Genomic DNA, 72089 nt, shown 5'->3' with positions numbered 1-72089 from the left:
CTCTGGACTTCTTTCTGTGGGGTACGTTAAAGGAGAATGTGTACCGTGATGTGCCTACAACCCCAGAGGATATGAAACAACGTATTGTGGCAGCCTGCGGCGACATTACACCAGATGTACTGCGGCGTGTACGACATTCATTACGCCAGAGATTGCAATTGTGTGCAGCAAATGATGGCCACCACATTGAACATCTATTGGCCTGACATGTCGGGACACACTCTATTCCACTCCGTAATTGAAAACGGAAACCACGTGTGTACGTGTACCTCACCCCTCATGGTAATGTACATGTGCGTCAGTGAAAAAGACCAATAAAAAGGTGTTAGCATGTGGACGTAATATGCTGCTCCAGTCTCTTCTGTACCTAAAGTCCATCACCGTTCCCTTTGGATCCCTACGTAATTCGATGCTCTCCGATACGCACGATCGAACAGCGGAGGAGTGGTACTCAAGCGTCAACTTTAGGTTACAATATCTCCGGATGTAATTAACATTTTACACTGCAACAAACGGCACTGATTACGTATTTGTTTATATGTTCAGATGTGCTAACAAAACTAACGGGGTTCCATTTAAAAAAACGTAGGTTTGTGTTAAAAAACATACTTCCGTGCATTTTTTTATGGTTTGTATTAACCAATTACACTAGCCCCTCTCCTCACGTTCGGTCTGTAGAATCGATTCGTCAGTATTTGATGTGGTTTACGAAATATATCCAGCGGAAATGTTAGGTGACTCACACTGTATGATAAAAAAATAGCAGTACTCCGCTGAATTACAGAACCATATCAATGACGTGGATATGCAATAGGATTTTGGAATATATACTGCATTCGAACATTGTAAATTACCTCGAAGAAAACGATCTATTGGCACATACACTCCTGGAAATTGAAATAAGAACACCGTGAATTCATTGTCCCAGGAAGGGGAAACTTTATTGACACATTCCTGGGGTCAGATACATCACATGATCACACTGACAGAACCACAGGCACATAGACACAGGCAACAGAGCATGCACAATGTCGGCACTAGTACAGTGTATATCCACCTTTCGCAGCAATGCAGCTGCTATTCTCCCATGGAAACGATCGTAGAGATGCTGGATGTAGTCCTGTGGAACGGCTTGCCATGCCATTTCCACCTGGCGCCTCAGTTGGACCAGCGTTCGTGCTGGACGTGCAGACCGCGTGAGACGACGCTTCATCCAGTCCCAAACATGCTCAATGGGGGACAGATCCGGAGATCTTGCTGGCCAGGGTAGTTGACTTACACCTTCTAGAGCTCGTTGGGTGGCACGGGATACATGCGGACGTGCATTGTCCTGTTGGAACAGCAAGTTCCCTTGCCGGTCTAGGAATGGTAGAACGATGGGTTCGATGACGGTTTGGATGTACCGTGCACTGTTCAGTGTCCCCTCGACGGTCACCAGTGGTGTACGGCCAGTGTAGGAGATCGCTCCCCACACCATGATGCCGGGTGTTGGCCCTGTGTGCCTCGGTCGTATGCAGTCCTGATTGTGGCGCTCACCTGCACGGCGCCAAACACGCATACGACCATCATTGGCACCAAGGCAGAAGCGACTCTCATCGCTGAAGATGACACGTCTCCATTCGTCCCTCCATTCACGCCTGTCGCGACACCACTGGAGGCGGGCTGCACGATGTTGGGGCGTGAGCGGAAGACGGCCTAACGGTGTGCGGGACCGTAGCCCAGCTTCATGGAGACGGTTGCGAATGGTCCTCGCCGATACCCCAGGAGCAACAGTGTCCCTAATTTGCTGGAAAGTGGCGGTGCGGTCCCCTACGGCACTGCGTAGGATCCTACGGTCTTGGCGTGCATCCGTGCGTCGCTGCGGTCCGGTCCCAGGTCGACGGGCACGTGCACCTTCCGCCGACCACTGGCGACAACATCGATGTACTGTGGAGACCTCACGCCCCACGTGTCGAGCAATTCGGCGGTACGTCCACCCGGCCTCCCGCATGCCCACTATACGCCCTCGCTCAAAGTCCGTCAACTGCACATACGGTTCACGTCCACGCTGTCGCGGCATGCTACCAGTGTTAAAGACTGCGATGGAGCTCCGTATGCCACGGCAAACTGGCTGACACTGACGGCGGCGGTGCACAAATGCTGCGCAGCTAGCGCCATTCGACGGCCAACACCGCGGTTCCTGGTGTGTCCGCTGCCGTGCGTGTGATCATTGCTTGTACAGCCCTCTCGCAGTGTCCGGAGCAAGTATGGTGGGTCTGACACACCGGTGTCAATGTGTTCTTTTTTCAATTTCCAGGAGTGTAGTTACCACAGTTCCAGAAGATGTCGCTCATGTGCAACATAACTAGCCTTTTATTCTCGTGAAGTATTGGGTGCTATCGGCAGGGGATATCAGACTAATTCCGTATTTCCAGATTTCCAGAAGGCTTTTGATATCGTTGCTCACAAGCGGCTTCTGATCAAATTACGTGCCTATGGAGTATCGTCTCATTTGTGCGACTGGTTTAACGATTTCCTGTCAGAAAGGTCACAGTTTCTAGTAACTGACGGAGAGCCACCGAGTGAAACAGAAGTGATATCTGGTGTTCCCCAAGGAAGTGTTTTGGCCCTCTGTTGTTCATAAACAATGTAAGTGATTTAGGAGACAACCTGGGCAGCCTTCTTAGTTTATGCAGTCATTTACTGTCTAGCAAAGTAGTCAGAAGATCACAACCAAATGCAAAATGATTTAGACAAGATATCTGTATGACGCGGAATGTGCCCTAAATATTGAAAAGTTTGAGATCATCTAAAAGGAATCCGCTAAATTTCAGTTACACAGTAAATCATACAGCTCTGAAGATTGTCGGTTCAACTAAATACCCAGGGATTACAATTACGAACAACTTAAATTGGAACGATCACACAGATAACTTTGTGGGGAAGGCGAACCAAATAGTGCCCATTATTGGGAGAACACTTAGAAGAGGTAACAAATGCACTAAAGAGGCTGTCTACAGTACACTTGTCCGTTCTCTGTTAGAGAACTGCTGTGCAGTGCGGAATCCTTACCAAATAGGATTGGCAGAGACAGCAACAAAGTTCAAAGAAGAGCAGCTCGTTTCGTACTATCGCGAAATACGGGAGAAAATGTCACGGATATGATACGCGAGTAGGGGTGGCAGTCATTAGAACAAAGGCGGTTTTCGTTGCCGCAAGATCTTTTCACGAAATCTCAGTCACCAACTTTCTCCTCCGAATATGAAACATTCTGTTGACGTCCACCCACAAGGGAAGAAATGATCATCGAAATAAAATAAGAGAAATCAGGCCTCTCGCTGAAAAACTGAAGTGTTCGTTTTTCCCGTGCGCTGTTCGAGAGTGTAACGGTAGAGAAATAATGCGAAAGTGGTTCGATGACCCCTCTGCCAGGGACTTAAATGTGAATTGCGGGATAAACATGTAGATATGTATGAAAGGGGGGGAGGGGGGGGCGTGGCGGGGAAGATTCTAAACTGACCGTTTATGATATACCCGATTCGGTGACACTGAAGATGTGTTGTGAGCCAAATATTAAACTTTATAGGAGATACACAGAACTCATTGTGCCTCAAGGAGTGATAATTATCCCCTCAACATTTTTTGGATGTAGCCTACTTCTATACCCAAGGCGTAAGCACATTTTATCTTTGAAAAAAAAGAAAGAATAAAAAAACTACATTCGGACGGAGGAGATCAGTGACTGACGTATTGTGAACTCCCTTTCACGCACTCCCTTTCAGGCACAGTCACATTCTGTCACGCAATCATTACCTGTTTCGGCTTACAACGGCAGTCTCCACATTATAAGGTCGCTACCATTATACTGTCCTCGGTTAAAGTCTCATAGTTCTTTAACTCTTGGTTCGGGAAATCGAATGTAGCTCTCTTAGGCTGCGATCACAGTAGCACCGATATAGGGGAATTCCACCGACTACCGACATCGGCAGATCTTTACAAATCAATATGCCCTTACGCGCGCCGTCTCAGTGCACCCAATCTCATCCCCCGAACGTAAAGATTTCGGACGACAGTCGGTGAAATTCAAATCAGTTTGTTTCTTCGGTCAAATCAGCCGATGTTTCCACACGCAAAAGATGGATTGTGAGATATTTTTAAGTTTAGTAGAAGAAAGGAATTTGTAGCATCCTGGGGATGAGAAAATAATACAGGATGATTCAAAAAGAATACCACAACTTTAGGAATTTAAAACTCTGCAACGACAAAAGGCAGAGCTAAGCACTATCTGTCGGCGAATTAAGGGAACTATAAAGTTTCATTTAGTTGTACATTTGTTCGCTTGAGGCGCTGTTGACTAGGCGTCAGCGTCAGTTGATGCTAAGATGGCGACCGCTCAACAGAAAGCTTTTTGTGTTATTGAGTACGGCAGAAGTGAATCGACGACAGTTGTTCAGCGTGGATTTCCAACGATGTATGGTGTTAAACCTCCTGATAGGTGGTGTATTAAACGTTGTTATAAACAGTTTACAGAGAATGGGTGTTTGTGCAAAGGGAAAAGTTCTGGACGGCCGAGAACGAGTGATGAAAATGTAGCACGCATCCAGCAAGCATTTGTTCGCAGCCCAGGAAAATGGACTCGCAGAGCTAGCAGAGAGCTGCAAATTCCACAATCAACTGTATGGAGAGTCCTACGAAAAAGGTTAGTTATGAAACCTGAACGTCAACTACCCGAGGCGATGGATCGGCCGCAAGGCAGCCCGTGACAGAGCACTTCATCACTGGCCTCCAAGAAGCCCTGATCTTACCCCCTGCGACTTTTTCTTATGGGGGTATGTTAAGGATATGGTGCTTCGGCCACCTCTCCCAGCCACCATTGATGATTTGAAACGGGAAATAACAGCAGCTATCCAAATTGTTACGCCTGATATGCTACAGAGTGTGTGGAACGAGTTGGAGTATCGGGTTGATATTGCTCGAGTGTCTGGAGGGGGCCATATTGAACATCTCTGAACTTGTTTTTGAGTGAAAAAAAACCTTTTTAAATACTCTTTGTAATGATGTATAACAGAAGGTTATATTATGTTTCTTTCATTAAATACACATTTTTAAAGTTGTGGTATTCTTTTTGAATCACCCTGTATAATCTAGAATGAAAATTTACTATACAGATTGTGTCTGTGCAGCAGATCACATGCTACACTGAGTATAGACTTGAGGCTGAAATGGCTACAAAGCCACAGGACATACACAATGTAATATACACTGAGTTGACAAAAAATCGTGGAATAGCGTTATGCGCGTATACAGATGGCGGTAGTATCGCGTACACGAGGTACAAAAAGGGTGGTGCATTGGCGGAGCTGTCATTTGTATTCAGGTGATTCATGTGAAAAGGTTTCTGACGTGATTACGGCCGCACGACAGGAATTTACAGACTTTGAACACGGAATGGCAGTTGGAGCTAGACGCATGGGACATTCCATTTCGGTAATCGTTATTGAATTCAATATTCAGAGATCCGCGGTGTCAAGAGTGTGACGAGAATACCAAATGCTTGGCATTACCTGTCACCACGGACAGCACGGAGGTCGACCGCCTTCACTGAACGGCGGAGAGCAGCGGCGTTTGCGTAGTGTTGTCAGTGCTAACAGACAAGCAACACTGCCTGAAATAACAGCAGAAATCAATGTGACGGATGACGAACGTATCCATTAGGACAGTGTGGCTAAATTTGGCGTTAATGGGCTATGGCAGCAGACGACCGACCCGAGTGCCTTCGCTTACAGCACGACATCGCCTGCAGCGCCTCTCTTGGCCTCGTGACCATATCGATTGGACCCTAGACGACTGGAAAACCGTGGCCTGGTCAGACGAGTAAGAGCTGATGGTAGGGTTAGAGAGTTTCGCAGACCCTTTGAAGCCATGGAGCCAGGTTGTCAAACAAGGCCCTGTGCAAACTACATAATGGTACTGAAACATAGGATGACAGACTAAAGGCCGAAATACTAAATGTCTTTTTCCAAAGTTGTTTCACAGAGGAAGATTGCACTGTAGTTCCTTCTCTAGATTGTCGCACAGATGACAAAATGGTAGATATCGAAATAGACGACAGAGGGATAGAGAAACAATTAAAATCGCTCAAAAGAGGAAAGGCCTCTGGACCTGATGGGATACCAGTTCAATTTTACACAGAGTACGCGAAGGAACTTGCCCCCCTTCTTGCAGCGGTGTACCGTAGGTCTCTAGAAGAGCGTAGCGTTCCAAAGGATTGGAAAAGGGCACAGGTCATCCCCGTTTTCAAGAAGGGACGTCGAACAGATGTGCAGAACTATAGACCTATATCTCTAACGTCGATCAGTTGTAGAATTTTGGAACACGTATTGTGTTCGAGTATAATGACTTTTCTGGAGACTCTCCATACAGTTGATTGTGGAATTTGCAGCTCTCTGCTAGCTCTGCGAGTCGATTTTCCTGGGCTTCGAACAAATGCATGCTGGATGCGTGCTACATTTTCATCACTCGTTCTCGGCCGTCCAGAACTTTTCCCTTTGCACAAACACCCATTCTCTGTAAACTGTTTACACCAACGTTTCATACACCACCTATCAGGAGGTTTAATACCATACTTCGTTCGAAATGCACGCTGAACAACTGTCGTCGATTCACTTCTGCCGTACTCAATAACACAAAAAGCTTTCTGTTGAGCGGTCGCCATCTTAGCATCAACTGACGCTGACGCCTAGTCAACAGCGCCTCAAGCGAACAAATGTACAACTAAATGAAACTTTATAGCTCCCTTAATTCGCCGACAGATAGTGCTTAGCTCTGCCTTTTGTCGTTGCAGAGTTTTAAATTCCTAAAGTTGTGGTATTCTTTTTGAATCACCCTGTATTTTTAAAAAGTTATGTGTTCAAGTCAGAAAGACGGTGCACGTCAATTCTGATGCTCTAAGTTACTGTAGTGGACCTTTTTTGGGTTGTCGTATGCGGAAATTAGCTTTTTACGAATTATTGTTAGTGTTTAGGGGTGTTTAAAAGGCAACGGCAAGGAAAGTGTTTCTGAAGAAGAGAAATTTGTTACCATCGAGTATAGATTTAAGTGTCAGGAAGTCGTTTCTGAAAGTATTTGTATGGAGTGTAGCCATGTCTGGAGCTGAAACGTGGACGATAAATAGTTTAGACAAGAAGGGAATAGAAGCTTTCGAAATGTGGTGCTACAGAAGAATGTTGAAGGTTAGATGGGTAGATCACGCAACTAATGAGGAGGTATTGAATAGAATTGGGGAGAAGAGAAATTTGTGGCACAACTTGACTAGAAGAAGGGATCGGTTGGTAGGGCACATTCTGAGGCATCAAGGGATCACCAATTTAGTATTGGAGGGCAGCGTGGAGGGTAAAAATCGTAGAGGGAGACCAAGGGATGAATACACTAAACAGATTCAGAAGGATGTGGGTTGCAGTATGTAGTGGAAGATGAAGAAGCTTGCACAGGTAGAGTAGCATGGAGAGCTGCATCAAACCAGTCTCTGGACTGACGACCACAACAACAACGGGTGTTTAATGCCGATACGTTGATGATTCTGTTATATGAAGTAGACTGCAAATTTAGTGTACTTGTTTCAACTTTTCAGTGCTTAAGGTATTCAGAATATCTTATTCTAGAATATGTGTTTGTCTTTTACCCATATGCTGAATGACAGTCTTTCAAGATAAGCTGGCATACGGCTGTTTTTTCTGAATTTATTTGAAGTTATGCAGAGTGTTTGTTATCTTACTTTTCAATGTCACCATGAATCATCTCAATGTGTAATAGAACGTTTTTGTCTTCATCTCCTATATTCGTAAAACCTGTCTAGAATTTCTAATAACTGAGAAAAGAGTGCAGAGTACCCGCCACATCCTTTTCGAGAGAGATATAGCTCATTCACATGTATTCGGCGACTTTTTAATCGGAAAATCCACAATACAGCAGTCGTCTCGAGGCACAGGGCGTCTACATCTAGACCTACATTCATGCTCTGCAAATCATCGTGAAATGCGTGGCAGAGCGTAGGAATTTTCCCCGTTCCATTCACGCATGGAGCGCGGTAAGAATGGTTATATAAATGCCTCTGAGCGTGGTGTAATTAATCTAACCTTGTCCTAATCCGGTAAGGGAGCGATGTGTAGGGGCTTGTATTATTTTCCTGGAGTCATCATTTAAAACCGGTTCTAGGAACTTCGTAAGTAGGCTTTCTCAGGATAGTATACGTCTACCTCCAAGAGTCTGCCAGTTCAGTTCTTTCAACATCTCCGTGTCCGCGGGTCAGACAAACCTGTAACTAATCGTGCTGCCCTTCTCTGTATATGTCGAATATCCCCTGTCAGTCTGGTACAGGTACTACACACTTGGGAAATATTCTAGGATGTGTCACACGAATGAATTGTGAGCAATCTGCTTTGAAGACTGATTGTACTTCTCCAGTATTCTACCAATCAACTGAAGTCTGCCACCTGCTTTACCCACCCAAAGTCTATGTCATCGTTTCATTTTGTAGCCCTACGAAGTGTTATACCTAGGTATTTGTACGAATTTCCCGAATCCAATTTTGACTCAGTGATGTAGTCAGAGGATAATTTTTTTTCGTTTTGTGAAGTGCACAATTTTACACTTCTAAACATTTAGAGAAAGTTGACAATCTTTTCGCCATTTTGAGATCTTATCAAGATCTGACTGGATATTTGTGCATCTTTTTACAGACTATGCTTCACTATAGATAACTGCATCCATCATCTGCGGCAAATCTGAGGTTACTCCTAATGTTGTCCGCAAGGTCAATAGCAAGGGATCTAACGCACTTTCCTGGGATACATCCGAAGTTACATCTCCATCCGTGATAACATGCTGCGTCCTCATTCAGCCGCAAATATCGGCTGCCGTGCTTCTGATAATAAGCGTAGGTGTGGTATTGAGTCAAATGCTTTCGGAATTCGAGAAATACTGTCTCTACGTAACTGCCTCGATTGATGGCTTTCAGTATTCCATGCGAGTAAAGTGCGAGTTGGGCTTCACACGATTGATATTTTCGAAATCCGCTCTGGTTGGCATGGAGGAGGTCATTCTGCTCGAGATACCTCATTATGTGGCATCCATCTCGCCCACAGATTCTACCGCAACCTAAACTCCTTGATCGAACCAAAAACTGACGAAGGAGAACGGACTCACTGTGCCCAAGCCAACGGCCGATGTGATCGGGCCGGCCACTGGCTGAGCGGTTCCAGGCTCTTCAGTCTGGAACGCGCAACCGCTGCGGTCACAGGTTCGAATCCTGCCTCGGACATGGATGTGTGTGATGTCCTTAGGTTAGTTAGGTTTAAGTAGTTCTAAGTTCTAGGGGACTGAGGACCTCAGATGATAAGTCCCATAGTGCTCAGAGCCATTTGAACCATTTGATGTGATCGGGCAACCGCTACCGACGGCGTCTGGTGACCGTTGACGCTGTCACTGTGAACTCAGCGTTTCACGAGGGTTCAAACTGGTAAATCCATTTTTTGTTAGTGAGAGTTAGTGTTGTCATCGGAACTTAGGGAACGGTGGTTGAAAAACTCCGTGGTTCAAGGACAAAAATTCAGGACATAAAAAAAAATGTTCAAATGTGTATGAAATCTTATGGGACTTAACTGTAAGGTCATCAGTCCCTAATCTTACACACTACTTAACCTAAATTATCCTAAGGACAAACACACACACCCATGCCCCAGGGAGGACTCGAACCTCCGCCGGGATCAGCCGCACAGTCCATGACTGCAGCGCCTTACACCGCTCGGCTAATCGCGCGCGGCCAGGATATAAAACGGAACGTTTATTTTCACTCATTAGTTATATGCCCCCCCCACCCCCCACCCCCCACCCCTCCATGAACTATCTACCTTGCCGTTGCTGGGGAGGCTCGCATGCCTTAGCGATACAGATAGCCGTACCGTAGGTGCAACCACAACGGAGGAGTATCTGTTGAGAGGCCAGACAAACGTGTGGTTCCTGAAGAGGGGCAGCAGCCTTTTCAGTAGTTGCAGGGGCAACAGTCTGGATGATTGATTGATCTGGCCTTGTAACGCTAACCAAAACGGCCTTGCTGTGCTGGTACTGGGAACGGCTGCAAGCAAGGGAAAACCCGATGACATGTAGCTTTACTGTATGGTTAAATGATGGCTCAAATGGTTCAAATGGCTCTGAGTACTAAGGGACTTAACATCTGTGGTCATCAGTCCCCTAGAACTTAGAACTACTTAAACCTAACTAACCTAAGGACATCACAGACATCCATGCCCGAGGCAGGATTCGAACCTGCGACCGCAGCAGTCGCGCGGTTCCGGACTGAGCGCCTAGAACCGCTAGACCACCGCGGCTGGCGTTAAATGATGATGGCGTCCTCTTGGGTAACATATTCTGGAGGTAAAATAGTCCCCCATTCGAATCTCCGGGCGGGGACTACTCAGGAGGACGTTGTTATCAGGTGAAAGATTCAGAAGTATGTAGGTTGCAGTAGGTATTGGGAGATGAAGAAGCTTGCACAGGGTAAAGCAGCATGGAGAGCTGCATCAAACCAGTCTCTGGACTGAAGACCACAACAACAACAACAATTAGATATCTTGTTATAACAGATAACAGACCAACGCCAAAAAAAATCATAACACCAATAAGGAATTGTGCGTCATATACGAAAGTTGGTAGGCGTGGTTCTACATCTGAAATATGACGTTTGTTCAAATTTCGCGCCAGTAGCATAAGCGTGGCGCTAGTAGCGCCACTATGAGAATACAAATCAGATTTACCGTTACACTCTGTAACGGTCGTGAACGTTAGTTACCTTTGAGACTGGACATTGTGATTTGATGTTAGCTAAGAATGTCGTTAAGGCGACAAAGACCAACACCTCACTGAGTTTGAACGAGGTTGTGTAATTCGATTGCGAAAAGCTGGATGTTCCTTCTGTGATATTGCAGGAAGACTTGGAAGGAATGTAGCCTCTGTACATGAATGCTGGCAGCGGTGGTCTCGAGAATGCACGGCCGCAAGCACACCGGGCCATTTTTTTTTTTCATTTTGTTCGATAGAGTTCGTTGCGTTAGGTCTCGGCGGACGTCACAAGACATCCGTTAAAGTCGATCGTTGATTCCTTGACTCAGTTCTTTTTATTACAGAGAGCACGCAGCCCTCTGACCGAACACGCTGAGCTGTTGTGCCGGCAAGGGCTCCGGACAGCCACGTGGCACTACCGACAAGGAAGACAATCGTATTCGGCGTATGGCTCTGGCGCATCGTACTGCATCTGCAGCAACAGTTTGAGCAGCAGCTGGCACCACAGCGATGCAACAAAAAGTTACAAATCGGTTACTTCAAGAACAGCTCCGAGCTGCCGTTTGCGACTTCAGTGTAGAGATGGGGGATCCGCTCTTGAACTGATTCATAGAGTTGAATCTTTCAAAGGAGTGAACAATCAGTGATTCAGAAAAAAAGAACGGTAGCTCCAAACGTTTCCCACGGCAGAGAGAGAGAGAGAGAGAGAGAGAGAGAGAGAGAGAGAGAGAGAGAGAGACGGAGCATATCAGCAGCGCCTCTGCTGGTCACAGCACAGTGCACGCCACACAACACAGCCAGAACCGGCCTCTGCCCTGCTTCTACCTTGGCTGCCTGCATTGTGCAGTGCCCCATTGGATTTTGTGTTTCACATATGCTGTGCCGTCTCTGTGTGTCGTCTGCCGCGTGCAGTGTCTGGCGCAGCTTAACTTCGCATCGCACCCTGTCGGCGATCGTTTCCGTCGCACGTCCTGCCCTCTGGGCAGTTGATGCGAGCAACAGGACAGAGAGCCACCTAGCGGATAACATAGGAACTACTTGCAACAACCTGCTCGCAAGGGAACGGACAATTTGTCTTGGAGCGGGTGAGTTCACCGCTCCCCCCACCCTCGGAACTCGCCCGCTCAACGCTCACCCCACCTTCTCGACTCTAGCCAGAGTGTTGAGCAAAGCAACTCAGGTGTCACTCTGGTCTCTGCGGTCTTAGCTCATGCAGTAATACAGCTCGCGGCTCGACCTGCTCGACTCAGTGCTTCTGCATCGGAGTTCGTCTCTACTGGATATTGTTCTTCGTAGTAATACCGCTATGTATATTACATTATTATGTTATGTATACATCATTTGTTTTTATTTTATTTTTATTTGTTTAAACTGATCAGATTAGGTTCCTGACGACTCCTCTTACTATAGGATTTTTATTATGGACACTCGAATTTACGCTTTAATTACGAGCGAACCGATAAACATATCGCAAAATGTATACACCAATATTTTCCTTGTTTTATTCTGCGTAAGGCTATATGCAGCACTTTCGTTTTACAGTCAAATTTATATTTTTTTTTTCTTATTCTGGTACGGATTTTGCGATTTTAGGCGTCTTCGGAAGGAAACGTTCACTTTAAAAATATATGGCTTGCGATGTATTTGTATGAGGTTAATGAAATTTTAATACATTATAGCCAAATATATTGTTAATGTAAATCTCAAGTTACAACATTTTCCGATCACCCAAAAAACCACGATAGTGCAAAATAAATCAATAATCAAAAACTTTGTCATATCGTGGAAATTTCAATAAACAATACAAAATTCTTACTCATTATCTGTGTTACTTCAAAATAGGATCAAATAAGATCAAAATACAGGTATAGTACTGGAATAAACCAAGTTTAAAGGGCAATGTGCCTTCCATTTATTTTCTATTGTAAATGAGTGGTGAGTCATGAAAAAGAGCTAATTCATTTCAGGGAGTGAACAGTTCTGATCCGATCTCTGAAAAGAACAGTTTTGCCCATCTCTACTTCAGTGGTGTCAAACGAGAGCTCATTGGAGGGCAGGGTGGATGTTTGTTGGGTTTTCTAATGAAAGCTGGTTCTGCCCCGTTGCCAGTGATGTTGATTAGGAGGAGGCCGGTCCAGGGCCTGCAACCAACCTTTCTGTGTGCTAGACACGCTGGATCTACACCTGGAGTTATGGTCTGGGATGCGGTATGACAGGAGCACTCTCGCGGTTATCCCACGCAACCTGACTGCAAAATCGTAGTACATCAAATCTGGTGATTCGACATGGTACGCTACCATTCGTGAACAGCATTCCTGGGGGTGTTTTCCAATAGGATAACGCTCGTCCACATATCGCTACTGTTATCCAACTTGCACTACAGCGTTTCGACACGTTTCCTTGCCCTGCTAGATCACCAGATGTATATCCAATCGAGCACATATGGAACATCATCGGATGACAACTTCAGCGTCGTCCACAAACAGCATTAACCGTTGCTGTTCTGACACACTAAGCGCAACACGCATGGAGCTCCTCCATCCCACAAACTGACATCCGGCACCTGTACAACAGAATGCACGCACGTTTGCATGCTTGTGTTCAACATTCTGGTTGTATTAATCACCAGCATCTCACATTTTCAATGGTTCACCTCGCGCCTGATAAACCTGTGGTCTTGCCATGTCAATCACTTCAATATGTCACAAAGACAAATGTATTCCTGAAATTTCATTACGCTACATTAATTGCTTTGCGGTGCTGCCATTTCTTTGCTTCAGTGATTATTACGAGCGAAGTTAGTACACTGGTGCAAGTGCACTAAAAAGTACTTTCCTCTTCATCAAAAGTACGAACTGCTAATAAAAAATTTCCAACACGCTTGAACATGAGTCAAAAAATTACTTAAACGTTAATCATCTTATTTTAACATGCATATTCAATAGCTAGCCTAAGCTCTTACGGGAGTTATTCTCGCCGTCCAACCTCAGTTGTTTTCGATACGTCATTACAGTGCCTGTGTTGTGAAGAACGATGCAATTGAACTTCAGACATGCATGCATGTCTGAGGGAACATAGCATTGTTCTTCTGAATAACACAAGCACTGCAATATCGTATTTTTCAGTCGATTCCAGGTAGCGACTTTCAGTTAATCTTCGTTGATCCATTATGGACCGTGGGACAACGGCTGGCATGTATTTCTCGATGCAATAATTTACCAACAGCCGTATGTATTGTAGAAATTTATTTTATGAACTTCTTATGTGCTACCAGTTTCGGCATTACATTGATGCCATCTTCAGGCCCCTGTACAATGAGTAGTACAAATGTACTGTTAGAAAAATATAGAACATACGTTAACAAGTGATTGGTATCATGTTAACTATGTAAGTGGCTCAAAAATACATATTGTATATCATTAAAACTGTATGTAACATTAGGGCAAATATGCTTCTACCTATGTCATGCTGTTGTCAATAGTTTTCACTGTTTTACTCGAATATAGCATGATAGATAAACATACGTATACGCTATTATTCATAAATTCGTACTACACAGTTGTAATAGGCCATGCAACGCCTCAAATGTACTGCATACAATCATATGTCCAGTGGAAGTTGTCCACTGCCATAACTTGCAAATGTGTCCAACATCATTTTCTAACCCCTTTGGATTACTGTACTGTTCACCTGTCGTTGCACTCTTGAGTTGCCCCTTAACCTATTTTATACTTGTTGTAACATTGTATTTCCTTGACACTTAGCTGATGGGTATAAATTCGTTATTGTTTGATTTTACCTAGTCAAATATTTTGACCAGTTTTTAGGTACCGTGACATTTTGACCCATGCAGACAGTTTCCGACTCATTAAGGTCATTAGACAGAATATGAGGACACTGGATGATGTACTTAAGATCCTGATAGTCATCTCATACGTTACTACACCCGGCCTTAATGCAACCATGACAATTATTTGACATGGTTATAGGTGGTACCCTTAGTCTTAGAGATGGTATACATTTCATTTTGAGGTTTATGTTCGGACCTATAGGCGGCCTCCTATATTTTTCTTTTTCTTCTTCTTCCTTTCCTTTTTATTCGTTCGATTCCACTTGATATAATCCTACATAATTGTATAGGACTTTTATGTAGGGAGATAGACATTTTTTGATATACAGAGATTGAGAATCTTCTTTGTAACTATGACTATATGAGGCAGCTACTGTCGTTGCATTAATCCACTCAGCACAGTGCGGGGTGGTCTTACATAGGAGTCCTAATGAGGTGCCTACAGTGACCAGGTGTTTGATGATTTTTATAGTACGATTGCATTGGTTTAATTCGCGAATGCAATTGGGTTTTAAGACAAACTCTTTTATGCTTTTTATCGTTAATATTGCGGCAGCTATTCGTCGTACCAAACACAATACGACCTAGGCTACACATATGTAACTTGTGTATTCTGACATGGTTATGTCACATTTTCTTGTATTTTAATTTATTTTATTATTTATTTATACTAGTTAATTATTTTTAAAAAAATATTCTTTCACTGGACATATGATTGTATGTAGTACATTTGATGTGTTGCATGGCCTTTTACAACTGTGTGGTACGGATTTATGAATAATAGCGTATACATATGTTCGTCTATCATGCTATATTCGAGTAAAACAGTGAAAACTATTAACAACAGCATGACATAGGCAGAAGCATATTTGCCCTAATGTTACGTATAGTTTTAATGATATACAATATGTCTTTTTGAGCCACTTACTGGTTAACATGATACCTGTCAATTGTTAACGTATGTTCTATATTTTTTATAATAGTACATTTGTTCTACTTATTGTACAGGGGCCTGAAGATGGCATCAATGTAATGTCGAAACTGGTAGCACATAAAAAGTTCATATAATAAATTTCTACAATACACACGGCTGTTGGTAAATTATTGCACCAAGAAAGACTTTCAGTTAAAGTCTCCTTCCCTGTACGGGTATTACATAATGCGTGTATGAGTAAAGCACGTAACGAACGAACGACGACATATGGAAGTTTGTGTTTGGCCGTGAGTAGTACATGGACAGCCAAAGCGGATAAGGCGATCGCACGCGTAAAGCCGGAAATCTGGGTTCCAATTGCGGACCGGCACAAATTTTCAGTGTCGGCATTCCCTGTAAGTATTCGCAGCTACGAACATAGTTTGTGTTATCAGCCGTTTCTGGTCACTTGCAGTGAACACACGCACAACAGAAATTGAACTATCGGTAAGAAATGCTACACGATTAGGAGCGGCAAGAGAACTGATTTTTGGCGTATATTAGTAGCGCATCAGTCAGGTGTTCTGGCGGTGCTATAGTTGGGAAGGTTCAGGAAATTATGGAGTCGCCGGCCTCTGGTAGCTAAACGTCCTTGGAAAACAGCGGCGTGGCGGTAATAATACAACAGTGGAAGCCACAGGGCTGAGTATTTGAGAAACACACAGGTATGGCATGTCCTAAGCCCTAAGGCGTACCCGTAGTTAGCTGGATTCTCGCGATCTCTGGTGTACGGTATTTATATTTCCTTGGCTACCGCCATCGACACGTTGAGGAAGTCAGTTCGGAAATTTTATATGTTCGACCACTTCTGAAGTGAATACGCATTATATTTCGAATTGTTAGCAGTGCCCAAAAGTCGGGGCACTTCGTGTCGCGCGTAAAGCCGCACGGGGTAGCCGTGCGCTCTTGGGCGCCTTGCCACGGTTCGCGGCTCCCCCCCCCCCCCCCCCCCCCCCCCCCCGTCGGAGGTTCGAGTCCTCCCTCGAGCATGGGTGTGTGTGTGTTGTCCTTAGCGTAAGTTAGTTCAAGTTAGATTAAGGAGTGTGTAAGCTTAGGGACCGATGACCTCAGTAGTTTGGTCCCATAGAACTTACCACAAATCTTCAATTGTCCTGCGTAAGGCTTCGGGAGGAAGTGTCATGACATCTCTAAAAACAGGGACATCTCGCAGAAATCGGGACATTTGGCAACACTACGGTTCAGTGGCGGCTCGCGTGTATACAGTCTGGTGGTTCAAAAATTTTTAGATTCAGAAAAATATGAGAGTGTGAAATTAATAGCATCTGCTGTATAACAGTTACGCTTATCTACAAGGTTATACAACTACAGCCACAGTCAATAATAATAACAACAGTAATGATAATAACAATATGCATAACTTACCTGATAAAAAATATTTTTTTTTACATTTGTTGTTTTGTACATAGTTAAATAAAAAAAGAGTCAAATGTGTGTGAAATCTTATGAGAATTAACTGCTAAGGTCATCAGTCCCTAAACTTACACACTACTTAACCTAAATTATCCTAAGGACAAACACACACACCCATGCGCCGGCCGTAGTGGCCGAGCGGTTCTAGGCGCTTCAGTCTGGAACCGCGCGGCCGCTACGGTCGCAGGTTCGAATCCTGCCTCGGGCATGGATGTGTGTGATGTCAAGTTAGTTAGGTTAAAGTAGTTCTAAGTTCTAGGGGACTGATGACCTCCGATGTTAAGTCCCATAGTGCTCAGAGCCATTTATGAACACACACCCCCATGCCCGAGGGAGGACTTGAACCTCCGCTTGGTATCAGCCGCACAGTCGATGACTGCAGCGCCCAGACCGCTCGGCTAATCCCGCGCGGCTGGAGAGTTAAGTACAGTTTAGGGCAATAACGAAATAATGAGTAAGCTTTCCCAACTCTCCATTTACCATTTTTGTGTAAGTGGGAGTTTTCGAGCTTTTCCATTTTTTCGGACAAATGACCAGGATTCCTAACAAATGTATTTCACGAATTTACTTCCGGGATGAAAATCAGATGTTCTTTCGCTGCACCCAAACAATAGCTTGTGCTAACTGTACACTTCCTTGTTAAAACTTCAGTTGTAGTCACGCTTATCAGATTTCGTCACTCTCTCAATCAAAGGATCTGTTCTCGGAGGTCCCAGTTCCTTTACGGCTAACTTTTCGTGGTAGATAATTTACTGTTCTGCTCCCAGAATGAGATTTTTCACTCTGCAGTGGAGTGTGCGCTGATATGAAACTTCCTGGCAGATTGAAACTGTGTGCCAGACCGGAACTCGAACTCTGGACCTTTGCCTTTCGCGGGCATGTGCTCTACTGACTGAGATATCCAAGCATGACCCACGACCCGTCCTCACAGCTTTACTTTTCTGTTAGCATTTAAAATAGATTCAACATAGTTCATGTTTACACTGCATTCGAAAGTCGATTCTTCCACAGTCAACAACCAAACTCCGAACAGAAGCTGCCATTTGTGGAAACGATTAAACTAAAATAGTAATGTCTACCAACTTGGTCACCTGTCTGGAATACAAACGAAGCGCTGAGATCCATTAGGGCCTAAAGCACACTGCCGTCGATCCCACTTTTAAGTGAATATCAGAGAAACCAGTGGTCCAGCTTTTCGTGAATTTTCATATATACAGTGTGGGCCTAGAGCACTGATAAACCGGACTCACCATAAGGTCAACAGATTTCAGAAACATGAATAAATACTACCGTCTCACAATCTACGGTGATGTGCTTTAGGCCCTTATGGTTCTCATTGTCAGCCCCTCAAATGGATTACTGCATGATAAACTTAATAACATAATATCCCATAACTCATTCAGAAACCTACAAAATAGGTTTACTGTCAGTACAAGAATAACATATACTGAGGTCCGATCTAATTTTACTACAGTGTATAGTGAGTGAATTAGCATATCTGAGGAGTGTGTCATCATCTAGCAGGATTTATGCCGAGCAAACGGGGGTAAAAGTCTGCCGCAGTGTGCTACCACTGGTGGTACTGCCATAAACGTCTTGTTGAGTGGCAAGGACTAGCTGTGCACACCGTGAACCGTGCACGCTGTTTATCAAATCCTTATATATTTGGCCCATAACGCAGTTACGTCACGCGAGTTGCGCTTGCGCAAAAGCTCCTTAGAACGTGCACAACTGAAGGTGTGCACACGACCCTGATGCCAAGTGTCATGGAGTCTTAGAGGGGTAGTAGATCAGTAGATTTAAGTGCCATACATTTCAGATTGCAGCATCTATGTTACGCTAACAGCATTCAAAGAAAAATTACCAATAAGTCCGCAGGGTGTCGAAAGTTAGGGTGTTCTTGCGCTCTTACACTGCAACCACCACTGCTACTGGTAGCCTTCCCCTCCGTAATAAAACTTCACAGAATACTACATGAAGCTGCCTAAAACTGGATTATCTGGATAATTAAACCTTGGACTATTTCACGAGATCGACCAGTATTTCAGAAAACTTTCTTCTCATCCGCAGACGAATTACACTCCTGGAAATTGAAATAAGAACACCGTGAATTCATTGTCCCAGGAAGGGGAAACTTTATTGACACATTCCTGGGGTCAGATACATCACATGATCACACTGACAAAACCACAGGCACATAGACACAGGCAACAGAGCATGCACAATGTCGGCACTAGTACAGTGTATATCCACCTTTCGCAGCAATGCAGGCTGCTATTCTCCCATGGAGACGATCGTAGAGATGCTGGATGTAGTCCTGTGGAACGGCTTGCCATGCCATTTCCACCTGGCGCCTCAGTTGGACCAGCGTTCGTGCTGGACGTGCAGACTGCGTGAGACGACGCTTCATTCAGTCCCAAACGTGCTCAATGGGGGACAGATCCGGAGATCTTGCTGGCCAGGGTAGTTGACTTACACCTTCTAGAGCACATTGGGTGGCACGGGATACTTGCGGACGTGCATTGTCCTGTTGGAACAGCAAGTTCCCTTGCCGGTCTAGGAATGGTAGAACGATGGGTTCGATGACGGTTTGGATGTACCGTGCACTATTCAGTGTCCCCTCGACGATCACCAGTGGTGTACGGCCAATGTAGGAGATCGCTCCCCACACCATGATGCCGGGTGTTGGCCCTGTGTGCCTCGGTCGTATGCAGTCCTGATTGTGGCGCTCACCTGCACGGCGCCAAACACGCATACGACCATCATTGGCACCAAGGCAGAAGCGACTCTCATCGCTGAAGACGACACGTCTCCATTCGTCCCTCCATTCACGCCTGTCGCGACACCACTGGAGGCGGGCTGCACGATGTTGGGGCGTGAGCGGAAGACGGCCTAACGGTGTGCGGGACCATAGCCCAGCTTCATGGAGACGGTTGCGAATGGTCCTCGCCGATATCCCAGGAGCAACAGTGTCTCTAATTTGCTGGGAAGTGGCGGTGCGGTCCCCTACGGCACTGCGTAGGATCCTACGGTTTTGGCGTGCATCCGTGCGTCGCTGCGGTCCGGTCCCAGGTCGACGGGCACGTGCACCTTCCGCCGACCACTGGCGACAACATCGATGTACTGTGGAGACCTCACGCCCCACGTGTTGAGCAATTCGGCGGTACGTCCACCTGGCCTCCCGCATGCCCACTATACGCCCTCGCTCAAAGTCCGTCAACTGCACATACGGTTCACGTCCACGCTGTCGCGGCATGCTACCAGTGTTAAAGACTGCGATGGAGCTCCGTATGCCACGGCAAACTGGCTGACACTGACGGCGGCGGTGCACAAATGCTGCGCAGCTAGCGCCATTCGACGGCCAACACCGCGGTTCCTGGTGTGTCCGCTGTGCCGTGCGTGTGATCATTGCTTGTACAGCCCTCTCGCAGTGTCCGGAGCAAGTATGGTTGGTCTGACACACCGGTGTCAATGTGTTCTTTTTTCCATTTCCAGGAGTGTATTTCAAAGTCAGATGCTCAGGAGCGTTACAACACTAAGTCAGCTTGCCAACAAGTGACACCTGACTGCTACTGCCCGCCACACTTAACACAAGACCAATAAACACGGTGTTGGGGCCAAAGAGGCATTTTCACTTATTCTCACAACTCCCCAACGCTATTACCCGCTAGCTTCTAAATACACATCCATATTTTGACTATCTGTCATAATAGCAACCTTACAAAATACACCAAGGGAGTAAAGCCTATATTTCTATCTTATGACATGAAAAAACCTTCTGCCAATTTTGCTTCATTAGACATCACCTCAAATTAAACTTATTGACAAAAACCATGGTCTTACACTAGTGCGCAAAAATTAAGGACGAAAGTAATTTTCGCATGATGTGTTACTGCTAAGTGACATAGCTACATGAAACTTGGACCATATGTACACTCATGCTCATAAATTACGGATTATTGCAGAATGTAGTGCCACACAACGTGGCACTACACAAAACTGGCGCTAGCAGCTTAGGCACATAGGGAACACATACGACACAGCTCTGTAAGTCCACAGTATTGGTGATAAGTTGAGAAAACCATCCCGAACCACATGTGCTACAAAACGCCACCATTCCCTGTGCATGTACCCCGACATCTGTATGGGATATGATCACCATGCACACGTACACAGGCTGCAAAATGCGTTGGCATACTCTGGATCAGGTGGTCGAGCAGCTGCTGGGGTATAGCCTCCCACTCTTGCACCAGTGCCTGTCGGAGCTCCTGTAATGTCATAGGGGATTGAAGACATGTAGCGATACGTCGACTGAGAGCATCCCAGACGTGCTCGATGGGGGTTAGGTCTCCATTTGCCCGATATCTTCTGTTTCAAGGTACTCCTCCACGAAGGCAGCTCGGTGGGGCCGTGCATTATCACTCATCAGGAGGAAGGTGGGACCCACTGCACCCTTGAAAAGGCGGACATACTGGTGCAAAATGACATCCTGATAAACGTGACCTGTTACAGTTCCTCTGTCAAAGCCATGCAGGGGTCTACGTGCACCAATCATAATCCCACCTCACACCATCAAACCACGACCTCCATACAGGTCCCTTTCGAGGACATTAAGGGGATGGTATCTGGTTCCTGGTTCACACCAGATGAAAATCTGCTGAGAATCACTGTTCAGTCGTTCAGATTATACCTCCACTCGTCCGTGAACATAACCTGGGACCACTCTTCCAATGACCATGTACTGTGTTCTTGACACCAGGCTTTACGGGCTCTCCTGTGACCAGGGGTCAGTGGAATGCACCTTGCAGGTCTCCAGGCGAATAAACCATGTCTGTTTAGTCGTCTGTAGACGGTGTGTCTGGAGACAACTGTTCCAGTGGCTGTGGTAAGGTCACGAGCAAGGCTACCTGCAGTACTCCGTAGCAATCTGCGGGCACTGACGGTGAGATATCGGTCTTCTTGTGGTGTTGTACACTGTGCACGTCCCGTACTGTAATGCCTGGACACGTTTCCTGTCTGCTGGAATCGTTGCCATAATCTTGTGGCACACGGAGGGCCAGTACTACGACCTGCTGTGTTTGACCAGCCTCCAGTCGCCCTAGTATTCTACCCCTCATAACGTCATCAGTATGTGTTCTTTGAGCCATTTTCAACACACAGTCACCATTAGCACGTCTGGAAACGTCTGCCCACTTACTCGCTGCACCGTACTCTGACATGCACCAACACACCTCTGCGTATGTGGACTGCTGCCAGCGCCACCGTGCGACGACCGCAGGTCAAATGCACCGCATGGTCATACCCCGAGGTGATTGAAACCCGCAAACCGCCCACCAGAGCGTTTTTTCACCATGTATCAGCATTATCCTTAATTTATGAGCATGAGTGTAGAAAGAAATGCTACAATATTTTACGAAAAACAACTACAGCAAACGCCCAATAAGACGAACACAAGTGACATTTTTATTCAAAGACAATAATTGCATTGAAGTCACCGTGATTTGTGACGATCCCCTGGGCACTACAAAAGATGGAACATGGTACTTAATAGAGTGTGTGATCACTACGGACGGTATTGCATGCTCTGCAACGTTCTCCCATGCTGACCACAGGATTGGTAGGGAGTTCTCGTGGTAGAGAGTTCCATTTCTCCATTAGTGTGGCTGACAACTGCTCGATGGTCGTTGGTGCTCGTGGAAGCGCTGCAGTACGCCTCCCCAACACATCCCACGTGAGCTCGATGGGATTTAAGTCTGGGGAATGGGCAGGCCAAACCGCACCATTCGCCGAATTTCTTCCCATTTCAAGAGCTCTTCTAACTGCACATATCGACGAGGTCGCGCATTGTCATCCATAAAAATGAAGTCAGGGCTAAATTCTCCTCTGAAAAGACACACATAGGGAAGAAGTACAGTGCCACAATAACGTCAACCAATGAGTGTACCATGGTCAAAGATTTGGATGTCAGTGCAGCCTTGCAACATTATACATCCCCACACCACCAAAACGATCATGTTCTACAATGCTGGAGGTAGGAACACATAAATGCACCCAGAAACATTGTGGAACATGGAAATGCTGGACATACCTTCACATGGCGAGAGGAGGGAACACGTAATGCGCCCAGGAACATTGTTGAACGTGATTGTTTTAGTGCTCCAGGTGTTATGGAGTGGGGGGCATAACGTTGCGTAGGCGTACTGAGCTCCATATGTCTGAACACGATACACTCACCGTTTGATGTTATTGTGACACTGCCCACTTTACCGATCTGTGACTTTTCAGGGGGGCATTTCTCCCTGAGTTCATTTTTATGGGAGGACAATACGCGATCGCATCAAACTGTGCAGGTGGAGGGGCTCTCAGAAGGTGAGGATATATGGCTAATGGAGTGGCCCGCCTGACCCCCCGACTTAGATCCCATCGAGCACTTGTGGGTTGCATTGGTCAGACGTTCTGCAGCACATCCACATGAAGCAATGACCATCCAGCAGTTGCTGTTGGAGGAATGGAGCGACCTACCATATGATCTGCTTACCAACTTTGTCGCCAGCATAGGAGCACATTCCAGAGCACGTATTTTGCCTCCTCTGGTGATTACGCATCCAACTGATCATCGTGTCCCACCTTTTGTAACACCCAGGGGATCACCATGGATTGCGGTGACTACAGTGTAACTATTGTGCTTAAGCAGTGGCGGCTCGTGAGTAGAAATTTTGTATGTTCATTAATTTTAGATAATGTTGAAAGTGTGAAATAGCAACTGCTGTACAAATATTATGACTATGAACAAATTTATACAATTGCAGCCATTTCTAAAAATAATAATAGTAATAATAATGTTATAATGATGACCAATATCGTTTTAATATATATTGAATGTCTGAGGAGTGTGCTACCATCTAACTGGATTTATGCCAACTGCCAAAGGAACAAATATAAATGTCCGGTGCAGTGTGCTACCACCTGGTGGCATTGATGTAAACTTGTAGTTGAATGGTAAGGCCCAGCTGTGCATGCCACGAACCGCAACCGTGCACATTGTTTATCATATCTATATGTATTTGACTCATAAGTTAATTATGTCACGCCAGCTCGAAACGTGCACAACTGATGTGCTCGCGACCCTGATGCCAAGTTTCATGGAGTCTAGAGGAGCAGCAGTGTAACATCAATAAATTTAAAAGCCGTATGTTTCAGATTACCATATCTATGTTATGCTTAGCAGCACTCAGAGAAAAATAACCAATAAATCCACAAGTTGTCAAAAGTTAGGACGTTCTTGTGCTCTTAAGCAGCAGCTACCACTGTCCTTAAATAAAAGTATAATTTCTGTTCGTCTCATTGCGCATTTCTTTCAGGTACCTTCCGTACAATAAAATAGCAATACTTTCTAGGCATGGTCCAAATTTCGTCGAGCTATGTTGCTTGGCAGTGACATATCGAGCGATAATTACTTTCGTCGTTTTGCACACCAGCGTATATACGTAGATATAACAAAGTGTCCATTGCCAATCCCTGTCTTTGTCTCAGATGAGTGAGTCTTCTATATGTCAAATTTCTAAGTGTGAAAACCACAAAGAACATCAAAATTACGTTGAAAATGCTAACTGTTATTCTGCAGTTGAATGAACATTTATTTTAACACTGAACAAAGCGAATACAAGAGAAGCTGTCAACCACGGTGCAGCGAGACATAGACAAAGTGAACTGAAAGTAAAGTCAAAGAACATAAGTTCAAAGACATGGCGCTTCACACCATGGTCGCCACAGAGCATCCCCCCCCCCCCCTCGCCCGCCCCAGCAGTGTGGAGCACAGGGGCGAAGCTAGCTCACTTCAGCACAAAATCCTCGTGCCAGTGCGGCAGATGAAGCTGGCATCTGGCGCACGATGTGAGGAATTTCACGAAGTGAGAACATGAGCATCCTTGCAGGGCCGGAGTGGTGTGGGCAGGGTGTCGGCAGCAGGCGACAACTGAGGGCGTGGCGCAGCAGCCACGCGATGCAAGGAATCTTGTGAAGCAAGAACATGAGGGTCCTGTAGATTCACCAGCGACGGCGTGGAACTGGTACAAGGGGGAAGGATACTTGACACATGAGTGATGCAGTGTGAAGATGCAGTAGAAGCGGATGATAGTTCCAAAAGAAGTGGCTCTGGGGACAGGCTGTCGATCGTACTCCAAGCATGTGACAAATCAGCAGAGGTGCCAGCATTGCGAGCGCATAATGCCTCGTTCTGTGTGCGGAGCTTGTCGATTTGTGGTTGCACAGCTGGCAAATTGGAGAGCTGTGTAGTAATATGCTCGAGCAGAGATGCATACGTAGAAAGTGTTGCCAAGTAGGCAGAGAGCAAAGTCGTGCTGAACTCGTTTGAGCACGGAATGGTAGAACCAGATGCGTGGCGGCCTGCAGGTCTGGCGAAGGTTCGTAATGGTGTAGGAAGTCCAACCCAATCACAGGTTCATCCAAGTTGGCGATGTGGAAAGTCCAAGGAAAGGTGGCGACCGGTGACAGGCGAGGCGACATTTTGATGAAGCCAAGGACTGCGATAGGAGAGTGATTTGCAGCGATCAGAGCAAGGTTAGCAGGAGAAAGCATGCTGCCCACGTGCTTGGCTGGGATAATGCTGACTTTGGAGCCAGTGTTGATGAGAGAGCGAGTGCCCGATGACAAATGGTTCAAATGGCTCGGAGCACTATGGGACTTAACTTCTAAGGTCATCAGTCCCCTAGAACTTAGAACTACTTAAACCTAACTAACCTAAGGACATCACACACATCCATGCCCGAGGCAGGATTCGAACCTGAGACTGTAGCAGTTGTGCGGTTCCAGACTGTAGCGCCAAGAACCACACGGCCACACCAGCCAGCGCCCGATGACAAATCAGTGACGTAGAGGCATTGTGCCACAAGTGGTGTGTCGTCGGAAGGGAGGTGTCGTGAAGGATCGTGGTGGGATGTGGTGCCTAAGCATGCCCACCGGTCTTGGCTGGAAAAGGCGCAAGGCGTGTGGCAGTAGTGGGCGGTGACCCCATGAGTAGCGTGAAGCCAGCACTGTCCATAAAGCAGCCTTTGCTGTGTAGATACACTCGATGGTGGCCATGTTGAGCTGGTTAAGGTTAAGCGGCTGCCGACATGGCTGGGATTGGGTAATTGTTCACTTTTAACCAGATGCACTTTAGGTATACTTGTATATTCATGATCAGAAGCAAAGTCAATTAGGTCTGCTATGCTTGCACTGGAAGACACTGGTACATCCATTATTTCGAAGACAATGTGGACTGGATGAGGTCCGTTAATGATGAGAATAAGCACAAAATAATTCACAAACACACACCGATGATGTCAGGGTCACCACTGTAGGTATTACTTGGCGCAGAAATGTAATAACACACTTTTGCAGTTGAATGAACATTTTAACATGGAACAAAACAAATACAAGAGAAGTTGTCGAACATGGTGTGCAGCGAGACATAGACAAACTGAACTGAAAGTAAAGTCAAAGAACATCGGTTCAAAGACATGGCACTTCACACCAGAGGCGCCACACACATATAAACTTGCGAGACGGTAGTCTTTTTGCCTCAATATCTTCCAATCATTGTTGTGTCACAGCTTCAGAATAAGGTTTGTATGGGAGACCCTCAGTCTTCCTCATTGATCTCTTACGATCACTCATTGCTGTAAGTTGCCTAAAAAAATGCCATATCACTCTTCATTTGTCTTCATGCTATTAATTACGTGCCAAGAAATGTATTTTTAACAGTAAAAAACATGGGACACAACTATGGTCCACCCTGTAAAGTGCACCATAGATGTGCTCAATATCACATGTTTTACTTTTATTGCACATTTCTCGTGGATAACATCAGCAGATATGCACCAAACAAAAGATAATCTTAAAAGCTAAATAAAGGCAATTGAAATGAGATAACTCTTACCTTGCTCTCAGTACGAAGGAAAGTCGGACAACCAAGTTGAAAACAAGCCTCTTCACGTTTTCGCTATGGCTACCGTAAAGTGTGGTTGGTGCTTTACCGTGCCCGACCTCGCAGTTTCTTACCCTGCCAGTAGAGGGCAGAGCACCTCAGAATTTCGAGAACGATGGTAGCTCTCGGCCGTTACGAAACGGTACTGGGTGGAGTCTTCATAACAGTTTGGACCATAGTTGTGCTCAAGGACCGTAGTTAGGGGAATTTACGATAATCGAAGTTCGAAATGACAGTCCAAGTAAAATCGGCAGCTGTGATAGACCAACATCGCTCATTATAATCCGAGGACGATTAACGAACTTTCCGCATGTCGGTGTGGCTATTACTGCGCCATAAAATTGTTTGGTGTTAGAGATTGGCAAACACGCCATTTTTGCGATTATGGTGGAAAGAGACAGATAACAAATAACTCAATGCAGATGTTTATAGTTTGTTTTTGTGGAGACTAAGCACCCGGAACAATACAATTCGTGAGGCAGTGCTGATATTTTTTTTTTTTTTTTTGTAATAGCTATTTCTAAACTCACGCAGGTTTGTTTGAGTGCGTCACGGAAGTGCTGAAAAATCTGAATGGGAAAACGCATGAAAACAGATGCCTGCTATCCCACAGAAACCTTGTTACAAAGTTCCAAGAACCAGTATTAAGTGAAGAATCTAAAGATATTCGTCAGGCCCCTATGTATCTTAAAGTCTGTGAAGACAAGATTACAGGGTGCACAGATGCATTTAAGCATTCTTCCGCGCTCCATACGCGATTAGAATATGAAGAAACCAGAAATGTGGTTCAGTGCTCTCTGCCATTCACTTTACATTGGTTTACAGAGTATGTATGTAAACGTAGATATCGTGTGACCCCGTCACTATACAGACAACTTGCAGGTCTTTTGTATGAATGCAGTTCTTGTTATGATACAGCTATCGAATATCTGTAACAGAAATAGGTACCGGTACTCTACCTGCTGGTTCGGGCGAATTAACTTCGCGATTGAACGTCGGACTCGTCATACTGGAAAAGTAGGTATTGCAGTGTGATTCTAAGGATTGTTAATTTAAGTGAAATTCACTTACATTAAAAAAAATTAGTACTTAGTCGTCTGAGGGAAGATCTATACACAATATAAAGCGCGATGGTTGGCAACGTGGCTCATATTAGATAGCACATGAATGATGGTATATCTCTCCCTAAACCAAATTAGCTAGGCTATATGTTAGGTGAAGCATATAAGTTCCAAATGTATATGTTGTTTTGCTGCTTTGTTGCAAATGGTAAAAGTTATGTGATGTAACAAGATCGGCCTATAATTGCGTGTCTGATGGGGGTTTCAGAGATGCTGTAATGAGATCGTTTTTTGTTTCCGAGTTTTAAACCGTCCTTATATGCATATCAGATATTGAGAAGATTTTTCGCTATGTCAGGGTTTTCGTACGGTGGCGTGTGGTATTCGAACGTTTGTGACGACTGATGATTTTTGTGGTGAGTAGGTTTATTGGTAACATTGTAACAAATCATATCCGTAACGTTACAGTTCGTTAACTCATAGTTGATCTACTAGCGTCGTACTTTCCTATCCATAAATCGGTAGAAGTGATAAGACAGCGGAAGGCTTCCACCGGTAGACATTATTTTTGGTCGCAGCCAACATTGCCCACCTGACTGTTGTGTGACGTAGCCATTGTTGACTGCTATGTTACTGTGTTGTACGGTACTGTACTCAGTTTTGTAGGTCCTGTTTCATGTCGTGGTAATGAGTACGTAATTGTTGCGGTTTGGATCATTATTAAAGATTTTATACATAAAACTATTACAGTTTTGATTGCGAGCAACATTTCGGTGAACTTTATTTTCGTGTATGACATCTGCTTTCTCGGAAGCACGAACTACAGATTAAGGGGCGTACTGATGAACTGGGTGGGGCAGCAGAGATTGTTCCACCTGCACGGCTCCTCATCCGGTGACTATAAAACGGAGGTAGGACTTGCTTCCCCCGCACCACATAGTCCTTTCAGGCATCGTCCAGTGCATAGTTAATTATAGTTGGTGATACGGTGAGGAGACATTAAAGAACTTCATATTTATTTTCTAGCACTGACATTTTTATGTAACTTGGGTGCTCTTTGTTTGTGTAGCCCAGTTGGAGCCTTCTGTGGAAATACGGAAGCGTCCGATCCCGCCCGTCTGCTTTGATCCATGACGTCACAAATATGGCGGAAACAAAAACAAACACACACACTTTCCACAAGAAGCCTAATGACACTAACGGGACAAGCGCGGGAAATGGGGTGTTTTGGGTGGGGGGGGGGGGGGGGGAGGCAAACTAAATATAAACAAATTTAGACGCCTTGCGTAGCTACAACTTGTAAGTGAAGACAGCCATGCATGAATACCCACCCACCTCCCCAGGGGTCGTAACCCCTGCAACCCATAGAAGATAAAGATGCTTCAGTAGCTGATTAGTGTTTTTTGTCTTTTTTTTAAGAAAATCTCACGGGATGGAACGAACAGATCAGAAAGATAAATATAATAAACTAAAACAGAAATTGGAGGAAACAGGTAATTAAAATAAGTAATAAGCGTTTTTAAATTTAAAAAAAATCTCACGAGATAGAACGAACAGATCAGAAAAGTAAACAAAATAAGATAAAACAGAACTGGAGACAGCCACACTCAAACCAAACTCCGCGCCGTCATGACGTCACACACGACAACACCCTTACGTCACGGGTCAAAGGCGACACGTGGGATCGGACGCTTCTGTCGACCCCCTTCTGTCGTGCTCTGTTAAAACTTAAGTTGCAGCTTACAAAAAAGCAGCTGTTATGTTTCAGATTCATACTGTCACCAAAGGAAACAAGGCATTTGCCATGATGACAGGAAGAAGCCCTTACCACATCGTTAAAAGTGGCTCACTACATTTACCTGAAGTTGAGAAAGACATAAAGACTTCCCAAACTAGCATATGCACTACAAGCTGTATTCTTAGCTTTAATGACCAATGAGTTAATAATAAAAGGAGCATCTAAGTCATCAATGGAATATTTCGTGCTATAGTATATTGGTTCGAAATGCCAAACATTCTAAGTGAATCAAATCTGGACTTTAAATAAGCATATTTTGACACGAATGTGATAAGAAGGCTGGCATCTGGATAAAAAAAACCACATGGTTATGTTACAGTTACATACAGTGTACTGCTGTGAGAACTGAAGAAATGTCTGACAATGACCCTAGGGAATATATAGCCAGTGTGTAACCTGCTTCTCTTGTTGGAGTTGTTACCTCTCATTAGCAGTGGTTATGTAAGTCCCAGTGTGAGACACTACTTCATGGGAGCATAATAAGAATAGATGAAATGAGCACTTTGTGCTAGGGGCACTAATTCAACAAACTCATGCCCAAATTTTCATTAGATCATAATTTTTTATACTTATTATTCAGTTCCTTTGTAGCTTATGAAAATAATGAATTCTACCGAATGTAGATGGTAAAATTATGTAAAAGGTGGATTGCTGCTCACCATACAGTTGAGATGTTGAGTCACAGGCTGGCTTAAGAGTCTGGTCTCAGCAGCAAGAGACAAGGGTCATGTGTGTGTGTGTGTGTGTGTGTGTGTTCACTCTAATTAAGAAAAAGGCTTTTTGGCTGAAAGCTTACATGCTTAGAGTCTTTGTTGTGCCTGTCTGCGACTCAACATCTCAGCTAGATGGTGAGCAGCAATCTATCCTTTTCATAATATTTTAATAATTTTGTCATTATTCCATCCTGGATTTTCCATGTTTGAAGTATAGATGATTCAGTGATGTCAGATGTTGTTAACATCAAAGTTGTGAAAGAAAACCTTAAAAGAATATTTTTGACACAGATCATGTTAAGAATTACACAGTTGGGTCACCGTGCAATTTTTTGTAGTTTATGTATCATATAGGCACCAAAATACTTGGAAGGAAATTTCTTTTATTTAAAACAGATTTTTCTGAATTTAATACCTTGCACTTTAAATTTTGTAATGAGAAATGCATTAAAAATTATGTGAATGTAGACATCAGGCAGTGCTACAGTGTATTACTGCAGTCTTTTTTATGCATTCACATTCATTGGCTCTACCAATCCACAACTAAATTATCACCTTCAAACCCATCTGTGGCAATATAAGTTCTTTGTGAACACAGGCTCTCCCAACGTGCACTGTTATTGGAAATCTCAGGTTTCCATATGGGTGACAGCTTTAAAATACAATGATGTTTCAGTGAGTGTCTTCTTGCGAAGACATTGAGTGTGACACCCATTAAAACGTCATGGTATATTAAAACTGCCAGCCCGCTGGAAGCCCAAGAGCATTTTACTTGAAGTATCAACTATTGTCTGCAGTTCATTATGATTCATTTCAGTCTTTGCTTTTGGTCCAGAATTGTGAGCCATTTGGAGCACAGTATAAGAGCAGTGCACTCAAAAATCTGCATATTTTCATCATTGCTTATTGTTAGGTTTTGTATCTATATCATTATCGAGCTTGTCGTATTGAGCTAGCTCATAGTTCAAAGTTTAGTCCATTACAGTTATATGTTTTATGTTAGACCAATGTGTCATCTTTACAAGTGTGTTTTCCTGGAAAAGCTTGGACATATATTTATTTTATGGTATATTGGCAACTTATGGTCATAAAACAAGCGTGTTGATTGATGGTTCATGATTCCCAGTCTCAGAACTCACAGTTACATTAGTTTTTTTGAGTTAAGGGAAATATACTATACAATTGACGTAACAGTAATGGCTGCTGTGGCATCACATTTTATTGTGTATATTCAGTTGTTCAGTTGAGGAAGCCTACAAATGTGAAAGCAAAAAAACTTGGTTGTTGTGACAGACTGATCTGTAGCATTGCCTGAGGTCTTGGTTAGATTGAAAGGTAACAGTGTGGTTATGAGTTGGTAAATCGAAAAAATATGAAACTAAAAAGTACGCTTGGGGTGACTGACTGATCTGTAGCGTAGAGCGTTTGAAGAAATTGCCACTGATGTTACGTTATAGGAGTCTCCAGGTTGTTTGCAGCATTCGTCGTGTTTTCTATGTTACTAGTCAGAGGTGAGAATTCATATCAGATACAGATATTCTTCTTTATCCATCTCTTCCCTGTATATAAATGATGGTAAAGAACTATGTTATAGAACTGTAGCTGTACACATAGGAATACCTAAACCTTTTATTTATTTATACCATGTGATCTGATGGTACACAGTGTGTTGCAGATGTTGGAAAATATCATTTAACATTGTTAACATGTATTAACGTAAGCCTATAGTATCCTAATGAATTATATTGCTCAATGTTTTCAATTTAACACAAACAGCAAGATTACTGTCCTAAGTATTCATTTACCGAGTAAAAACAGTGACACAACAAATATGACTTCACGGCTTTGCTAAATTTTATGTTGTCTTCGATGGACTTAATACTAGTGGGAAGATTGTTGAACAGTTGGAGGCCCATGTGGAAAACTCCCTTTTTACACAGTTGAGTGTTTGTACGTATAACATGCAGGTTTGCGTTTTTCCTGGTGTTGTGTTCATGTATTTCATTATTTTTTACGACTCTGGGGTCAGTTGGCACTATGTGTTTTCTGAAGAATTTTAGAGTCTCAAGAATGTAGAGGCAAGGCAGTGTAAAGGGTGTAGAAGTTCCAAAACAACTTTGAATGGCACGTCAAGTGTACATATTGTCTGCACAGAATTCTGTATTGCATGTGCAATATATAGTTTCTTGCACATATTTTGCAACAGAATCATATTAATATCACTGAACTGTAAAATTAATGCATTATGTAATTTTGAAGTAGAAACGGTGCGTGTATCATGTCCAATCATAACATATTCAGGATGCACTTTATTTATGAAATTTTTTTTTCTAGAGACCCTGTTCCTCTTGTTTATCATGGGGTGAAACCCTTGTGTCTGAAAGCTACAGTTGAAATGGTCTAAGAAGATCCCTGACAGCTCACAGCACTCTTGCCAACATTCAGCTGCGAAGTGATACTTGCTGCAGGCAAAAACGGTAGCGTTCTACACAGCTGTGGCAAAATCGCGGCATGTGATTTGTTGAGGTAGGCCTGTGAAGCTGCTGCACCCAGCTCACTGCAGCTGTCAGGGATCATCTTATGCCAACTCGTCTATAATGTATTGTCATCTTTTGTTTATTCTGTAGCTGTTACTGTTTATTACAATATTTGACCTGTATTTTGTTCAGAGGCAAATCAAGTAAGATATGAATTTCGGACTAGATTTAGAGGAAATCTTTGCTGTTTATTTAGCTAATAGTGATGACCATTGTGTGTTTGTAACAGCCTATGCAGCATGCAGTGGCCAGAAATGATGTTAAGACCATTCTCTTGTCAAATAAGGGAAGTGGTGCTGGACAACCTAAAAGAAGCTAGAAACATCAAGAATTTCTTGTTTCACAAGATTTGCTCCGGTGAGTCTGAAAATAAATAAAGATCTGTCTTTTTCTCTGTCATCATGATTTGAATGATGGTCATTATATTTAAGTGAACTTGGTGATGAAACATTTGATCAAAACACTGTTTCTTAAACTATCACTGCCATCAGACCTAAGTTTCTGTCACAACTGAAAGTAATGACAGTATTATGAAAAAGGTAGATAGCTACTTACTACATAGAGATGTTGTTGCATACAGGCACAACAAAAAGACTGTTAAAATGTGAGATTTTGGCCAAAAGGTCTTCTTCTAAGGTAGACAACACATGTATTCATGCAAGCACAACTCACACACATGTGACTACTGTATGTCAGTGGTCAATGTGTGTTTGAGTTGTGAATGTGTTGTCTTCATTAGGAGAAGGCCATTTGTTTGACTGAATGCTCAGATATTTAGCTGTTTTTTGTCATGCCTGTCTGCTACTCAAACATCCCCTCTTTACGGTGAGTAGCAGTCTATCTTTTTCACAATGTTGTCATTACTTTCAGTTGTGGCAGTCACTTATCCTCCTTAATGTATGCAACTTATCACAATGGTTGCAATTGAAATTTATATATTTTCTGTGTGAATACTGATCAGCTAACATATAATTTGCTTTTCTGTATTACATTTTTGTCAAAGCTGAGGAGGCAATTACTTTTTGAGTAGGAGTGGCTAATAGTATTAATAGTGTTAGGATAAACGTAGTCACTTCATAATTTCCCTGTTTATTTATTAAAAGTAGACTTTCTGGCAACGCATAAACTATAAAAGATAACAAAACAGCTTCAGTTGTCTTAAGTCTGGTAGTTGTGGGCTTCCCTTGCACCCACTTTTGATACTAAAGGTTACACAGCTGTTACATGCTGTAATGCAGCAAGGTATTGTATGTTCTGCATTTGTCTTGTATTGTATCTTATCCCATAAGTTTCCTTTCATAATATTTTGTGTGTCTGTGTGTGTGTGTGTGGGGGGGGGGGGTCTTTCCCTTTCTTTTTGCTGTTTCTTAGTGATTTATAATTATTTCACCTGACTCATTAAGAACAGGTTCAAATAAATACTAAGCTTGTTAAATGAATGTTAATTGCATGTGATTCATACTATAACTAAAGAAATAAAGGAAACTTGGTTTGTTTTAAGTGCAGTTGTAGATAAACAGTCCCTATAGATCCATAGGTGCTATGTCTAGAATTACTCACGGTATAGGCGTTGCATTGCTTGTGCATTAATTTCAACTTGAACATTGTGATCCATTTCAATTGATGTTCTGTGGGTCCACTGAAATATTAAGCTAAAGCCACTCTCTTTTTTATTTAGCATAATGTTCCAGTTGTGTAACATTGTGTTGTGGATGACAATGGTGAGTATTTACTAGAGCACAGTGATATGTTTGTGGATGAAATGCAGGAAGACAGTGAAGACTGCTTCTCTCAAAAACATACTAAAAAGGCCATTATGATGGTCCAGTTCAACAGGTTGATCATCCTCATGCCAACACATAGCCTACTCCTTCTGAATAGCACCAAGGAGTCTGCCAAGCTTAATGTCTGGCATAAGGACCACCTTTGAACTCCATCGTTTGTCGTCCTTTTCCCACAGCAATACTGGCAGTGAAAATGTTTCTGTGCCAGGATTCAAACTGAGAAGGAAAGGAGAGAGACACTACTGTAGAAGCAGAAGGATGAAGGATTGGGAATAGGAGATAGATAGCAGGAGAGATAGTTGTAGAGACTAGAGGAGACTGAGCCAATGGGGTGTGTGGAATGAGATATATGGTGCAATGAAAGGTGTGGATAACAGATAGGATTAAAGTATGTTGTGTTAATAAGAGAGAGAGCCCTGCAAAATTCAGAGAACAAACAATAGTCAGGATTTGAAACTTGATTACACCTGCAGTGTTGAATCCTCCATTCAGCCATTAAAAAAAGCAAAACCCATTTACTATGCTCAAGAATAAAACACTCCAAGTTTAAAGCAAAAACTCTTTGGAACATGCTTGAAAAAGGAACAAACAAAACTAGTCATCGAAATGAAAATGAGCCCCCGAAAATAGTTCTGGGCTCTGGAAGAAATGGTGATGCTTTCAAGTTTTGGCCACTAGATTCAGTGATTATGTGCTTACTGTCATTGCAAACACTTCATAGAGTAATAAACAACTAACAAGGGAACCTCCCCATCGCACCCCCCTCATATTTAGTTATAAGTTGGCACAGTGGATAGGCCTTGAAAAACTGAACACAGATCAATCGAGAAAACAGGAAGAAGTTGTGTGGAACTATGAAAAAAATAAGCAAAATATACAAACTGAGTAGTCCATGCGCATGATAAGCAACTTCATGGACAGCGTCGGCCCAGGAGCACCGTGGTCCCGTGGTTAGCGTGAGCAGCTGTGGAACGAGAGGTCCTAGGTTCAAGTCATCCCTCAAGTCAAAAATTTACTTTTTTTTTTTTTCCCCCCCCCGCAAAGTTATGATCTGTCCGTTCGTTCATTGACGTCTCTGTTCACTGTAATAAGTTTAGTGCCTGTGTTTTGTGACAGCACCGCAAAACTGTGTGATTAGTAGACGAAAGGACGTGCCTCTCCAATGGGAACCGATAACATTTGATAGCAAGGTCATACGTCAACCGATTCCTCCACAGGAAAACACGTCTGATATATTCTATACGACACTGGTGACGGCATGTGAGTCACATAATTATCTGAAAATAAAAAATTAAAATTTTCACTCGAGGGAAGATTTGAACCAAGGACCTTCCGTTCTGCGCCTGCTCACACTAACCACAAGACCATGGCGCACCTGAACTCAGGTTGTCCTTGATGTTGCCCATCTTGCACATGGACTACTCAGTTTGTATATTTTGCTTATTTTTTTTTTTCTTATAGTTCCACACAACTTCTTCCTGTTTTCTCGATTGATCTGTGTTCAGTTTTTCAAGGCCTATCCACTGTGCCAACTTATAACTAAATCTGAGGGGGGGGGGGGGGGTGCGATGGGGAGGTTCCCTTGTAAGTACAGATGTGTTTAGATTTATTTGTGCTGACACTGCTTGCAATACAAACAAACATTAGTTTCAAAAAAAAAAAAATACAACCCCAAAGTAGAATTCATCAGCTTACTGCATAGAGTAATAAACAACCAAATACAGATGTGTTTAGATTTAATAGAGCAGACACTGCATACAATATGTACATTACTCTCAAAAAATGCAACCTTTACATAAATAGAATTCATCAGCTCATTAAAAATTAGTGATTTTTCTCTCTAAAATGGTGTTTCTAATAGAGCACTAAGATCTTGTGCTGACTTGATAGGATTACCCTGAAGGTATCTTTGTAATTAATCAATGACTTGTGAGATATTTGCTGCTAGACTTAATGAAAATATGCTGTAGTAATACCCATCTTAAGCTGGCCGGTGTGGCCAAGCGGTTCTAGGCTCTTCAGTCTGGAACCGCGCGACAGCTACGGTTGCAGGTTTGAATCCTGCTTTGGGCATGGATGTGTGTGGTGTCCTTAGGTTAGTTAGGTTTAAGTGGTTCTAAGTTCTAGGGGACTGATGACCTCAGATGTTAAGTCCCATAATGCTCTGAGCTATATCACTCCTTCTAGTCTTCTTAGCAGTATTTGAGGAAGCAGTCTATCATAGAATAATGACTTAATTATGGACCAGAACTTGTTAACTGCCTTTAATTTGTTTTTCATAAAGAATTCTCCACACACAGCAAATACAACACTAAACAAACAAAGTGCAAGCAGACCTAAACAAACAGAAAGGAAAAAAAAAAAAAAAACACATGCAGCCACTCAAGCAAGCACACCTCACGTGCACATGACTGCAATCTTCTGGCTGCTCCGACCAAAATGCAACTGGAAGCAGCAATCACGAGTGGGGCAGGGAAGAGGGTGGGATAGCAGGGTATGATGGGGGGTGGGGGGAGTAATCATTACTGCTGTACAGAGTGTGATGGGACTAAGTGGTGGCAGGTGCAGCACTGGGAGGCTGTGGGAGGGGTGGGGGTGGGGGTGGGGAATGAGGAGCAGAGAAGGGGAAAAGTCCAGAAGATGTGCTGACTTAGAGCGGCATACAGTCAAAGCGAGCAGACTGCATTGGGAGGAAGTGATAGGACAGAGGGGGTGGAAACTTGGGTGGAAGGTGTGGGGATGGTGGCTTACTGTAGGTTGAACCGGGATGATTTCGTGAGTGGAAGTATGATGTAAGGATAGCACCTCATCTCTGCAGTTCAGAGAAGCTCATGGTGGGAGGGATCCAGATGGCCCAGGTTATGAAGCAGTCATTGAAATGAAGCACGTTATGTTCAACTCCATGTTGTGCTACAGGGTGATCCACTTTGTTCTTGGCCACCGTTTGGCAGTGGCCATTCATCCTTGTGGACAACTGTTTGCTGGTTATACCAATATAAAAAGTTGTGCAGTGACTTCAGCACAGCTGGTCTGTGACATGGCTTCATTCACAAGTGACCCGGCCTCTGCTGGGATAGGATAAGCCTGTGACAGGACTGGAATAGTAAGTGTTGGGTGGGTAGATTTGTCAGGTCTTCCACCAGGGTCTTTCACAGAGATATGACCCCTGTGGCAAGTGGTTGGGATTGGGAATGACATAGGGATGGACTAGGAGGTTGTGGCAGTTTGTCGGGTTACAGAAAACCACTTTAAGGGCTGTTTGAAGGATCTTGGGTAGGATGAACCTCATTTCAGGGCTGGTCATAGATCTATTGGATGAAAGATAATCTATCATCATGCTCCTTCCCAACCCTCTTAAAGTGGTGTTCTGTCACCACCCGTCCTCCACAACATCCTAGTTCATCCCTAGATCACCCAATCCCAACCCATTGCCACAGGAGTGATTGCCCTATGGGAGACCCAGGTGCAAGACCTGCCCAATCCACCCACATAGCACTTGCTATTACAATCCTGTCACAGGCTTATTGTACCCCGTCAGAGGTTGGACCACCTGTGCTAAGAGCTGCTTAAATCATTTCACAGCTTTTTATATTGGTATGACTACCAACCAACTGTCCACAAGGATGAATGGCCACTGCCAAACTGTGGCCGACAACAAGATGAATCACCATGTGGCACAATGTACAGCTGAACTTTGTGTACCTCTATCGGTTCTCCCATCTATTCCAGTTTCGTTTTGTTTGTGGAAAGAAAGATTGTCGGTATACCTCTGTGTGGGCTCTAATCTCTCTGATTTTATCTTCACAGTCTTTTCGTGAGATATACGTAGGAGGGAGCAATATACTGCTTGACTCCTCGGTGAAGGTATGTCCTCGAAAACTTGAACAAAAGCCCGTATCGAGCTACTAAGTGTCTCTCCTGCAAAGTCTTCCACTGGAGTTTATTTATCATCTCCATAATGCTTTCGCAATTACTAAATGATCCTGTAACGAAGTGCGCTGCTCTCCATTGGATCTTCTCTGTCTCTTCTATCAACCCCATCTGGTACGGATCCCACACTGCTGAGCAATATTCAAGCAGTTGGCGAATAAGTGTGCTGTAACCTACTTCCTTTGTTTTCGAATTGCATTTCCTTAGGATTCTTCCAATGAATCTCAGTCTAGCATCTGCTTTACCGACGATCAACTTTATATGATCATTCCATTTTAAATCACTCCTAATGCCTACTCCCAGATAATTTATGGAATTAACTGCTTCCAGTTGCTGACCTGCTATAGTGTAACTAAACGATAAAGGATCTTTCTTTCTATGTATTCACAGCACATTACTCTTGTCTACATTGAGATTCAATTGCCATTCCCTGCACCATACGTCAATTCGTTGCAGATCCTCCTGCATTTCAGTACAACTTTCCATTGTTACAACCTCTCGATATACTACAGCATCATCCGCAAAAAGCCTCAGTGAACTTCAGATGTTATCCACAAGGTCATTTATGTATATTGTGAATAGCAACGGTCCTACGACACTCCCCTGCGGCACACGCAAAATCACTCTTACTTCGGAAGACTTCTCTCCATTGTGAATGATATGCTGCGTTCTGTTATCTAGGAACTCTTCAATCCAATCACACAGTTGGTCTGATAGTCCATACGCTCTTACTTTGTTCATTAAACGACTGTGGGGAACTGTATCAAACGCCCTGCGGAAGTCAAGAAACACGGCATCTACCTGGGAACCCGTGTCTATGGCCCTCTGAGTCTCGTGAACGAATAGCGTGAGCTGGGTTTCACACGATCGTCTTTTTTGAAACCCATGCTGATTCCTACAGAGTAAATTTCTAGTCTCCAGAAAAGTCATTATACTCAAACATAATGTGTATTCCAAAATTCTACAACTCCGCCACACACCGTCAGGTGGCTTGCGGAGTATGGATGTAGATGTAGATGTAGAAGAACGTAACATGCTTTATTTCAGTTGTTGCTTCACAACCCAGGCCATCTGGGTCCTCTCCTCCACCACGAGCCTTTCTGAACTTAATAGATTATACAGCACATTCTCTACTCCTGAAATCACCCTGGCATCATCTTATGGTAACCTACTGCCTCTACACTCTCCACCCAATAGTTTCCACTGCTCTGTCCTATTGCCACCTCTAAATTCACATTCCCTCACCCTCGTTGTGCACTGCTGCCTGCCAGTGCAGCCACCTGTCTTTCCCTTACTCTGCTCCTTTCCTTTTCTGGTCCCTGTCCCCCCCTCCCCTTCCCCCTGTACCTGGCAGCCTTGTTCTGCCGCTATCTAGCCCTGCCCACTCTGTCCAGCAGTGCTTATTTCTGTGCCTCACCTGTACCCTGCTGTACCTCCCCCTTCCGCACCCTAATCCTGATAGCTGCTTCCAGTCAACCCGACACAACTGCATTCTGGCCAGAGCAGCTGGAAGGTTGCAGTCACGTGTGTCTGAGGTGTGCCTGCTTGTGTGTCTGTGTCTGTATTTAACTTCCTGAAGAAGGTTTTGGCCAAAAGCTCAAGGTGTGACAGTTGTTTTGTTCTGACTGTCTGCAGCTCAACATGTCATCTTTACAGTGAGTAGCAGTCTGTCCTTTTCATATATTGTTATAAATATACTTAGAAAACTAGTGTTTTGTCATAAATGGCAACTGTCTCACCTGGTTGGTATCTTAGCTCCGTAACAGACAGCAGAAGATCTCATTAACAGACTGGATTGAGGAACATAATGTGTGGAGTGCCAGAGGAGTCATTATAGGCCCATTCTTGTTTCTCACCTACATAAATGACCTTACAGTGACTTTAAAGGGCAATTAAAAAATGTAATGTTTCTGATGACACAAACATACTAATCAAGAGTATAAATTCAGCCATAGCAGACACAGCTCAAATAATAACTGAACAGGTCTACAAGGTCTACAATTGGTTTACACCAAACAGTTTAATTTTTTGTTTCACAAAGACTCATATTATTCTATTCCAAACAACCAAACGACCATCTTTAGATGTTAATAGTCATACACTGAATGACGTACACTGTGTTTCTCAGGGTTCTCCTCGATAACAAGATAAAAATGGAGTAAACATGTAGATATGTTAATGAAAAAGCTCAGTCTATCACCCGTCTCTGTGGACCAGGTTGCTAATGCACACTTGTGTGGTGGCACTTGATCTGGGGGTAAGCTGGTTCAAATCCTGGTGGTGGAAAAAAAAAATTCAGTGCCAGTATTTGCTCGCCATATTTTGTGCCAACATCCTGGTTTAAATATCAGGCCTCTCCACACTCTCTCATGAAATGAGGGTATGTGACTCTGTTGATGGTGATCCGTCCATCCGATGAGGACGTTAAGTTTGGTAGCCCCTATGGAGCTATTCGTGAGGAGTAGGCTATGTGCCGGCACCTGGTTTCGCCCTGTCCCTTCTCTCATCATCATCATCAGCCAACACAAACAGTATACTACACCCACAAACACACAAAATACATACATGTAGTATTACAAATAGTGTGTAATGGAGCATGTTGTAAATAATGAAACAAAACAAAAAAACTCAGTTTAGTGTATTATTCCCTTAGAAACATCTCTCATTTAGTTGACCTGAAAAAAAGGGCTTATTTTGCATATTTTCACACCATGTTTTACGGGATTATCTTATGAGCTAATGTACCTAAAGTAAATAAAGTGTTCGTACAGCAGAAGTGAGCAGTAAGAAAAACATTATACAAAGCAGATAACTGTAAATCCTGCAGAAGCTTTTTTAAGAATCTTGGAATTATTATGCTTCCTTTCCATACATTTACTTTCAATAATTTTTGTTGCTTATAATAAAGACCATTTTCAACTGAACTGTGATATATACACTCACAATACAAGGCACAAAAATAATTTTCATGTAGACTTTGGTGTCCTTTTCCAGGGTTCAAAAGGGTGTATGTACCAGGAGATTATAATTAAAGTGCAACTACTCATGGAGGTCCAGTGTGGACTGTAATTATCATATGGCAACATAACTTGGTAAATTTTGTAATGTGTTAATGCAAAACTGATTTACAGTGGAAAAAAATTAGTTCCAATTTTGGCCACCAGGTGCCAATATGATGCTGTGAATGCAAGAAAGACTTATAGAAATGTTTCCATATGTGATGGATTAGGTATGTAGGCAGGAAAGGTCAAACAAGTGAGAAGGGAATAATGTTGATTTTATTATTAGCCACTGCTTACACAATTTGTTCAGTATGAAAACTGGAGCCATCGAAGAGATGCTAGGACGCCTTCCTCTTCTAGGTGCCCCACCAAGCTTACCCACGTTTTCGAATTTCATTATCACCTTTAAACCCCATAATGACATGGGGCCCCTCCTCAGATGTTTCAGTCGGCAGTATTTTCTCAATGCAGCACTGTAATTGCCGCTGTTCACAAATAACAGTTTCACTAACAGTGCACAATCTCTCTTTTTGATAGCCATACTGTTCACTCACGTTGTTGCTTGGAAAATGACAGCGCGGATGTCGTACCATCATACAAACAGTGTACAGTGTCAGATTTGCACTTGGTGCCCAAAATGGGAACTAATTTTTTTGCAGGGCAAATCAGTTCCACATTAACGCATTAGCATATCTACCAAGTTTTGCTGCCATACGATTATTGCAGCCCACACTGGACCTCCATTAGTTGCTGCACTTTAGTCATAGTCATCTGGTGCTTTGGTAATAAGATATTCAGCAATGTCCCATCTGAGTTAAGCAAGAAGTTGGTTATCCCTACCAGTTCAAAAGAAAGTTAAAAACACACTTCTTAGCCACTCTTTCTAAAAATTACCTGAATATCTAGATTCAGTGATTGAAAACCTCTGATAGCTTGATGGCACATTGCAGTGTGTATTGTAAAGGTGTATGTTAAGTAATAATGTTTAAGTGATAATGTATGAGATATATAGCTGAGTTGGTGCAAGTTGGCCCCTGACAGTTGGGCTGGGCACAGCAGCTTTTCAAGCCAACCTCAGCCAGTCACATAACACAATTTTGTAAATGTCTCTATGGCATTGCCTCATTGTTGTCACAGCTCTGTAGATAGCTACTGTTTTCACCTCCAGCCATTAGTGCTTCATAGATGAAAGTTGACTATAGCCCTAAGAGCTGTCAGGAATCTTCTAACACTGTCTGTACTAGAGGACTCAGTATTTAAAGATGTAAATATATTTTCCTTGAAAAATACACTTGTAATTAAGTAAATATTAAGCTTCTAATAGTAGACGAACAGCAGCTATATAGTGATGCTGAGGAGGTAGCAGCTTGTTTCAAAGAAGCAGCTGTCTTATTATTTTACTCGTTAAATTTCGATTGCACAGGTATGAATGGTACTAAGCAGTATAGTGATAATTACTGTTAATACACTGTACAGATTATGTTTCTGTGATGTCTTTGTCTTATGTTAATGTTTGTCTTGAATCACTTCACATCCCTGAAGATGCTCCTTCTTGGTGGAATCTGGGGAACACGATGAATGGTGAATGAAAGAGTTTCCATCTGCACTGTCGAGTGAAGCTGGTATCTGAGAGGAGACTGCAAATAGCACAAGTTGTGTAGTAACCAATAAAGTCAGTCACATTATATTTTACCATGTGCTCTACATCTGGGTTCTGGATTCATCTTTTGGTAACAGAATTATGCTGATTATTTCTGAGTGTAGATAGTCTGCTCTTGGTTTTATCTATATACCTGTAGAATTTCGTTTCATGGAGGCCCTGCATTTGATGGAATAGGAAAGTGACAGGTGTCAAGTGACAGGTCTGAAAAAATGTATGGTGACAGTTGCATGACACATGTCCTGCTCATGAGTCTACCAAGGTCCATTCATTTCATATGACATCCAAATGAAACAGACATGTTATAACACTATCCTTTACACAACACTTCTCTACAGGTTGTGTGAGCTGTTATTCTACAAAAAAAAGTTAGATTGTTATCATTTTGCTAATGGTTAATCAGGCAATCAGAATCAAAGATAATTAATTCTCTCCAAAACATACTGTACTTAGTGTGCGAAACAATTGTTTTTGTTAGATCACACAAATCTGTAATTACACATTGCAGTGAGGTAAACTTATGGCCACCAGTCTCATATCAGACTTACTTTTTAATGAATAAAGAAATTGCGCAATTGAACCCAAAATTTCAGTGACTGATTAAGTGTATGCACACCTAGATACTGGATCATGTCATTTACAATTCTAAACAAAGCATTACACTGCTTGGAGGTGATGATGCAAAGATCTTTATTGATATCATGAGATATTATGAAGTTTCAGTCTCAGTGCTTACAAGGCTGACACATGGCTTTTCTTCTTATAAACAGTTGCCATGGAGCACTGTTTATGTATTCCACATCTTTAATTTTATGGAGTTTCCATGGAGCCTCCATATACGATCAGAGATGTTTTCACTATGGTGGCTGACTACTGACTGGTGCTTTGTCCTCATTTGGTGTACTCTCTGCACGCCTTCCACATTTCACATTGCTCATTTTTGTCTCTCTAACTCAGTGGTACTTCCCTCCAGTTTTTCTGTCCTATCTTTACAATTCTATCGACCTTATACATAGATCAACCCATACAGTATTTTCACAGATTGCTTTGCATGTATAGAAATGGTTTGTAATGTGGAACAAAAGTAATGAAATATACACAGATATAAGTAAAATATTATCTACTAGTGATTTAAAATTATGGATGACATAAAGTGTTGGTGTTACAAAGTAACTAATATCTTTTTCTGTTTTTAACAGTTTCATCAATGAAAGGTGCTTATGCAAAATTATTTTAGGATGATTATCGGGCATATTGCATAATGTATTATAGGAACATAGGAAACCATTTTTACAATTTTATAATTTTGGTATTCAGGTGGGTGATACTTATTTTCTAGTTCATGCTGTTCCAGAGCCATCTGTAGTTCTAGTGCTTTCCCTTTGGGCGAGATGGCCTCTTGGTTTGCTTCTGGGTAGGCACAGATGGTATAGGCTACGTGCTAGGTAGTATGCTCGTTTTGCATGAACCATCCACTTGGCCACACTTGTCTGTGCGTCTTCGATCAGTGCAGAACAGACATTTAAGCTATGGCCTGGCTGCCTGATTCCCTGTGTGTCAGCCGTTTGCCCACCCCTGCTTACCTGTTCCTGCAGGTGCCTTGCAGCCCACCAACAGGCATATGAGCTGGAACAGCCTGCTCTGGTTGTTATAATATGTTCTTGACAAGCAAAATAATTATCAATGCACTGCTGGAGTGAATGCTTATTTTATTTAGAATGAACATAGGCAGAGCCCTTTACTGCTATGGACATTGACAGGAACACAGTTCTATGGAGGGGTCTCTCAGACTGCATTTTTATTTTTTGTGTACAAAACCAGTGTTTTGCTGAATATTTTTTTCCTTGACTTCCTGTCATTCATTACACTTCTGAGAAGTAGACTTTGTGGAAATTTGGATGTTTTTAAAGAGTGCGGGATTTAAAATGTTTAGACACAGCAGAATTTGCGATATATTTTTAATTTGTGTGTTATGAAAATAACAGTAGATAGTTAGCTCTACTCACTCACATATTATCATCAAGAGATAATATTACAGATTCACAACATACTAGTTGGAAAAACGCACTTCGTTTATGAGAAGTTTTATGCAAAGTCAGCTTTGAGTTTAGTGCTTCTTGTTTCAATGCAGAGTGACTATTGCACTCCATAATTCAAGAAAGAGAGAAACGTTGCCATATTTTATTTTCAAAATAACAAGTACAAACTAATCATGTAGTCTTATGAGGCCCTGAGTCATATTTCAGTCATTTTCAACATGCAAGCAATTCACACAGACCTTCCTAGACCACTCCAGACAAATTGGAATGCCACACTGTTGACGTGGAAATCTTACGTTTCTCTTCAGACAAGGAGGGCAAAAGGCACATGTTTTTCCTTTTTTGAACTGTTCTTTCAGTATCTGAGGCTTATCTTGTATGTGAAGTATTCCTCTGATGTTGTCACTCAGTTCTCGTGTCAAGCATCCAATAAAAAGCCTATGCTTCATATGAGGCTCAGAAAGATCTCTTGCTAGAATCTTCATGGAGATCAATCTCTTCTTTATTTCGGCCTTTGTTGGATAATCTTGGTGTACACATAAGAATTCACACAACAAGCAACATCCACTAATGTGAAGAAAATGGCCTAAGGCCACTTCTCATGCAGTGATTTGATGAATAAGCAGCAAAACTCTGGTCGAGACAGTCCACACCACCTTTTGTCATGTTATAAAACAGGATGAGCTCAGGTTTTCCTGATTCAGAATCATTGTTTACTTCATGGTTCATAGAAAAGATCAGGATTGCAGCTTTGGACTTCTTGGGCACAAAGGAAACCCATGTCATGTCTTCCATAAAACCATGAAAGTTCTCTTCATATCTTGTTTCTTATTAGGTAGAAACTGCTGTCGTATCTCCTTTTTATTTATTTTCACTGTACCAATATATTTGAGGCCTGTTTCGAAAGTTCATTGACTACTTCTACTGGTGAGTACCAGTTCCCCTGTAATATTTCTCCATGTGTTTTCAATAGGTTTCATCAATCGAACAACAGCCTATGTGGGCATATTATGACCTTCCTCACAGTGTGAAAGTGTGTGATCATCACTGCCTTTGCCAGAATAAATGTACGCATTATACAAGTAATTTGTATGAGCATCAATCAAGCACTGAATTTTCAAGATGTATTTTGCCAGTTTGTTTGGCATAAATATTCAATATCCACACCGTCCACAAAGAGGTACAAGCATTTCATCAACACACACTGTTGCACCTACAGAACAGCAAAGTTGACTGTTTTTGGTGAAACACAGAAAGATTTATGAAATTGCTGCTGACTTTCCTACTTCCTTTCACTCTTCCCATCCATCTGGGTTGTCAAATAGTAATACAGACAGTAAAAACAGTAATATTTCTTTATTAGCAGTGCATCCTAAAACACCTCTGCCTGTTCCGTCAGTTGCAAACAAACTGTAAACCGATTCATTCCCTGATTTGAAAATAGCTGAATACTCTAATAGATCAATTAGTGCTTTCAGTTCAGTGACATTAACATCTTGTAGATAGGACAAGTGATCATTTGTGTACTGTACTCTAAACTTAGATATTCTCAGATTTGTCCATATAATGATTTGATCTCGAATATCTTGGGTAAAGAACAATTTCCATACCTCCAAAACAGCAGGGTTTTGTCTGAGACTTTTCGCCGTCTGTTGCAGTCCAGGAAGCTGCTAGACGATGTTGTATTGCCTTGTTCTTACGTTAGGTGGCAGCGATGCTGTTTTCTCCAGCTAAAACATCTTCTCTTACCAAAGAAGTAACTTTCTCCATCGTCATTTGCTGTCACATCTTTGTCACTTTGTGTTCTGCTCTGAATTAGTGTTGTGATCACTAAATATTTTGAAATCAGGATCATTATCACTGTTGCTTAAGTCTTCACCTGAGAACTCACTGGGATGTTCTTGAACATCCATATCTGTCTTACATGCATGTTGCATAGAAGGTCCAGCGGTCCCCGCCATAGAGAAAAAGTAGCATTCAACAGAACGATGACACGCAAACACTATGGTACCTCTGTGAACCCTCTCAAGGCCCATAAATATGACACAAAGAGTAGAAATAATGCGAAAGTTCTGGCACATGTAGCTTGCAGTCCCGTAGGAAGGTACACAGAAGAGTCCGTTTCGCCTTGCAGGTGTGTGTGAAATATCACGAGACAAAAAAATCGTAGTGGTCTAAGAGACAGTCCATAGCAGTTAACAGTTAGGAGAGATATTATTTTTCACAGTACTAGGAGATTTTTGGTTTTAGAATATTAATGACTTTGCAAAAGTTATTACTGGAAAGGCCAACTTTCAAACTGATTTTTTCAAATATCCGGCAGCAACTAAATTGTTTACTAAGGATACATTAAGAAGTTGCAAAAAAAATTTCTTGGGTTTTATGGTGCATTAATTTGCAGAATGTGTCTGGTGAATATGGGAAGAGTTCATGCCTTCCAAAATGTTATGGACATGTTGCAAATTCACAAGGCAAGAAAACTGAGAGAAGTGTATTGCATTGACATGCTGTGAAAGAAAAGCTTTATATGCATAAAACTGAAAATATGTTTCTAATACAGTTACTGCTTTCTAGCTAAGAAGTGGGACAGTTAAATCATAAATTCATAAAACAGTAATGCAAAAAGTAACTCTGTAGGAACTTGTAAAGATCGGGAAGACATGAAAACATTCAAGTAAGAGGCTGCTTTATGTTCACCTTACACTCCCTACATGGATCCATGCCCCAAAACTATTCTACAGATTATGTTATTTGAACTTTTGAATTCATTACATGTATATGATTGACATTTATGAAAATTTTGTGTTGTACAAGCGTTGAGTGGCTTTCTGTTTCATAAAATGTTTGTTGTTTTTCAGAGTCTCCAAACAGAAATTTGCAGATCATCAGTAGCATATGACATTTCCCATATCTTATTTGGTTGGAAAAGGTTTTGCTGCATCATCACATTAATCAGACTAGTCTGCAATGATTTGTAACACAGTAATAGATTGTAAGTGTGATACAGAATATTTATTTTAAAGCATATATCTGTTGAGAGCAGGGCCATTTGTACCATCTTTTCATACATTGATATTTCACAAGTATTTATTAACTTTGTTTTGCCATTAGTGTGTAGCATTTACCAAAGCTTTCACTGTAGGAGATTATTTTGTAGCTAGCTTTTAGATTAATTAAGCTTATTGATCAATTTTATATGATTGTTAGAAATGTATGTAGAATTAGGGCAATTGTTACGAGATGCTTTATTAAAATATAATTAAGTTATCCTTGTCTGTCCTTGTTTGTATAATATATTTAAAACCCTATTTTAGTCAAGCATAAAGAAATGTTTCAAAAATGGAATCTGAACTCATATTGATTACAAACAATTCCACAAGTGAATATTTTGTATTACAGGAGTAGGTTCAGATCTCTTTTTGACCATCCAGATTTAGGTTTTCCATCCTTTCAATTAATTGTTTAAGATGACTGCCAGGACTGCTCCTTTGAAAATTTCCTACTCCAGCCTTATCCACTCTGTGTGCACCCTCATTACCTTATTGTCAATAGGACACTAAACCAAAGTCTTCCATATGCGAAAAGTGATATGAAGGAGAAAGGAGGAAAAACAACAGTGATGTGATTTGAGGCACATAATAAATATGCTGTTTGTAATAAAAATATAGATAAAGTGCTGTTGGAACAGATTTTTTTTAAATTTCATTCACTTCTATTGTGTCACATTATAAACAAAAAATGTTCTTTTGATATAGAACAAATTTTGTATTAGCATAATTACATGTGTCAAGCAATAATATGACCTCCACATCAATCTACATGTACATGTCAGCTAATCACGTGTTATTTCCCAGCCTATAGATTTCTTTAAATTTGTTATGGTATTCTCCTATATTTTTCTTGCAGAAAAAAGACTTTCAGAATTTCAGTCTATGATACAGATCTTTATTGGTTCTTATGTATTGTTTTATGAGAGTGCACGTTTGCATTTCTTACCAAGTCTTAAATATATTCAAATTGTTTATAATAGAGGGAAACATTCCACATAGGAAAAATATATCTAAAAACAAAGATGATGAGACTTACCAAACAAAAGCACTGGCAGGTCGATAGACACACGAACAAACACAAACATACACACAAAATTCTAGCTTTCGCAACCAATGGTTGCTTCATCAGGAACGAGGGAAGGAGAGGGAAAGACGAAAGGAGAGGGAAAGCCGAAAGGATTTGGGTTTTAAGGGAGAGGGTAAGGAGTCATTCCAATCCCGGGAGCGGAAAGACTTACCTTACGGGGAAAAAAGGACGGGTATACACTCGCACACACACACATATCCATCCACACATATACAGACACAAGTAGACATATACTATATGTATATGTATGTACGGGTATACACTCGCACACACACACATATCCATCCACACGTATACAGACACAAGCAGACATATACTATATGTCTACTTGTGTCTGTATATGTGTGGATGGATATGTGTGTGTGTGTGCGAGTGTATACCCGTCCTTTTTCCCCCCTAAGGTAAGTCTTTCTGCTCCCGGGATTGGAATGACTCCTTAGCCTCTCCCTTAAAACCCAAATCCTTTCGTCTTTCCCTCTCCTTTCATCTTTCCCTTTCCTTCCCTCTTTCCTGATGAAGCAACCATTGGTTGCGAAAGCTAGAATTTTGTGTGTATGTTCGTGTGTCTATCGACCTGCCAGCGCTTTTGTTTGGTAAGTCTCATCATCTTTGTTTATAGATATATTCAAAATGTTTCATATATATATTAGGATGGGAAAGTCAAATTATCACAACTTTAGAAAACATTTCCGTATGAACATGTTTTTATTGAGTAACACTATCTGATGTAAATATGGTAAGGGTAGTTGTGCCCAAATGTAAATAATTTAGGTGTAAAGGAGACAACTCACTGAATAGTGGAAGTCTTGGCTTGAAAACAGGCACCCAAAATGGAATGAAAACTTCACTAGCTTTCAGACAAATCCTTTAACAAGCTGGAATCTCTCTCTCTCTCTCTCTCTCTCTCTCTCTCTCTCTCTCTCTCTCTCTCTCTCTCACACACACACACACACACATATATATCTGTGCAGCTACATTGTGACAGCACAAAGTAGCTGCACAGAGAATATATGAGTCTGTGTGGGTGCCTGCGCACTTGTGCCCTTGTGAATGCTAATGTGTGGCAAAGATTACAGTTGTGTGTGTGTGTGTGTGTGTGTGTGTGTGTGTGTGTGTCCGTGCGCACGTGTGTGCATGTGTGTGCGAGAGTGAGTGCTTGTTGATGACCCAGTACTTCCACTGTTCGATGAGCTGTCTTACTTACTCCCTAAATTATTTACTAACTGATATTAATACTGTATCAGTCACACACAAACCATTAATCTTAATCATTTGAGTCCCAATAATACAGAAAAAATTAATTTAAAAATGTTTCGCAAAATTGACCTTTGTCATCATAGTATGCAATGAATATAAGAAGAAATTATCGAAAAGTAAACAATCAGTTATTTTAAGGAGGTGGTGTCACTTTGAAATATAATTTTGTTTTTTTCACAGAATTAACCTTTTTACCATTGTAAGCAATGAATACAAGGAGAAATTGGTGAAAAGTAAACAGTCAATTTTCTAAGGTTGTGCTTCACTTTGGAACCACTGGAACATACAGCTTTCAGCCATCCATCATTTCTTGAGATATATTTGAAAGTAATTTTGCATTTTTTGTATCACAATCTCAGATCTCTGAACTCCTAATGCCTTCAATAAATTATAGTTCCAAATAACAAGCAAGCAAAAATGGACCTAATACTTAAGAAGTCCACATAAGGAGAACTTGTGCACCAGTGGTTTCATTTCAAAACCACTTATAAAGCAGTAGTACAGAAAACCATGCCGCTGTTGCTTTGAATGCTGTAAGTGACTGCTACAATGCACTACATTCATAGAAGTACCTCTTGTACTTAAAAAAATCAATAAAATGTTGTGTTCAGGTGGAAACCATTGGGCAACTTCATCTGAAATCATACAGGTCAATAGTGAATGTGTCACATCATTATTTCAAAATTTTGGAAAAAAAATTATATCGAAGTTCCACATGACACCTCTCAAAAACTAAAATATTTTGAGTTTCTAATAATTTGTTGAAATGTAATAGACCTCTCTAAATGAGAGCATTTGTGAAACTGTCATAATGAAAGGGAAAATAAAAAAAAATTGCAGTAAGAAACTACAATCGATAGAGATCTGAAAATTTTTTTTGGTAAAAACCATGTTCACAGCACTATCAGACATGATTAACAAATACACACTTCTTACCTTTTTTTTCATCTCTAATTTGGAAGGATACCTATGAAAATATATAAATTTCAGCAAACTACAAAATTATGTTTTGAAAATATGAATAGTCACAGGATGATAACTGTCTTGAGAAATGATAAAGTGGAAAGACTGCAGTGGACTACGACATTAATGCCTGAAATTCTTAAAATATCAAAGTATTTTCATGTATAAAGATGAAAGAATCTGAAATTTTCTGACTCTTTGTAAATTATTTTGTCTACAACCCCAGTCCTGAACATTCTGAAAATTGCATATTACTTTAATTGGTCATTGTACTAATGGAATGTCCAATCAGAGTGGGCAGTTTCTTGTGCTGCAAAATTTGAGAATTTTTTTTAGACATAGTTACTCTCAAGATCAAACAATTCTGAACATCTAAAAATTTAAATTGACTGCTGATGTTGAGTAAGTGCAATGCGAAACTGGTTTATCTTGGTCAAAAGAATTATTTTGCAGCCTTGTAAGTGAGTGGGAAACAATTACACATTTTATTTAAAAAAAATAGACATAGAAAGTAGCTTTGTATATGCAGTTTTCTGTTTATGATATTATTCACAAATTTTTACTGTCTTCTATCACGATGTTACTTCTTTGTGACATTCCACAGATCAAAATTACCTACACTGTTCAGTCAACACTGCGCCGTTAAAAAGAATTCATTTGTTTTTATCATCTGCTCCTCATTAAACTTGACAGTTTGGAAAGAATGGATTTCTGCTTCCCATATAGTGGAGATGTTGAGTCACAGGCAGGCACAACAAAATGACTACTGAACACATAAGCTTCAGCCAGAAGGCCTTCTTCTGAAATAGACAACCTACACACACATTCACACAATTGCAGCTCACACACACGTAACTGCTATCTCTAATTGCCGAGGCCAGACCGCGAGCAATTGAGCATGACGGGAGAAGCAATTTGGGTGGTGAAGAGTAAGGAGGAGGCTTGAAGTTTAGGGGATATCAGGATAAGGGTGGGGGATGGTAAAGTGCTGTTTGTGGGTGCATAGAGGAATTATGTGGAGAGAGGATAGAACAGCTAGGTGCTGTCAGGAGGATGGACAGAGGGTGGGGAAGGGGGGAGCAGGAAAAGAGAGGAGTAAAAAGATGTGGATGCACATGTGGAATAGAAGGCTGTGTAGTGCTGGAGTGGGAACAGGGAAGGGGTAGATGGGTGAAGGACAGTGACTAACCAAGAATGAGGCCAGGATGGTTACGGAAACGTAGGATATATTGCAGGAAGAGTTCCTGCCTGCACATTTCCGAAAAGCTGGTGTTGGTATGAAGGATCTAGATGGCACATACTGCGAAGCACTCATTAAAATGAAGAACATTGTGTCGGATAGTGTACTCAGCAACTGGTGGTCCAACTTTTTTGGCCATAGTTTGTTGGTGGCATTCATGTGGACATACAGCTTGTTGGTTGTCATGCCCATGTAGAACAAAGCACAGTGGTTGCAGCTTAGCTTGTAGGTCACCTGACTGGTTTCACAGGTAGCCCTGCCTTTGATGGGATAGGTGATGCTTGTAACTGGACTGGTGTAGGTGATAGTGGGAGGATGTATGGGACAGGTTTGGAATCTGTCAGGCTTTGGGAAAGGTTGGGAAAACCTACAGCCTTCTTCATGGTCACCATGACCAACTACATCCTGACCCACAATTACTTCTCCTTTGAAGGCATCACCTAAAAACAAATCTGGAGTATGGCAATGGGCACCCGCATGCCATCCTATTCATAGGCCAACTAGAGGAATCTTTCCTAATCAACCAGAATCCCAAATCTCCCACCTGGTTCTGATTCACTGATGACATCTTCGTGATCTGGATTGAGGGTGAGGACACACTATCCACAACCCTCCAAAACTTCAACATCTCTTCCATTTGCTTTACCTAGTCCTCCTCAATCCAACAAGCCACTTTCCTTGATGATGACCTCCATCTCAAAGATGGCTCCATCAGTACCTCTGTCCATACTGAACATACCAACACCAGCAATACCTATATTTCAACAGCTGCCACCCATTCCATATCAAGAATTCCCTTCTGTACTGCCTAGCCACCCATGGCTGTTGCAACTGTAATAATGAACAGACGCTTTTCAAATATACCAAGGGTCTCACAGAGGCCTTCACAGACTGTAATTACCTTCCCAACCGTTACAGAAAAGCTCTCCCATGTCTTTTCTCTCCAATCATCCATCAGCTTCCAAAGTCCCACTGTTCAGCCACAGAGGAGGATTCCTCTCGTGATCAGTACCAACCAGGACTGGAGCAATGAATCACATTCTTCACCAGGGTTTCATCTACCTCTTGTCAGGCCTTGAAGTAGGGAATGTCCTATTCACTATCCTTCCCACCCCTCCCATAGTGGTATTCCTCCACCCATTGTTACCCTCATCCATCCTTGCACAATCCCTACTCCCAACCTCTTGCCTCATGGCTCATATCCTTGTAATAGACCTAGATGCAAGATCTGTCCCATACCTTCTCCCACCACCACCTACTCCAGTCCAGTTACAAGCATCACCTATCCCATCAAAGGTGGGGCTACCTGTGAAACCAGTCATGTGATCTACAAGCTAAGCTGCAACCACTATGCTTTGTTCTACATGGGCACGACAACCAACAAGCTGTGCTGAATGGCCACCAACAAACTGTGCCCAAAAAACAGCTGGACCACTCAGTTGCTGAGCACACTGCCCAACACAACATTCTTTGTTTTAATGAGTGCTTCGCAGACCGTGCCATCTGGATCCTTGTTACCAACACCAGGTTTTCTGAATTGCGCAGCAGGAACTCTCTGTGCAATATATCCTACACTCTCGTAACCTTCCTGGCCTCAATCATCATTAGTCATTGTCCTTCACTCACCTGCCGCTTCCCTGTTTCCCCTCCAGCACTACACAGCCTTCTGTTCCACAAGTGCACCCACAGTCTTTTTACTTCTCTCTTTTTCTGCCCCCCTACCCCACCCTCTGTCCCACCTCCCGACTGCACCTAGCTGTCGTACCCTCTCTCCACATTATCCGTCTATGCTTCCACAAGCAGCACTTTACTGTCCCCCACCCTTACCCTGATATCCCTTCACCTCCAGGCCTCCTCCTTAACCCCCGCCTCCCACTACCCAGATTGCTTCTCCCGTCACTCGCAGTTTGTCACGGTCTGGCCTCAGCTGTTAAGAGACAGCAGTTATGTGTGTGTGAGCTGAATTTCTCATTTGTGTGAATGTGTTTGTATGTTGTAATAATATTATGAACAGGAAAGTTGCCACTCACCGTATAGTGGAGATGCAGAGTTGCAGATAGGCGCAATATTGTGCCTATATGTTGTCTGTTTCAGAAGAAGGCCTTCTGGCTGAAAGCTTGTGTTCAGTAGTCTTTTGTTGTGCCCGTCTGTTACTCAACATTTCCGTTATATGGTAAATAGCAAGCTATTCTTTTTATAATATTGTAATTATTCCATCCTGAATTTTCTTCATTGAGCTGAATTTTCACATGGACATGGGTGATCCAACAAGAGCAGTGCTTGGAGAATGGGAATTGCACACTGATCTGTTGATGATGGCCATCTAAAAGAATTTGCTGGACTGTAGGGTATCATAAAGGAGACAATTACATCCTGCAGCTCATGAGAGACACTAATTATTTGTCCCATGCACCACTGATTGTCATACCCGCAAGAGTGTGAGTTGTGTTTTGTATGGATGTGTGTATGAATGTTGTCTAAGGCAGAAGAATGCCTTTTAGTTAAAAGCTTAACTAGTTAGCAGTCTTTTTGTTGTGCCTGTCTGCAACACAACAGCTCCACTACATGGTGAGTAGCAATCTATCCTGTTCATAATATCATCATCATTCACCTTATGTATTTTCATTTAGAGTTTCATGTTTTGTTGTAATTTTGATATGGTCTGTACAAATCCAATAGCATCTCTTATAGCATCAACAACTTCATGCTGGAGATTAAGTGTTGTTGCAAGATGTTTACAGAGAACTCCTACCCCATCACATGCACTTTTTCCATGACCTGTTGCTGAAAATATCCATTTTTGTCTTCATTCCTGTACAATGTTTTCCAAGCTCATAAAGCTGAAGGCAGTTTTTAAAACATGATGCTGCACCATCGGTCATGTCTACATGTTTAGGAAATGTATGGCCTCTCGATGCTATGTCATCAGTTATCATGATGACAGCATAGCATGCATATGCACTATTATGAATGAGGTCATCACTGATAATAGCAAAATGGTGTGCTGTTTCAAGAAAGTGAACAACACATGTGAATATTGACACCTGTGATGTGTGCCAGTGGTAACTTTGAACTTCATTCTGCAAAGCAACAGACCAGTTCTCTTCAAAGTCAAAATGAAGAACTAATGTGTCAGTATTCTAGGATGTCGCTGATTGATTTTGCTTCTGAATCCTGCGGATATGATGAAGAGCGATGCCTTTTGTGACCCAATGCCTGTCTGCCGTAACAAACTGCTCTAGCCCCACTGTCTTCTGTACCAACTCTCCTCCCTCACACAGTGCATAGTGATGTACCTTCACTCTTGACACGTACAATTTCAGAGATCGCATGTCAGTACGATTCACAGGCCCGCTTATAACACATACAATAGAATAAAGTACAGGTTGTGCATAGCACTGAACATATTGGTTGGACAACAGTAATACTGGTTACAGAATAGGCCGAGCACTTGCTTGCGATTGCTTAAATGGCACTGTTTCTTTGGCAGCTCACCAGAGTGCGCCAGGGGTCCGCCCAGGTGGCACTTTGGTTATGTCATTGTTAGTATCCTGGAAATGTAATGCTTCAATGGTCATCTCTTCAGCATCAGGACACTGCACACTCCTGCAACCAACATTTATCTTGTGGCTCTTGACATATACACAAAAGCATCAGGTCCATCTCTTTGTACTTCCTCCCTGTGACACTAATTATGGTGAAACAAATAAGTTTTAAGTTAGTGCAGTAAATTCATGTACATACTTCCTTCACTGGCTGGCATTTTACCCATTTTGGTTGTAAAGAGTAGAATTTTGTGGGACCAATTTTTAAATTTTTGTTGTCCTTCTCATTAGGAGATGTCCTTCTCTTGCTGATCTTATCGTATATCTTTTTATTTCTTTAACTTGTGCACTAACAGAGATAACATAAGCCTGATTAGGACTCTGCATGCTGCAATCTTTGTCACTACTTAGGCTAGTATTACACTATCATATTTCTTTGACAAAGATATTTGTCAAATTTCTTTGACAAAGTTCTTTGATGTGGTGCTCAACTTATTATGTGCTGCAGCTGTTAGTATTACAATTGCATTGTGTGTGTATTTCAAAGAAAAGTGTCAGAAAGAAAGGAAACATAATTGGATGAAACCATAGGTATTACATTGAGATAATAAAAGCATTCTGCAAAATTTGTTAAGAGAGCTGCAAGTGAAGGAAGTCAAGTCTTAATATATAAAATTCTTATAACTCCGCCTAAGCCGGTCCCAAGCCCGGTTGTAAAAGGAGGAGGGGGAGGAGTAACACCTCGTAAAAAAACCTTGGTTCACCTGGCCCGGGTGATAGTACCTTGTGAGGGTCCCTTGCCAGGGATACGGCGAAGACCTCAACGGTAGGGAAGACGGAGATGAAGATCATCGGTACGGCGGAACTGGCGGAAGAGGCAAGCATTATCAACAAGATAAAGCATATTGAAAAGCCCAGACACGTCTGTGTGGCAACCACCGGTACTCTGGCCAGCGTCTGTTCACCATGTGAGGTGCGGCTGAACACCAAGCTCCAGGAACTAACAATCCCTGGTTCTAACTACCCAGCATTAGCTGGAACTTAATTACAAGCAGTATGATTCGTACAAGTAAAATTAATATTACCCCAGGTGGCCAATCCACTCGCCCTGTGGCGACAACCAAGCTATCGGATTCTGGGGAGCTTGGGCTCGTACGACAGAGAAAGTCGGAGTTCTCTAGTAAACGTCCACGAAAGTCCCATACATTTATTGGCACTTTTAACATTCAGACACTAATTCAGACAGGCAAACTTCATAATCTTACAACAGAACTCAACAAACAGAAAATTCAAATCCTTGCTCTCCAAGAGACCAGATTCACTGATTCAGAAACAATAGACTACAACAATTACCGTATCTTTAAAAGTAAAACAGACAAGAAAATTGGCAAAGGAGCTGCAATATTTGGCATGGCTTTTATTGTAAATAAGGACACCCTTGACTCTGTTATAGACATAAATCAAATCAGTAACAGACTAATGACCATGCGAATCAAGCACACCAACAAAATATATACATTTATTAATGTTCATGCACCTACCAACATTGCCAACAAAAAAGAACCGGAGAAGACAGAAAAATTTTGGGAAAAACTCGAAACTGAAATGTCCAAAATTCCAGAGGAGGATGTAAAAATTCTTCTAGGGGATTTCAACGCGCAAATTGGCAAAGAGAGGAAATATAAAAAAACAGTCGGTAATTACCCTGCACACAAATTCACAAACAAGAACGGCATGAGACTCATCGAGTTATGTCAGCAAAACAACCTAAAAATCGTGACAACATCACTTCGAAAAGACCCCAATAAACAAAAAACATGGAGATCACCAAACCTTCAGCTTGGTGAATTTCAAATAGACCATGTTGCGATCTCCTATGACTTCCAGAAAGAAATACACGACGTTCAAGTCCGCAGAGGGGCAAATATAGATTCTGACCACTACCTTACCAGAGTTAAAATTAAATTCACTCCAAAAAGGAAACGCCAAAGGAAATCACCACTAATTCCCAAATTTGACTTGAAAAATATCAAGGAATCAGAAATTACAGAAGCATGGGATAAACAACCAACAAACAACTGGAAAGATTTCCGAACGAAAATTATACAGAAAGCAAGAGATTTGATTCCGTTAAAGAAAATATCCAAGCATCCATGGTGGAATTCGAATTGTGATAACGCATTAGAAGAGAGACAACAAGCCTTTTTAAATTACAATTGTGACAAATCAGAAACCACACAACAAACATTTTTCAAAGTGAGAAAACAAACAGCTAAAATACTTAGACAAACTAAAAGAAAATACCTTAATGAACAACTAAACACAATTGAAGAAAACTTTAAGAACCACAACACTCAAGATTTTTATAAAATATTCGCAAATCAAATCAAAGGATACACTCCACAAAATCTCTGCTTCCGGAAACAGAATGGAAAATTGGCACTAACTAACAAAGAAAATTGCCAAGAACTAGCTAAATATTTCTCACAACTCCTAAATTGCCCACAACCAAGTACAAGATTCCCCAGATTACAACCAGAACACACGAATGAGACTTCACTACCACCATCTCAAGAAGAAATTTATAGTCACATTAGAAAACTCAAAAACAATAAATCATCGGGAGAAGATGGAATTGTAGCTGAACTACTGAAAAACCTTGGTCCAAATTCGTTAAAAGAGATCACTAGCATCATCCAAGAAATTTGGCAGACAGAAAATATCCCAGAGGAGTGGAAGTGTGCACTAATTCACCCATTGCACAAAAAGGGAGAGAGATCAGACGTAAACAACTACAGAGGCATTTCACTTTTACCAGTTACCTACAAAATTCTATCTACATGTCTCCTAAAGAGGGCACAAGAACAACTAGAACATACAATTTCAGACTACCAAGCAGGCTTTCGTCCTAATAGATCATGCCCGGAACAGATATTCAACCTTAAAACTATTTTAAAGATTAAAGCAATCAGGTCAAAACCAATAATCTGCACATTCGTTGATTTCAAAAAGGCATACGATTCCATAGACAGACAGTCTCTATGTCACATTCTCGAAGAACGAGGCCTAGACACTAAAACCCGGAAACTAATTGAACAAACACTAACAGAAACCAAATCAAAAATTAAATTCAGAGGGGAAATTTCGGAACCATTCTCAATTAAAACAGGAGTAAGACAAGGAGATGGGATCTCACCACTATTATTCAATATAGTTTTGGACAAAGTTATGAAAGAGTGGGAAGTAACACTAAGGAAACAAAACTTGTGGAAGCCAATTGAACTAGGAAGAGGTAAAGGAAAATTGAACATCCCTTATTTAGCGTTTGCAGATGACTTGGCAATTATAACTGACAGTGAAGAAACAGCAGTAAAACAAATTGAGACACTTAAAGAATGTGCTGAGAAGGTTGGCCTGCAAATCTCCTTTGAGAAGACAGAATTCATCTGCTCAAAATTAGATATTTCGAAACTAAAAACAAAGTATGGTGAAATAACTAGAGTCAAGCACTTTAAGTATCTCGGTGAAGTTATTGAACCAACAGGACTTGAGAAAATAGCACAAAAAAACCGATTACAGAAAATCAAGAAAGCATTCGGACTTATTCAAAATATATATAACAAGAAATGTCTATCAAAAGGCACTAAAATCAGACACTACAACACAGTCATCAAACCAACAGTCACATATGCAAGTGAAACACTCTCCCTGAATAGAAAATTAGATTTACACGAAATTAAGAAAGTAGAGAGAAAAATTATTAGAAAAATCCTAGGACCATGATACACACAAGATGGATACAGGCTGCAGACTACCGAGACAACCGAAAAAATATCAAACATCGAGGCAGATATCAGGAAGAGGCGGATGAAGTTTTATGGACATATAGACAGATTACCTGGAAACAGGTTAACTAAACGTCTATTGGACTATATGACATCACTTAAGGCAACAATACCCTGGGTAACTGAAGTTAAGAAGGATTTGAAAAAGGCAAAAATTGACATAACAAACACATCAGACCGGGATACATTCAGAAGAAAAATCGACAAGTGGAAGTTTACTCCAGAGACGGAATCTAAACCTTTCCGACCAAAGTTGACCGAAGAAAGGAAGAAGGCCTTTGGGGAGGCAATGAAGAAATACTGGGAAAATAAGAAGAACATTAAGAAATGTTAATCACCTGCTTATCGTTCTCCCATGGGGACATTCACTAATAATAATAATAATAAAATTCTTATGAATGGATGGGAGTGTATTTCAGTATTCACTCAGTAAAGTGGTTTCTCATATTACAAAACAGAATACTCTCTTAAGAAGTGCTATATGAGCAGAAGATAAGCAAACTGTGACACTGCAATTTGTTGAGAGCAGAAGAGAGCTACTCTAGTTTATAACACAGCACTCGAATATCACATTGCACATTAACCAAAATAGTTCCAAAAATGTGCCTACATCCACACCTACATATATACTCCACTAGCCACCAAGCGGTGTGTGGCGGTGGGCACAATTTGCACCAAAGTAGTATTTTCCCCCCTTTGTTCCACTCGCGGATCGCACGAGGGAAAAACAGCTGTCTGAACGCCCCAGTACGAGCTCTAATTTCCCTTATCTTTGAATGGTGATCATTACGCGATTTGAAAGTTGGTGGTAATAATATATGCTCTACATCTTTGGCAAAGATTGGATTTCAGAATTTAGTGAGCAGCCTCTTCCGCTTAGCACGCCGTCTATCTGCAAGTGTGTCCCACTTCAAACTTTCTATGAGATTTGTAATGCTCTCGCAATGGCTGAATGTACCAGTCACGAATCTTGCCACTCTTCTTTGGACCTTCTCAGTCTCTTGAACCAGATCCAACTGGTAAGGATCCCATACAGATGAACAATACTCTAAGACTGGATGAACTAACATATTGTAAGCTATTTCCTTTGTCGAAGAACTGCATCGCTTCAGGATTCTAACAATAAACTGCAATCTAGAGTTCGCCTTGCCCATTACTTGTGTAATCTGATCATTCCATCTGAGATCATTTTGAATAGTCACACCCAGATACTTGATGGATGTTACTGCTTCCAAAGACTGGGCATTTATTTTGTACTCGTATATTAATGGGGATTTTCGCCTTGTTATACACAGTAGGTTACACTAATATTGAGAGATAACTGCCAGTCATTACACCACACATTTATTTTCTGCAAATCCTCATTGATTTGTTCACAACTTCTGTGTGATACTACTTTCCTGTAGACTACAGCATCATCAGCAAACAGTCTAATGCCGCTGTCAATACCATCAACCAGATTGTTTATGTAAATCATAAAAAGCAGTGGACCTATTACACTGCCCAGGGGCGCACCTGAAGTTTTGCTTATTTTTGTTGAAGACACCCATTCAGGATGACACACTCCTCCATGTCTGTTAGAAAACTATCCCTCCTCCCTGTCTGTTAGAAAACTATCTCTCCAACTGCATATGTCATCGGATAGGCCGTAAGCAAGCAAGCAGAACTGAGTTGAACGCCTTTCGAAAGTTGAGAAAAATGGCATCAATCTGGAAGCTGGTATCTAGAACCTGTTGTATATCATGCATAAAGAGGGCCAACTGTGTCTCGCATGACCGCTGTTTCCTAAAACCGTGCTGGTTTCTGCAGATGAGCTTCTCAGAGTCTAGAAAGGTCATTATGTCTGAACACAAAATATGTTCCATGATTCTACAACAAATTGATGTAAGTGAAATTGGCTGGTAATTATGTGCATCCGATTTTCTACCCTTTTTATAGATTGCTATGACCTGGGCATTCTTCCAGTCCCATGGAACTATCCGCTGTTCCAATGATCTCTGATAGATGATGGATAAGAATGGTGCTATATTTATAGCATCTCTCTCTCTCTCTCTCTCTCTCTCTCTCTGTTCGTTTAGTCGGTTACGACTCTTTGTGACCCCATGAACCAAATCACGCCACTTTTTCCTGTCTTGCACTTTCTCCCGTAGACCTTCCAGGTTGGAACACATTGCTTCTGTGATGCCATCGATCCATCTCATACTCTGACGTCCTCTTCTTCTAATTCCTTCAATCTTCCCCAGCATTAATGTTTTTTCCAGCGAGGCATGCCTTCGCATTGTGTGTCCAAAGTAGGTCAGCTTTTGTTTTAACATTAGACCTTCCAGGGAGAAGTCTGGTTTTATTTGCTCCAATATTGATCTGTTGGTTCTCTTTGCAGTCCATGGAACTCTAAGAAGTTTCCTCCAACACCACTATTCGAAGAAGTCAATTCTTCGCCGTTCAGCCTTTCTAATGGTCCAGGTCTCACATCCATACATCACAACTGGAAAGACCATAGCCCTCACAATACGGATCTTTGTTGCTAGTGTTATATCTCTGGACCTTATAACCTTGTCAAGGTTTGACATCGCCTGTCTCCTGATTTCATGGCTGCAATCGCCATCAGCAGAGATCTGGGAACCGAGATAACTGAATGTGGTCACTACCTCCATGGTTTCTCCTGCTATATCCCACGAATTGGTAGGTATAGTTGCCATAATTTTCGTTTTCTTTACATTCAGCATAGTCAATGTAAAATCTTACGGGAATACCGTCTGGGCCAGATGCTTTCCTGGTGTTTAAGGATCTTAACTGTTTTACAATCCCAGATACACTAAACACTATGTCAGCCATCCTTGCGTTTGTTCGATAATTGAAAGGGGGAATGGTGCTGCAGTCCTCTACCGTAAACGAGTTTTTGAAAGCTAGGTTTAAAATTTCAGCCTTCTGTTTATCATCATCATTTACATTACCTGTACTGACAGCAAGAGAAGGTATTGAATTATTTGTAGCGTTCATAGATTTTACGTACGACCATAATTTTTTGGCATTATTTTTAGAATCTGCAGATAAAATATTGCTTTCAAATTCGTTAAAAGAATCTCTCATTGACCTTTTGACAGCTGCTTTCGTTTTGCATAGTTTCTGTTTGTCAGCGGGGCAGTGACTACATTTAAAACGACTGTGCAAAATTCTCTGCTTTTTCAGGAACTTGCTAATATGTTTGTTGTACCAAGGTGGATCATTTTCCTCCCACGTATTTTTGCTAGGCACATACTTCTCTAGCACATGGTGGACAATACCTTTAAATAAGATGCTCAGTATCTTTGTTTCCTGTGGTGAATGCTTGGAGCTGATTATAAAGATATTCATTAATGACACTTTTATTTGATTTCCCAAACAAGAAAACTCTACGCTGTTTCTTTGGTTTTTTGGCAACTTCCACTGACATAGAAGCCAAAACGACATTATGATCACTAATACCTTCTTGTAGATTAACTTCCTCAAAAAGATCAGGTCTGTTTGTTGCCAAGATATCTAATATGTTCCCATCTCAAGATGGTTTTCTAACCAATTGCTCAAGGTTGTATGTTGAGAGCGCTCCTAGAATAACTTCACATGAGTCTTTGCTTTTGCCCCTGTGATAAATGTGTGAAGTGATTTATAAAGCACTGAAAGGGGAATATGTGATGGTAAATAAATATTTATCTAAAAACAAAGATGATGAGACTTACCAAACAAAAGCGCTGGCAGGTCGATAGACACACAAACAAACACAAACATACACACAAAATTCAAGCTTTCGCAACAAACAGTTGCTTCGTCAGGAAAGAGGGAAGGAGAGGGAAAGACGAAAGGATGTGGGTTTTAAGGGAGAGGGTAAGGAGTCATTCCAATCCCGGGAGCGGAAAGACTTACCTTAGGGGGAAAAAAGGACAGGTATACACTCGCACACACACACATATCCATCCACACATACACAGACACAAGCAGACATTTGTAAAGCCAAAGAGTTTGCCTTTGGCAACATCCACTGACATAGAAGCCACAACAACATTATGATCACTAATACCTTCTTGTAGATTAACTTCCTCAAAAAGATCAGGTCTGTTTGTTGCCAAGATATCTAATATGTTCCCATCTCAAGATGGTTTTGTAACCAATTGCTCAAGGTTGTATGTTGAGAGTGCTAAATAAATATTTAGTACACTATATGAGTAATAGCAACTACTTTCATTTTTGAATAATTTAATTAATGGAATTAGTGTTCCAACAACTACAAAATTAATAAAAAGTATGAAAGAGATGAAACACTTTTTTAACTTGTGGCACCCAGAATTCAAAAATAGACAAAGTAGAATGGAAACCTAAGAAAGAATTTTTTATTTTAGAATGTGACCACATCCTCTGTTCCGGCTTGCTACCTGTTACATATTCCACCTGCCCATCAACACACAATTAACAGCATGCACTTTGCCCCTTGCTCATCTCCCAGCCTATTCAAACAAGTTTATTAAAAAAGTCGAAGGAACACACCAATTTTGCAGCCATATTTACAGACACTACAGAGATGTCAAATAGCTGCAGTAACGCCAGTACTCCAAGCGGTTACATTTCACGTTGCGGTGAAGAAACGACGAATGACTTTTATGATAAAATCTTTGGTGAGAATGTGGATTTGATCATATTTATTTGAAGACAGGTGAGATTTGACAAAGTTCCCTATTACACTATCAAATTTCTTTGAAATAAGTATTTGAGATATCAACTTTGACAAAGAAATCGGATAGTGCATTATCAGCCTTAGGTAATATCCCGGAGTGACTTAAACATATCATCTTGCAGTGGATGCCAACAGTAGGTATCTGGGCACACCAAAATACCTTTTTCATTCTTTATTGTATGAGCTTTTGAAATTAAAAAATGTGAGAATTATGTGCATTCCTGTATGTGCTACTTGGAGTAGCTATCTGGATCAGTGTCAGGAATTGTACCAACTCGGTGTAGATGGCTGCCGAGATAGCAGTGTTTAGGTTTTGAAAGCACACATCACATTGGATGCACATGTCACTATCTTTAGGTTCTGCACCAAGTGCATTTATGTTATATGCTTCACAAAATTTTGAACATGTTGCTTTTGTAAAACATGTTCAAGTTCTTCTACTTTACTTTGTACATACTGTTTTCTTCTAGTGCTACTTATCTTGCCTGGCTGTTTATGGGGGGATATATTAGGGGCTGCAACAGAAATACTAACATTCAGCATATCAACAGTTTCACACCCAGGAATATAAAATCTGCGCTGACTCCTTCAGTTTCACATCCTGGTGACAGTGATGATTCAGGTGGGTTATCACTAAATTTCTTGTTATAGCAAGTGTAGCAATTCCTGCACAGTGTATGTGATGGTAACACAGTTACTTGAGAACCAAGATATTTCTGCAATACCTCTAACAGACTTCCAACAATTGTGAAGTGATTTTCACTTTTCTTAAATGCCACCTTCTTGTTTCTTTTTTCGTTGTCCACATACCTCACCCTTTGATTACTGTATTTCCTCACTGACATTGTACCTAACAAAAAGTTCAAACTGATCACAACACTCTACGCAGAATGATTCTTGTGCAAGTTCTCACTTGTTTGTTATAAACACAAGAGGGACGGAAACAGTATTGCCAACATCTGCATATTTTAAAGATTCAATGATGCGAAATATGTAGAATGTTGAAAAATTTCTAACACTGTACATAGAAAATTATTGGCATCTTTGATTGCAGTAACCAAACAATATACTGTGCACTTTTCATAATATATTTTTTCCAGAGAAATTCATAATGATGAATTGACATGCCCCGTATGATTTAGGATGAAATTGCCCCACTGGTATTCACAGGGTTAACATATTGTAAGTTATCTATTCCACAAAGTTGAATTGTAAGAAAGTGTTAATCAAATTATGTACATTTGTTTGTAAAAATATTCATTACAGGGGTACTGACATGAATGTCAAGAGATCTTTATTTTCCAAATAAAGCTAAAATTATGCTGCTAGTGTTGTAGATCCGATAAAGACAAATTCAGTGACATTTTAATCTCCAAAATCTGATAAACAGCTTTGAAGAAATTACACTGTTTAGAACTTCGGATTTTTCTGTTTGAATATCAACTAATTCCTATCCTATTCAAAAGTATGAAATACAACATGAAGTTGCAGCTGAAGGGATGATCCAGCCAAGTGAGGCTAATGAGAGTTCTGAAAGAGCATAGAAAATGTTCACTAAAGGGTGATGGTAATCACACTTGGCTACATCAGGTTGGTCTCGCATACCAACTGGAAAGCAATGGACATGACATCTAGCAGTGATTCACAAGTTAACTATTGGAACTGTATTGAATGTATATGTAAAATGGTAAAATATGGGATACAGAGTCTTAAATATACTCTCCAGGCACATTAATGTGCCCACTTATCAGAAGCCTGAAAAACCACCCTTTGCAGTGCAAATCTCTATGAGATGTGCAGGAAGAGAGTCACTGAGGTTCTGGAAGGTACTGACAGGGATGTGGAGCCATATCATATCCAGATGCACTAGATTTACCAGTTGGGGACCCATGGTGCGATAATCTCCATCAAGATGGCCCCGCGGGTTCTCAGCCGGGTTTAAATCTGGGAAATTTGGTGGCCATGGGAATATGGTAAACTCATCCTGGTGATTTTTGAAATCTGCATGTACACTGTGAGCTGTGTAACAAGTGGCGTTGTCCTGCTATAAGATGCCATTGTGCCAAGGAAAAACAAAACTGCATATAGGGATGGATGTGGTCCCCAAGGATGGATGCATACTTCTGTTGCTCCATTGTGCCTTCCAGAATGATGAGATCACCCACATAATGTCACAAAAACATTTTCCAGACCATAATGCTCTCCTCCAGCCTGGATCGGTGCAGTGCAGTACACACGAAATGCCATCCGTCCAGTGGAGCCATAAAATGTGATTCATCTGAAAAGGCCACCTGTCAACACTCAGTAGGTGTCCAGTTGTGCTACTGGCATGCAAATTCCAGCCTTTGTCACTAATGAACAGCAGTCAGCATGGGTGCGTGAATCAGGCACCTGCTTTGGAGGGCCGTACACAGCAACATTCGGTGAACGGTCATTGAGGTGACAGTGTTGGTAGCCTCTTGGTTCATCTGGGAGATCAGTTGCTCAACAGTGCACATCCATTTGCCCATAAAGATCTCCACAGCTGTTGTTTGCTCCAGTCATCTATTACTCATGGTGCTTGACAGTTGCCTAGGCACCAGTTTTAGATATACCAATTTTGCCATGTGTGGTATACTTTAACCACAGCAGCACTCTAACAATTTACAAACTTGACTGTTTTGGAAATGCTTCCACCCCTGCCCCAAAAGCCAGTGATCAGGCTTTTTTCCAAGTGTAAGTGGTTATTGTACATAGTTTAGAGAAGCTTAGATTCAACTCTCATTCCATAGACCCAAAAATGAAATGATTCTCATGGGTGTGAAAATGTCCGAAAGTATAACATAAAAAACATAGAACATTTGAATATAATACTCACTATTCTGATCATTTGGTAGGAGATTATTAAGATATATGAATACGTTACAGTAAACTGGAACTGGTAATATTTACAGAATTAATACACTGTCAGAATGAAACATACTTATGCACTTTTAATAAATTTATCATCCACAAAACACCTAACCCTGACTATTGTGACCTAGTGCTGTAAAAATTGAAATATAACAGACATTTTTACTTAATCAAACAATGGAAACTCCAGGTAGGAATATCAACAATCTAGGGAAAGGTAGATTGCTACTTACTGTAAAGAACACGTCAAGTTGCAGACAGGCATGATTAAACACACAGACACACACACACACACACACACACACACACACACACACACACACACACACACACACACACACACCACAAGCAAGCAAGCAAGCACACCTCATGCACACATGACCGCCAATTCCAGCATCTTGGGCCGGAGTGCAGTATCATGTGGAATGCAAGTGGCAAAGTGGCAATCCGGAGGCTATGGGGAAGGGGAAAGGATACTAGTGTACAGGTGAGGAGAGAGATGAACGCTGTCTGGTGGAGCATGCAGGGACTAGACTCCAACAGGCACAGTGTCTGGAGTTTGTGGGACAGGGAGGTGGAGAAAAAGGAACAAAAAATGAGAGGAGCAGAGAAGGACAGGGGGGGGGGGGGTGCAAATAAACGGGGTGGGAGAGGAGAATGGGGAAGACATGATAGGACATAGGGGGTGAAAACTGTTGGGTTCAGGGTGTGGGGACAGTATGTTACTCTAGGCTGAGGCCAGGATAATTATGGTAGTGGGGAATGTGCTGTAACGATAACTCGCATCTGCATAGTTCAGAAAAGCTGGCAATGGAGGGAAGGATCCAGATGGCTCGAGTAGTGAAGCAGCCATTGAAATCAGGTGTGTTATATTCAGCTGCATGTTGTGCCACAGGTGGTGTACTTTACTCTTGGCCCCAGTTTGGTGGTGGCCGTTCATCCTGGTGGACAGCTGGTTGGTGGTCATACCAATATAAAAAGCTGTGCAATGATTGCAGCAGAACTGGTAAATGACATGGCTGCTATCACAGTTAGCCTGGCCCGTGATGGTGTAGGATAAACCCGTGACAGGACTGGAATAGAAAGTGCTGAGTGGGTAGATTGGGCATGTTTTGCACCTGGTCTTCCCAGGAATATGATCCTTGTGGCAAGGGTTTGGAATTGGGAGTGACGTGGGGATGGACTAGGATCTTCCGGAGGTTGGGTGGGTGACAGAAAACCACTTTAGGAGAGATGAAAAGTACCTTGAGTAGAATGTCCCTTGTTTCAGGGCACAATTATAGGTAATCAAAGCCCTGGCAAAGGTTGTGGTTCAGTTGTTCCAGTCCTGGATGGTATTGGATGATTGAGGGGATACTCCTTTGTGGCTGGTTTTTGGGGGTGGTGGAAGGATTGGAGTTGTGAGGGGAAATGCCATGGGAGATCTGTTTGCAGACTAGGTCTGGGGGATAGTCCTGTCTGTGAAGGCATTGGTGCGACTCTCAGCATATTGAGCATGGAAGTTTTTGTCACTGCAAACATGCCATCCCTGTGTAACCAGGCTATATGGGAGGGATTTTTTGGTGTGAAAGGGATGACAGTTGTCAAAATGCAGGAGCTGTTGGTGGTAGGTGTGTTAATTTGGACAGAGGTGCTGGTGGAACCATCAGAGAGAAGGAGGTCAACATCTAGGAAGGTGGCATGCTGGTTTGGGGAGGACCACCTGAAGTGGATGGGAGAGGTGTTGAGGTTGTGAAGGAATGACAATAGGGTGTCTCAGCCTTGGATCTAGATCATGAGGAGATCATCAATGAACCTGAACCAGACTAGGGATTTGGTGTTCTGGGAGGCTTGGAAGGTCTCCTCAAGATGGCCCATAAAAAGTTTGGCATAGGAGGGTGCCATGCAGGTGTCCATGGCTGTGCCACAGATTTGTTTATATACCTTCCCTTCCAATGAGAAGTAGCTGTGGGTTGGGATAAAGTTAGTAAGATGTATGAGGAATGAAGTAGTTTGTTTGGAGTCTGAAGGACATTGGGAAAGATAATGTTCCATAGCGGTAAGACCATGGGCATGAGGGATGTTGGTGTGGTCCACAGTGAGGAGTAGGGATCCAGGAGGTAAAGGAGTGGAGATGGTGGAGAGTTAGTGAAGGAAGTGGTTGGAATCTTTGATGTGGGAGGCTGGATTATGGGCAGTTGGTTGGAAGTGTTGCTCAGTGAGTGCCAAAATTCTTTCAGTGGGGGTGCAATAGCCAGCCACAGTGTGACATCCAGGATAGTTGGGTTTGTGGATTTTGGGGAGCATGTAGAAGGTGGGTGTGTGAGCTTCAAAGGGGTGAGGAGGGAAATGGATGCAGTGGAGATAGTCTGGGAAGGGCGTAAGGAGCTTTTGTTGGACTTCAGGGATGGGAGTCAGACAATTGGCAGAGGTCTTCTGCCAGATAGTCGCTGCGATTGATCACAACAGTGTTGGTCTGCAGGTAGGATGATTAGGTCAGGATTTGTTTTGTGGTTATGTATGGCTGTTCTTTCTACTACTGAAAGGTTGGTGTTCTGAGGAAGGGACCTGAGGAAGGATGGTGAGGCTAAGATGGAGATAAGGAATTTCTGGAAGGTGACCAGCAGGTGGTGTGATTAGGTGGGAGGGGGGGGGGGGGGGGGAGATCACTGTTGGATAGTGATACAAACTGGAAGAGGCAGGGTTCAGTGTTGGAATTTGGTGGTTTTGGTTGGAGGGATTGGCGAGAAAGAAGTGCTTCCATTGCAGGGATCAGGGGAAGGAGAGTAGGTCTTTTACTAGTCCAGCATGGTTAAATTTGGATGGAACTGAGGGTTTTGGTGGAAAGGTTAACGACAGTATTATGGGAATGTTTTGGCTCTGGATGTGGTGAAGGCTTGTGTAGGGAGTTTTGGGGGTGTGGCAAGTTGAAAAGGTCAGCTAGGCAGGGTTTAACTGCTGTGAGGGGTGGACCAGGAGTAAAACTGTGGCTACAATAGGTATTGGATAGTGGTGACCGAAGGTGGCAGCAGGATGTCAGCAGGTTGGATAATTTATGGAGGTGGTGTCTGGAATGCTCCTCCAGTGCTGGTGAGCTGGGGATTCAGTTTTGGGGACATGATGTATGGAGTAGGGATTGCAGAGTAGTAGTATCTTGTGGAGAGAGCAGAGGAGCCTGTGCCATGGAGATGTGTTTTTGGAGTGCCAGTTTTGTGAGGACCAGGGATTGGTGGAATCTGAAAAGGTTTAGGGCATTGTTAAAGGAGTGATGTGATTCAAAGAATGGAATCTTTACAGTTATGCAATTTTGGGGGTCATTTTTAATCATGCCTGTCTGCGACTTGACATGTCTTCCTTACAGCAAGTAGCGATCTATGTTTTCCTATATTGTAGACATTTTTACTTAAGCTGATCTAACAATACCTCTTAAGATATTCATCTATAAAGTAGAAGGAGTTACATTCCAAAAAGTCTTTCAAACTCTGTTTAAACTGTGCTTTATCTGAAACCAACTTTTTAATGGTTGCTGGCAATTTGTTGAAATGTTTGTTTGTGGATGTTGGATCCCTTTTTCGGCCAACAAAAGCAATTTTAGGTCTGTATGTAGGTTGTTGTTATTCTGTGGCATGCCCTTCCCAACTGAATTTATTATCGAGTTGTAATCCCAGATATTTAATACTGTCAATCTCTTCTACCTGCATGTTATCATATGTTATAACCATGCTGTAAGGTCAGATTCGGAAATGCATATAGTGGGTCTTTTCAAAATTTGATAGTGAATTAGCTTTAAACCATCTATTAATGTCAGTGAAAATTTTATTAGCAGCCATTTCTAAATCTGGACTTGACTTGCTATTTATTGCAAAGTTTGTATCATCTGCAAACAAAGCAAACTTATCATCTTGCAATGTAACAGATGATAGGTCATTAATGTACACAATAGAA

The 72089-nt window shown here is 42.0% G+C and overlaps 1 long non-coding RNA gene across 1 annotated transcript; it reads left to right on the top strand.

The window, feature by feature from the left end:
• Positions 1–28266: 28266 nt before the first annotated feature.
• On the top strand, positions 28267–48802 carry LOC126095210 (uncharacterized). The gene is made up of 3 exons (XR_007521928.1): positions 28267–28534; positions 33396–33523; positions 48440–48802. It is a non-coding gene; the product is annotated as an uncharacterized LOC126095210 (long non-coding RNA).
• Positions 48803–72089: the final 23287 nt, after the last annotated feature.

This window comes from Schistocerca cancellata, chromosome 8, assembly GCF_023864275.1.
Source record: "Schistocerca cancellata isolate TAMUIC-IGC-003103 chromosome 8, iqSchCanc2.1, whole genome shotgun sequence".
Lineage (NCBI taxonomy): Eukaryota > Metazoa > Arthropoda > Insecta > Orthoptera > Acrididae > Schistocerca > Schistocerca cancellata.
This window is presented reverse-complemented; position numbering and strand designations above follow the sequence as displayed.